Source organism: Idiotropiscis lumnitzeri, chromosome 10, assembly GCF_059441095.1.
Source record: "Idiotropiscis lumnitzeri isolate Australia: NSW breed Sydney's pygmy pipehorse chromosome 10, RoL_Ilum_1.0, whole genome shotgun sequence".
Lineage (NCBI taxonomy): Eukaryota > Metazoa > Chordata > Actinopteri > Syngnathiformes > Syngnathidae > Idiotropiscis > Idiotropiscis lumnitzeri.
Window position 1 is genome coordinate 14,798,087 of NC_142400.1, and position 72,089 is coordinate 14,870,175.

At 39.1% G+C, this 72,089-nt stretch overlaps 3 protein-coding genes across 4 annotated transcripts; all 3 read right to left on the minus strand.

Annotated features, from left to right (window-relative positions):
- Positions 1–11,330: 11,330 nt before the first annotated feature.
- hace1 (HECT domain and ankyrin repeat containing E3 ubiquitin protein ligase 1) lies at positions 11,331–37,579 on the minus strand. 2 transcript variants are annotated; one of them, XM_088306766.1, is made up of 25 exons: positions 37,260–37,579; positions 35,697–35,751; positions 35,404–35,493; positions 35,122–35,226; positions 34,330–34,405; positions 34,050–34,181; positions 32,889–32,971; positions 32,672–32,768; positions 32,489–32,590; positions 32,298–32,404; positions 31,354–31,504; positions 29,624–29,686; positions 24,808–25,109; positions 22,643–22,711; positions 22,387–22,474; positions 21,182–21,293; positions 20,691–20,788; positions 20,475–20,562; positions 20,220–20,369; positions 19,901–20,097; positions 19,039–19,170; positions 14,533–14,631; positions 13,519–13,589; positions 13,325–13,438; positions 11,331–11,583 (listed from the first exon to the last, which is right to left on the minus strand). In XM_088306766.1, the coding sequence occupies exons 1-25, from the start codon at positions 37,348–37,350 to the stop codon at positions 11,481–11,483; spliced, it is 2,775 nt and encodes a 924-aa protein (XP_088162892.1). In that variant the 5' UTR covers positions 37,351–37,579; the 3' UTR covers positions 11,331–11,480. The 2 variants fall into 2 exon arrangements, with proteins under 2 accessions (XP_088162892.1, XP_088162893.1); XM_088306767.1 differs by lacking the exon at positions 29,624–29,686.
- A 517-nt stretch (positions 37,580–38,096) lies between these two features.
- popdc1 (popeye domain cAMP effector 1) lies at positions 38,097–43,232 on the minus strand. Its single transcript, XM_088306913.1, has 8 exons — positions 43,219–43,232; positions 42,146–42,393; positions 41,511–41,635; positions 40,975–41,162; positions 40,652–40,760; positions 40,041–40,208; positions 39,808–39,949; positions 38,097–38,830 (listed from the first exon to the last, which is right to left on the minus strand). Exons 2-8 carry the CDS (start codon positions 42,375–42,377, stop codon positions 38,700–38,702), a joined length of 1,095 nt encoding a protein of 364 aa, XP_088163039.1. The 5' UTR covers positions 42,378–42,393; positions 43,219–43,232; the 3' UTR covers positions 38,097–38,699.
- Positions 43,233–45,481: 2,249 nt separating this feature from the next.
- popdc3 (popeye domain cAMP effector 3) lies at positions 45,482–48,459 on the minus strand. Its single transcript, XM_088306914.1, has 3 exons — positions 47,833–48,459; positions 46,308–46,421; positions 45,482–46,157 (listed from the first exon to the last, which is right to left on the minus strand). The coding sequence occupies exons 1-3, from the start codon at positions 48,336–48,338 to the stop codon at positions 45,887–45,889; spliced, it is 891 nt and encodes a 296-aa protein (XP_088163040.1). The 5' UTR covers positions 48,339–48,459; the 3' UTR covers positions 45,482–45,886.
- Positions 48,460–72,089: the final 23,630 nt, after the last annotated feature.

Consider the following 72,089-nt stretch of genomic DNA (forward strand, 5'->3'; position numbering starts at 1 on the left):
TTGTATTGCATTATTATAACGCAATCTTAAATATTTTCCCCATGTCCCCTGGCGGGCTCCGTAGCATTAATCAAACTACTTATAATAAAAGTTTTCAATAAATAAAAAAATCAGCATTAATATTGTTTTTGAAAAATTAAATGTTGGCCCGTGGCTTTGTTCAAGTTTTACTTTTCGGCCCACTGTGTATTTGGATTTGACTCCCGTGCTGTAAGTGCTCTCCAAATCTATGTCAGGCACATTTATCCTTCCATAATCAATCAGTCAATCAATCTGTATATTATTCAAGTGACCAGCTCATCAGCGGAAGCATGATAATGAGCCTGATAATTGAATCTGGTGGTTTGGAAAAGGGAGACCTAAAAGAGGACGAATAGGGGCTCTCAAGGACCAGACATGGGCATGAGTGATATGCAGAACAAAAGTGAGTTCAGAGCCCAAAATAACACCCAGGTTTTTCACCTTTGGAGAGGGATGTAAATAAAGAGTTATAATTTATTTACAAATTTCCCTCTCTTTGCCAAGGATTACTACTTCAGATTTGTCCTGGTATCTGGAGAAAATTCTCTGGCATTCAGGATTTCATGTCCAGGATACAGTTAAAAAAAAGCATCCACTGGACTGACATCTCCAGAAGAGACATAGGTGTGCAACTGCATGTCATCAGCAGAGGTGTGGAAATTCACTCTGTGCCTCTTAATGACAACGTCAGGAAGGAGCATCTTTTTGGACCTAAAATTGAACCTTGAGGCACACCACACTTTACTTCATAGTATATTCAGACTACATATCCCAGCGGACTTCAGTCAAGAGGCAGGCAACACACTGAATTGGCTATTGGTTAATTGTAGTGATTACCATACAGTTTCCAATATGTTTTAATTAAAAATAACTGAACTAAAACATACATATGGTAAAACGTCCTTCGAATCGTAGCCAGCCCAAATAGAGACACGGTTTAGTCATGAACAAGCTGCCAGAACTACTGCTGAATCACAAAACAAAAATACAAAGCGCAAGTCTGTAGAGAAATTATTTTCCAGGTGTACCTAAAATTGTAGCTAGACATTGCAAGCTTGCTGTTGCTCAAGTAGTGTACACTTCCATTTTTGGCATTTTCCGATAGTGTGGGCTGTTTTCTTGGATCTTGATATTTGTCGAGGCCATCCCTAGAGCCAAACGGCAGAGTTTTGTTAAAAAAAAAAAAAAAATATTTTTATCAGTTTAGGAGGCAGTTGTTTGTGCTCACAGTTCTTTGTGCCACTGGCGCAAATCTTCCCTCAAATCCTAAGTTTTCTGTGTAATCAGTTCTGTCAACACAAGCTGTCTGGCCGGGGGAAAAAACGCAACAACACAGGAGAAACAGTTTTATGATGCAGTAACCTTCATGGCGAGTGATTGAACCAATGTTGGAGACATGAAATACGAAAGATTGAATAAGTAAACCAATCTCTATTGGATTAATGACACGCAATTCAAAAATAAGGGCTATGCTTTGGGCAGTGATTCATACTTTACTTTACAACTTTACGCGGTCAAGCGGGATCCTCCCGAAACTCAACTCTGTCTCCCGCATGGTTCCCGATCAGACATTTCTCCTGTAAATCTCACGATTTTACTTCGGAGTAAAGCGTTTACATTGTGAGGATTATGACACGACATGGCTCCTCTTCTCTGAAGGATTGGTCACTCGAATTCAGTCACCCAAACCATCCAGCGACCACTCATCCTGAGAGAGCCTCATCAATATTTTCAAAATGATGCAATGCCTCTGACACGCTACTGTATTTTAAAAAAATTTTAATAGACCGCAGTGTACACAGAATTTTCTTTCAGGTAAATAGAGGACAAAAAAACCTTGGAAACCTGGCAAGGAAACCCTGGGCCGATGAGCCAATTAAAAAAAATCTCCCTATTTTTCACAACCCAAAGGTGGCAAAAGTGTGAAGTAGAATTTTTGGTAGATCATTTCAACTGTGTAAAACTGAATAGGATTTCTCCAACAGCTTATCCAAATTTTAATATTTTTGATTTGCAGCTGCCATCAAACTTGAGACCCTATTGGCCCCTCTTATTAAATTGGGACACATAGAAAATTATTTTTTTGTAAATCAGGGCCGCAAGCATGCAACATTAATTTCATATTTATAGGTATAAATAGGTGTGACTGTGAGGCCGCAAACGCACATGATGCACTGAGCGTCAGGCTCCATGGACCATATATTGATGATTATTTTTTTTCCCTTTTTTCTTTCTCTTTTTGAGTCCTTAATTATTAATTGAACAGGATTTCAAGATGGAGTTGTGTTGAATTGGTGGCATCGATGTCCAGGTGTTCTTTGGTACGCTTAGGTTAATTTTTTGAAGTTCACCTGCCGTGCCTGGCCACGTGACCAAACTCTGAAAAAACTTCTTCAGTTCAGAGAAAACTGTAGTGGGAATGAGACTAGTGGGACTGCGTAGAACATACTCTAAAGAAGATTTTGGGGTTGACTTGCCCTTAAACAAATGTACTCAAACCAGTTTTTGTACAGTGATGGAGAAAAAAAATATTAAAATTACAATTTGAAACGATGGATGTCGACCAGCAGGATGGCTTGTGGGTGACTTCGGGGGTCTCGGAGATTTACATTTTGCATAGGCTAATGTTTATCTTTATTCTTTCTGAGAGCCCCTAGTGTTACATTTGATTATCCTCACACCTCTGCTTGCTGGCTGCCGCCGTTAAATAATATGCGTTATTCATACAGGAGATGCTTTCAATCAATAATTCATTTGTCTCAACTGGGCAGCAGAGATGTGGTCAGTGGGATTGAGTCCCAACAAGAGTGGGGTTCTTTTGGGACTGAGGTCTCACCTTATCTTTATGTAAATGCTCCGAGAAAACAGTAGTGTCATCGTATAAATGAAACCTGAATGCAATTGAATTGACACTCTTTCTTAACATATTTAGCCAACAATGTGCCTTTGTGATTTTGTTTCTCCAACCAGCTTGTAAAAAAAAAGAAAAATAAAAAAAACACCTGACAAACAACCCTTATATGGCTCCTTATATTCATCAGCAAAGCATCGAGCACCAGTTTGCATGTATTATTTTAGAAGGGTCAAAATACATTCCTTTAACGTAAATTAAACTTTGCTAGCATTTTTCATCTTTTTTAGTGCTTTTCCAATTTCCCCCTTACGAATCATTGCTACTTCCTGATCCACCACAATTGCCTCTTCTACTCTCCTTCTCTCTCATTACCCTTATTAATAACTCAAATTTTTAGCAATCCTATTTCTTTGGCAAACCTTGAAATATCTTCCTTTCCTTCCGTTCTGTGCAAGGCATACATGTATTCTTGTCTCCATTCCTCAGTCCTCTCCGTGTCCACCACGTTTCTCGTGGTCTTCAGCCACGTCTTCTTCACCCACAGTTATCTTACAAACCACCATCCAGTGTTGTCAAGCTGCACTCTCCCCGACCACAAATATGTGAGGTGGCCATGGCGCACATGTTAGTCGTCCACTCTAGTAATTGAAGAGTTTGAATCGCACTATGTCAGACTCATGTGTCTTTGAGTGCTTCTACCTCCACTCTTGTAAGTCACCCTATGCACCTGCCGCTTCTGGAAGAAAGTGTTCACTACATCCCTTTGGCAAGGTCCACCACATTCTGTCCTTCCAAGTTCCTTTCCTACATACCAAATTTACCCATCACTTCTTTATCACCCGTTTCCTTCATGTGTGACAGGAATTGCAGGAGTCTATCCAAAGCGAGACGTTGTGAAGGCATTCAATGACTCAGCCACTGGGAGCCTCATAAATGTGCAGCGCAAGAGCCACGGCCGAGTCCAAAAAGGTCCCAACATGTGAGTTGGATTGTAGCCGTGACAGATGAAGCAGCAGAGGGTGCGATGAGTTCACCACAGCATGACAGATGGATAGACAAGTTTGACCGAGCCCATCTGGTTGGAAGCAGAATGGAGCTAGGTGGCTAGCTGAGGCTGCTAGCTAACTAGCTAGATCAGCGGTCAGCAACCTTTCACACCGAAAGAGCCATTTGAACCCGATTTCCACGGAAAAGAAAACACTGGGAGCCGCACATCTAAAATGGAAAAAAAAAAAAACTTCTATTACTTTACCGCAGCATGTTTCTTATGAAATCCACGTGCTACAGAGAAAATTACATTTTATTCATTTAATGAACACATTTTGAACATTTTGAATTCTTGAAAAATAATAACAATGAATGTCTCTTTCAAATAAATTAAAAAGCTGAATTTAAATTGTCCATGTAGCAAACGAAAGCAGAAAAATGCCATGAGGCGTCATCCTTATATCCATTTATCTTATCTAAAATGAAGATAACACTGTATATATTGCTTTTTCTTACCTTTACACTTTGTATAAACAACTATAGTGTGGTTATGTCTTATGAAGTGCTACGGAGAAAATTATGTGACGTCTATTTTGAGCGACGAAAAAATTGTCAGGACCGCTTCCCAGCCTGAAGCGGTGTAAGGTGGACCCTTAAGCGCAGACTCAGGAGGTAGGATTGACAGGGCGTTTATTGAAGGCCGACAAGCAACACACAATAATCACTATAGGATCAATATTTATAAATTTACTAACCGCAAGGGTTCTATGATTACCACCGCCGGGAGGGCGAAACGGAAAACGCTGGGTGATCGGGTCACTCCAGGAAATAAATTAGGAAAGAACAGAAATCGCTTGCAACGCAAGGAACCAAAAAACAATGCTTACCACAAAAAGGGTGAAGACAAGACCAATTGGAACGAGAAAACTTAAAGCGAGCCGTAAAGTAGCTGTGAGCAAACCAAGGACAAAATACGCAAATGACAAAAACGAGAGCAAATCACGAGGAGAACAAACTATGAACAAGACCATGAGCAAGCGCATGAGCAACGCTTAAATAGTCCGTAATCAGAGTCCCAATGAGGCGCAGCTGTGGCGATCGGGAGCGCGTCCGGCTCGTGGCCGCTTCCGGGAGCGGAGCCGCCGGGCCACGCCCACTCGCTGGGAGCGCAACAGACGGATCGTGACAAAAATAATATCAAATAATTTAATTAATATTTTAATCTTTCAAGATCACAATAATCTTCAAATTTAGAACTAAAAGAATATAAAAACTAACACAAATAAAACACACTTCAATTAAATAAAAAAAATAAAAAATTGTAATTTATTTTCCCAAGCCAATCAGAGCCGCATTATGAGGATGAAAGAGCCGCATGAGGCTCCGGAGCCGCGGGTTGCCGACTGCTGAGCTAGATGGCTTAAGGAGGAGGCAGTGGCCCCACTCACAGTGAAGATTAATTGCACCAAGACAGGAGAAAGCTTGTCTGGGGTCCAACTTTGGCCGTGGTATGACTATTAACGCTTGTTCGTGTAGTCTAATTAAAAAAAGAACATGCTGGTGATGCGTTAGTGTTAGCCAGGCTAATTTGTAAGTAGACACTAACTATCGTGTTGAAATGTTTACGTGTACTTGATAGCTGAATGAGCCTAGCGAAACAAAATCTATATCCAGAGAATAATAAATAAAAACATATATTCCACCATGCAGGACATTAAATAGTATACATTATTTGTTGTTTTGCTATTTCTTTTATGTTGGGAAATATTGAATATTTTGTGGCATTTTTCTATCTGATTGTTTTGCTCCCTCTTGCATTAATAAGTTCCAACAACAGTGATACTTTTGTTCATATGACTTTCCTTGTGAAAATACTCAAATGAGGAATTTCAGCGAATAATGTCCAAACTCCATCGTGAAACTAAAGGTCAATCCAATGTGTGTCCTGGTGGCAGCCTTGACTCAGAGGGGAGCATAGATTCGGAGAACAAATGCTCCGGGATATGTTCTTCATGCAAGGTTCCACCTCCTCGCCTCTCTAGGCTTCTTGGTCTCAAAGGAGAGGTCAGGGTCATGGTCAGAGTCATTCTCCTTGCATTGCTTTTTTTTTTTTTTTTGCTTGCCTAGAGCATCATGAAAGAGTAAACCCATCAAAGTGTAGATTAAATACTCTATAGTGTTTTGCGTGTGTGTGCTTGTGGATTCCATTCTGCGCTGGCCTTGCTTCAGAGTCATGAATACACATCAGTATTGGAGCTTGTTCGAGGGGTCGGCAGTTCAAAGCGATAATCATGTTTCTGGGTTTGAAGTCTCTCCAGCTCTGCTTGTCATTGGCTGTGAGGTTGCCCCTCGTGGAGCAAGCAGCACCGCCACAATCACCCCCCACACTCTTCTCACACTTCAATCTTTGGAGATGGCCTTGAGGGTGCCTTTACAGGCCTGTAGGCTGCTGACATGCCCTATTGATCTCACAGTAACCTTGTTCCAGCTTCATGTCAGGCATTTTCATACTGTTTAGCCCTGCAAAGCCAAATTTCCTTCTTCCCATGTGGCTTGCAGAGGTCTGGTTATGTTATTATTTCCTTTGTTCTACATAAATCATTCTGTCTTCAACAATATTTTCCTAAACCTTCAATTCAACTTTTGGAAACTGAAGCTGAAGAAGACTGGTGGTGGGGAAACATCCTCATTAGCACTTGTTTGAGAAAATCAAGATAAATGATGTTGCTTTGCAGCAGCATTTAACTCTTTTGAGGAGATATCAAACTTGTATTTGTGAGGAAAGCTATGCTAACATGCAGAGAACAGGCAAGAATATGATTCGTCAGTCAGAACTCTGGGATACATTTTGTACGAGGTGGAGTGACAATATCTGGCATAGCCCCTAAAGATGGTTGCAGAGGCCTCTGATTAATGCTGCTGTTGGCCTCTGTCCGTGGCTGAGGTGAAAACATGAGATTAAAAAAAAAATGCAACTCCTCCTCTCTCCACAGCATTGAGTGGATCGAATAAGTGCAGCTTTAGGCAAAATGCAACAACCTCTCATAGTCAGACATTTTATTCGTCGCTCTAATCATTCTTGCTTTCTTTAGCAGCTTTTGGCAAGATAAGAACGAAATTAATAGCAGTAGTGCTAATGAAACTAATAAAGAATCTGCATCTGGTTTGGACTAGAGCAAATGAGTAAGCAACTAAGTGTTTTTCTTCAATTTGAAAGGGCTTTGTTTATTTTCTGCTCCTTATGTTTTTATTGGCTGCTTTGATAGAAAAAGTAAAATGTGCTGATTACTTTTCGTTTGGACTCTAGAATTCTTGGCACTCTGAGGTTTTTACGGTAAATGTGTCTTTACCTTCTTAGCAAGGCAGTCAGTGGGCTTTTGCGGAATGTCACATGACCAAAGACTGCAAGCCATTTTCAACACTTTAGATCGGTCAATAATTTATTTTTTAAGATTAACACCCACACGTGTGGACGGACCAATAGTACGGACTTGAGAAAAAAAAAGAGAAATATACCAAATTGTAACCTAGGTGGTTTCGGCCCACCACCAGCAATATAATACTGGCAGGATCACTGTTCTCACGGCTCGAGAGTGTCTTAATCCCCGTGACGGGAGCTTTGTGAAGTATGGCTCAGCCGGCCAGAGCCAAGCAGCGAAGAGCAGAGAGGGGGGACGGCATGCTGGCAGCCGCTGACTCTTCTGTTAGCTCTGCTGGTGAAATTGACCCAACAAATATTTACTTTCTATTTCCTTTGTAATTTTGGGTCACTGGGAAATGTGTTCAACTCAAAGTCAATTTGAATTGTCGAACAAAGATGGTGGCACTCTGCATTGTTTGCCAGAGGAACTCTCTCTTTATTTTTAAGACGTAAAAACTTCGGATGTCATTTGACCAACACCAAACTATTGATTAGTATATTGATTGCACAACCCCAGGTCAAAACATATTTAACAAATGGGGTAATTTTTCCACTATACAGCGTCCAAGTTGCTTGAAGCAGAATGACGGCAACACCTGACCTTTGCATCAGAAATGCTTAATGTGGCGCTGTGTGTTTGGACCATAACTCAACAGCACTCAGAGAAAAAAAAACATGTACAACAAATTCTTAACTCTTTCCTCCCACATTCCAAAAACATGCATGGCAGGTCGATCGAACACTCTAAATTGCCCCTCGGTATGAGTGTGAGCGTGAATGGTTGTTCGTCTCTGTGTGCCCTGCGATTGGCTGGCAACCAGTTCAGGGTGTCCCCCGCCTCCTGCCCGAAGATAGCTGGGATAGGCTCCAGCACCCCCCGTGACCCTAGTGAGGAGAAGCGGTACAGATAATGGATGTCACAATAGACCAATAGAACTGTCCAGAGTCTGCCCTCATACTGAATATTCCGCAACGACATGCGGTTGGAGTGCGCACGCAGGCTGCCTGAAATGCGCAGTGGTCTACGACTAAGTGGGAGCGCATATTGAAGATGTAGTAGAAAACAAACGTCTTGAGTTAACTGTTATGCCATGAATACAACCGTCCCTGCAGTCCATTCTCTCTGCTGGCTGTTTGGCCCACCGTTGCTGACAATTGTCGACATTATTGCGATATTCAGCATGTATCTATAGAAACGACATCTTAAATATCTAATGAAAGAAAAAAAAAATATGCGGAAAAATATGAATGCCGATGCGAATTTAAGGTTTCATCTAATTGGTCAAAATTTGATTAAAGCATATAATTACATTTGCACTTGTTTTGCATTCTCAATGGCATTATCACAATAACAATATGTTTTCAGTATATTGAACAGCCCTAATTTAAATTACTGTATGGGTAGAAAACAAAACAAAACAACTTTGAGTTTTTACTTAAATATGGTACTGTTCTAAATAATACCTGGAGAAACTCCAGCTTTAACAAAAATATTTCTTCTTTTTAATGTAATAATGTCAATAACAAAATAGTACACTCACAACGACTTTAATTACAATCAAAATGCCATTCTTTAGTTTTGTTCCCCCTAATTGTTTTCTTCTCTATCCTGTGTAAGAATAGGTCAACTTTGCATACAATCCTCAAACAGCTTTTGTGTGTTTTTCTATGTTCAAGCTTTGAGATCGCCGACTGGAACCTTTATTAGACATTTAATTATATACATGTGAGTTATGTACACTTTTACCTTTTACGGGTCATCACTGTCACTGTCCTCCGCTCCGGACTGTTATCGTAACGCATCTCTCTGTCTGGTGACTTTAATCACAGGGGAGAAAGGGATGTCCTATTGCTTACTTATTCAACTGGGACTTCATTCCATTCCATTTCAGCGGCAAACAGTTTTCCATGACACTTGCTCAATTGTAATTAAGTGTACACACACACTTGTCCTGCCACAATCTGATCTTCTGGGTTGTCCACGTCACACATTCCTTTAACAGTGAACTCCAAGACACTCCACCTATGGACATAAGTTCCCGTCCTTATCATCACTTATTGCCAGAATAGCGAGGTAGGAGGAGGTAGAAATATTTTGAAGAAATGAGGCAATGCAGCTATCACCCCATTTTATGGAGACATCATAAAGATGATGTCACGTCATTGTAATTTAATAAAGTATTTTTTTTTTGTTTCTCAATAACTACAACCACCACATATGGGTGGTTCTCATAAAGTGTAGTCCAGGAGCATGCACTTAGAGTCCTCCCAAAAAAGCATGTTCAAAACCAGGCCAAAATGATACATACTTTTAATCAAACCCTCCTGCAGTGTACTCTGAATAAATAAAGATAGTTCACTCACCCCTTTGTTCACAAGAGATTGTTTTATATTGCAGTGCTTGGTACCTGAGCAACAAGCATTGAGCACGACAGTAAAAAAAAATCTATATATTTTTACACTTGAACATCTTAACTATCTTCATATAAAGACATTCAGTTGAAAAACTAGTGCAAATGACCAAATGTACGTTGAACATTTAACTGAATGGTGAACAATCATTTACGCAGCGTTACTTTGGAGGTATGGTATGTAACTTCTAACGATCAGTGTTTGCATCGCAATATATGGAATGCCTCTAGTTAAATTGTGTACCGGAAAATTCATGGAGACTAATTACGGAAGAAGATTCCCTTTATTATAAGATTCCCTTTATTAGTCCCACAATGGGGAAATTCGAGATTCGAACCCAGGCCTCCTGGGGAGACTGGGACCGAAACGCGGCGCCTTAGACCACTCGGCCATCCTGGCAGCCAAAAAGAATACACAACAAATAATGTGCGCAACTAGTGTGAAAAAAACATCACCTCTTTTATTGAACGTGCATGGCCGATGAAAAATTTTAACCTCGTATTTTGCAGCAAAGCCATTTAAATTCCGGTACAACTTACTCAAGTTGTTCCGGTCGAAGTATACATTATATAAATATAGTTGAGTTTACACTCGTAAATCGTGAGTGCCATTTTGTGGAAACAATGGTATAACAAATATTACCTATTTTTTCTGGTGACTTATAAAATTACGGAAAGTGTTGGACTTGATTAAATGGTTCCGTGTCGGATTGACATTTAGACAGTTTATTGGTAACAACTGTTTTTGAAGCGGGTACATTTTAAGGGTATAACGAGCTCTTAATCATATCGGAGTGTTGTCATGCCACTAAGAGAATGCAGTCACAACGGCTATTTTTCATCACTCAAAATACATTCATGCACAAACAACAGCACAAATCTTATTCAAGTTTGTTTATTTTAGCTCTGCAGTATGTCTGCAATATAGCAAGCAGTGAAATCTGGTGATTGATTGGAAACGGAAGAAAAATAATGACTCTCCGAGTGAGTGAGCGTTTGGCCATCCACTTTGACCACACTTTCTGAGAACCATCGATATGTCAACTTAATCTTCATGTTTCAAGTGGGATTAAATTAAAGGCAAATATAAAGACAACAGTGTTACTTAAAACAACTTTGCAGATTCACGGACGATTGTCAGTAGTCTTGCTCCCAAGCACTCTCCCCCACCCACGCAAAGTGCATTTAGGTTTTTGATGAATAGGTCAGGATGAGCGTTCATACTGCAGATGTATCGCATACATATCCAATTTATGTACACACAAAAGACGCCCAGGTCGGATTTGAAAAAAAAAAATTAAATTGCATTGTTTGCAGCATGAAAAAAATCTGATCCGTGTCCCTTGTTACAATAGTAAAATATTCCATTTCGTTTAAAAACACAAAGATGACTTGATGAAATACTGAAACTTCATGTTTACTATGTATTCTTAATATATACATATGCAAAATAATCCTGCCTAATCTGTAAATGCTTTACATTGTAACTCTTATCATGAATCATTTTGATCATTTTCAAATGTGTAAAAAAAACAAAAAAACAACAAAAACCAGACAGAAGGCGCGACCGAAAAGGGTTGACAGGCAGGCAGGAGTGAGGATGGAGAGCTTTTGGAGGCAGCTCTGCTCTCCTCTCTTCAGTCTGATGTTGTACTCCAACTTCTGTTTCTTAACAAATACGTATTTCCCTTTTTTTATGTCCAGCAAAAATAGCGAGTGAATACAAAGATAATGTCTGGAGGTGGGAGAGTTCATGACCCTCCAAGCAGCAAAACCGATAAGATGTTTATGCCATAGTATACCCGTAGCTCCCACAATGCAACGCTACCAGGAGGCGGTCTCGCAGGATCTCCTGGCTGGGGTATTCAGGCAGTTTCAGCATGTTGATACTGGAAATGGGAGAAATATCGAGGAAACATGGTCAGAATATTAAAACTCAGGTCATAGCACCTTATATGCAGCTGCTGGATTGCTGGTGTCTGTCCAGAAGAAAGACCATCAACAAAAAAATAAATAGAATAATTAAAAAAAAAAAAAAAACGTCTGTGTCAATGTGTCCAGATTTTACTAAGGATATCAAAAGGCTTCACAGCCCTTATTCAAATGTAAGATTGTTAAAAGAAATTAGACCAAGTTAATTCATTTCATTTCAATAATTATGACCTATAACCAGTACTACAAATTTAATTTTTCCAAATTTTATTGGGGTAATCAAAGGCACGATAAACGATGGCAGGTGTGTGCTCACTCCCATTCAGTATGAGTTTGACGGTAACTTGTTAATTCTGAACAATGCCACAGCCCCAGTTATAAGAGGACGTGCACACATGATCTCCGTTGTATTCTTTTACTTCCCCCTAAAGCAGAGTAATTTGTATTCAATTAAGTTGAACAAGGTGCAGGTCATGTTAATGGTGAAAAAGGTTTGAAATGATTCATCAAATTTTTTGTATCACAAAAACGTGGCATTTGAACAGGGTTGCATTAGCTGTTCATGACCACTTTAAAGTGTAATAGTTGATTTTGCGCCCAAGGTTTTTACATTTGAAAGTGTACCGTGTCCATCACCTGAGTCACAACCAAGTAGACCAGGGTTCTTCAATCCGGTTCTTAGAGATTCGCGGTCATGCCTTTTTATCGGCTCTCACTGCTGCGACTCATCTGATTCAAATAATCAGGATCGTTTTCCGGCTTCTGCAGACCTTGCTGATTATCTGATCATTTGAATCAGATGTGTTGCAACAGGGAGAGTTGGAAAACAGGCAGGACAGTGGACTTCGAGGCACAGGATTGAAGAACCCTGATGAAGACTGTTGAAAAAAAAAAAATGAAAAAAGGCCGCAAGAAGGCGCTTATCTGTGACTGGTATTGGCGGTCGTAAAGATATCATTTACACAAAAATAAAGCTGGTATCGGCCCAATATCGATACCTGTATCGTTTTCACCCATTCGATTTATAATTTCTGGATTACAAGATGCTACTTTTTTCCCACGCTTTGAACCCGGCGGCTTTAAATGATACACATTTCATTTATGGATTTTAGGAGCTTCATGCCGCCAACCCATTTACCGATAGTCTTATCACATCTGTCCTATGAAATTGCAGAACACGTCACAGTGGATCAATGAAACTGGGCGCACGCTCATACTGAATCTTCATATCAGTCATGTTTTATATGTATTCTAGATGGAATTAAACCAAATGACAAAACGGAAAGAAAATGCTATGTTCACCAGTTACCAGTGTTGAAAAAAAACTTCTTTTTTTTTTAAATCCATCTGTGTGACACGTTCATTCGTAAATATCAAATGTTATAGCGTGGACACAAGCGTCTAATAATGCAATGCAACCGATATATGTATATATTTGTTTTATGGCTAAATTTACCTGTTGCATCTTTTAATCTGGTGCGTTTTGTAGTCTGGAAATTACGGTAAATAATGTTTATACCTTGATTGTTATGAAGAGATTACGTTAAAGGGTACTTATGTTAAAGAGGACCGTAGCAATTTGTAAATAAGATGCAGTCATTGCAGAAATTTAACCGACCTAACTATTCACACACATCCACACACTGTTAACAAAGATAAATATGCGCTGGTTTAAAAAAAGAAATGTGGGGTGGTTACCAAGTACTGGAGGTAGGCAGAAGGTTAGAGGTGTATGGCACTGCAGCAATCGTGAACTTCTGTAAACCGCTGCCTCCCATCAAATAGGCAAAGCCGCCATGAGGAACTCTGGAACTGATAGTGAAGGGTGAAAATGGGTCAACGGCCTTACTGAAAACTAATCTAAAACAATGTTCTTAATAGTGCAGGCAAACCTTCCAGTGACAAACTGAAGCATCAGAACTCGTTCCTCCTGGGTTAGTTGGCGTACAACTTTCCAAAACCACTGTATGCCAAAGTACACAGTCAAGTTAGCTGAACAAGTAGTAAACTAAAGTCAAATGAGTTCAAGTATTGCCAAATAACATAATCCTCCACACTTCATACATTCAATAGCTCCCCATACTGGACTGAGTAAAGCTCTGAGCTAAAATAAAAAGGTTTTACTTCAGCAACTGATTATCTGAAAATTGGGATTTTGTGCTCGAGGGCTAAAAGCTGTATGTTGATTGTGAAATGGCAATGTCACACAAAGTGGCAGATCATTGTCAGATGTACTGACGAGGCATGGGCGGATATTAAATTCTAATGACCGCGACCAAAAATATCACTGTATTAAAATTATAGTTCTAAAATGTCCTTTTTCAAAACACAAAAAATTCTGTATTTTTCCCCATTGAACACTGTTTTATTTTTAAGCAAAATGTAGAATATTTGATATATTAAGAAACATGCAGTATTTGATATATTAAGAAACATGCAGCATTTAAAATAAAATAAAAAATGTTAACATTCGTTTTCTGTTTTAATTCTACTTTGTAAATCACAGTGTCCCATCCTTAGTGAGCTATTATTAGAACAGACCCATGGGCTAAGTCTTGTTGTCCTTTGGTCACCGTGTTTTTTTCTTCAGGACAATGCACATGAATTAACAAAGCAAAAAGGCATAATTGTTAGAGTTTGGAGGTGTGTCTCATTCGTCAAAAATAAATAAATAAAAATTATTATCTATCGGCATTTCTTTTCAAATATGCCCAACATTATATGGACATCTCAGTCGAAGACTAAAATGATCAGGAAATTAAACTGGGCCTATGTACTGTCCTTCCAATACCTTTCTAACTAATCTGTTTGTGCAGCCAGAAAGGTAGTAGTCAAGATGAAGTAAATGAGTCTCATTAAATCTCAGAGGAATCAGTCCAAGTCGCAGCAGTAGATAAAGAGCTCACCTGAATGACTGGTTCCTGAGGGTCGTAGCCGCTGGTGTACTCAGTGTTCCTCCACCAATCCTGCACATCAATCTCTGGCATCCCTGACAGAAGGAGCTCCTGCACACGAGCACAACATGCAGGGAGGGAAATTTATTTTACACGGTGATTGGCTTGTTGTATGGAACGTATCATCGCCAGTAATGTGTCACAGCCGTCTGTGAATTTATGGCGCAATTGAGCATTCACTCTAAGAGGTATGTGAATGATTATGAATAAGCTGTACATCTTATCCGGGCTGTGCTGTTTACATGGACAGCAATAAGTTGCAGCTATGCCTTTCAGTCTTTGTGCCGCAAACAGCGGCCACACGCTATGGTGGACTAGCAACGGGATGCTAAAGGAAATAAAACAAAACAAAAAAAAATGTCCAACAAAATATTATGCGCTATTGAACAGATTAAGATGGTTCTTTATCAATGATTAAATATGATTTTGCGTTGACATTCCATATAAACTGAATTTGAAGTAAAACCAAGATTGAAAGAGGGATTCAGCTGTGTAGACGCTTAGCTTTAATCTAAGAAGTTCACAAAAATAATTGAGAATTTACTATGAGGAGTTAGAGCTAATTGAGGCACAGAAACGTGATTTTTGGAATTTTAACAATATTTGGACAAATGGCGTATTTGAAAATACATACACCATTCAGTTAAATTGACGGGCATCCATTTAGCAAGATACAGTCCCACTATTCCCTTTCAAATGACCTTTTAAGTTGTATTTACATTTTATTTAGGGTCATAACCCAGCTGTGAACTGTAACGCGTTGGTCAGCTCTGTAGCATTTGTGAGTGTATTATTTATTATTATTTCTATCTCCATGTTTTTCCATTCCCATAATTTTGATAAAAGTTCATTTTGGTTTCATCTCTCCATCTGATTCCAACAGGACACGCATTTTGTCTTCTGACAGTCTAAATTTCCTTCTATTCAAGAGGATCACTTTGTTGCAAATGTGTATATTTGGAAAGGCTTCTATTGACATTGATACACTAACTTTATCCAGAGAATTTTTGACCGTTGGTGTTGCATTTTTCTTCCCTAAGGAAAGGTTTATGCAATCATCTACTTGAGCCGTGTTATCGCAAGACTTTTCAAGGAAAACAAAAACAATATCCAAACTTATCTGGCACTACGTAAAAACTAATTGACCCCTGGAACTGATAACCGAAGCTTAATTTTGAGCTTCATGCGAAAGGTTTTGAATACTTGTGAAGTGACGGTGCTCACAGCACAAACAGCAGGCCAGAGCAGAGCACCGCCACTGAAGGGCCGCTTCGCATGCACAGACTGGAGCATATTCACAGAGGCTGATGTACAAGAAGGAGAGGTGCTTGAATGGTGGATGAATATGCAGCATCTGTTCTGGGATTTATCTTTAAGTGCATAGAGGATGTTATGCTATCAACACCAAGACCGTCACCACTCACCCCAATCAGAAACCCAGGATGTATACTGAGGTAAAAACATTTCTTTTGAAAGCCAGGCATACTACATTTCGGTCAAGTAATCCAACTGCTCGCAGAATAGCCAGGAGGCAGCCGACTCCAGGCATCAGAATCAAGTTTTGTTTTTGTTTGGAGAATCGAAGGACATTTCAGCACCAACGAGCCACAGAGTGCATCTAACTATCACCCTGATGCACAATGCTCACCAGACCCAGCACTCTGTGATGAATTTAACTAATTCACCTATTTTGATGCTCGCAACAAATCTGACAGCAACAGAATCACTTCTGAAGTAGATGAAATGCCTCTTGAATGACTCATGAATTACTCAGGCTGATGTGTGGAGGTCCGTGAACGGGATTAATACACATAAGGCAGCTGGCCCCGACAACAGTCAAGGGCGGGCTTTGTGGGACAGCGCCCCGAAGCTGGTATGGACGTTAACAGACATTAAACATCTCCTTATCTCAGGCAGTCATCCCCTAGATGCAGGATGATGTCCATGCATCAAATGGTTCCTAGCCGACTAATGTCCCATGGCCTTCAAATCGACAGTCAAAGTGCCAGTACACACACAGGAAGAACCACGTCAATGTGGACGCTCCTGTAAACTCACCGCTGCCCAGTGAGCATTCTGAGGGGAACTGAGCACTGCATGAACAGAGTCTTTCCCTAGCACGTTTTCAATGTACACTATACTACAATTTTTAATTTAAATGTTTGAATTCTTTGCTTCAAATAATGGTACACCCCCATGGTAACGCTGCGTGACTTCGCAACCGCCAGAGGGGGACTGAGACTGGTGTGCATGTGGCTGCGTCGCTTAAAACACAGAAATACAGATTGTATGTAGCGTGTGTGAAAGCTTAGGGTGCCATGTTCTATAAAATGTGCTAAACATAGCACAATTCTGGCCCACTGAATTCCAAAAGAGCCAACACAATGAAGCGACTCCCACATACTGGCATCTACCAATAAAAGGAAAGCTGTTTTTCATATCAAATTAAAACAAGACACTTAGTCGGAGCATATCTTATCTACATTTGGAATTCTTTTTTAATATTAATAAGTCAGTCCATTAAAAGCAATTTATTTATGACCGATGAAAATATCTTGATAAAGGGCATCCTGCTTATTTGCAACCCAAATTATCTTACAAACCCAATAGAATGATGGAGATTATAAAAGAATACATTAAATAAAACGTACTTCTGGAATGCCACCTTTAAAGATCATATTAGCAGCATAGCAGGATTAATGTGAAGACCCATCTCCCAAGCACACAATAATCTCCCTCTTTTTTTCAGAGACGTATCCGGGTGTATCCATCATGTGTCAGTTAATGCTGAGTATGTATTATTGCTTTTACGTTTTATAATACAGCAGTTTAACTTACTATTACATGAAACATGGAAGAATGTTATTGCAACGTACAATGTCAAAGACCTAACCATCCCTCATCCTTCACTTGCGTCAACAGAATAAATCTGTCATGCGTCAAAATGTGAGTAGCTTCATTTTATTTTGCAGCGCCTCAAAACTCGTTTTTGGAAATTATTGTCCAGGACTATTTCCTCGGTTACAGTACGAGTCAACTCACCACAATATACAGTAATAAATTCATGCTCCAAAATCCGGAGGTGTTATTTTCTACTACTAATGACAATGCACAATTGCACCTCCCAAAATAGCCGTTCAAAAGAACGACTTGTCTAGGAACATCAACACTTATACTTTGTACAAGATCTCATCTGAATGTTGACATCTAAATTCCAAGTAAATCAAGATGATAGAATACAGGTCATTGGTTATTGATCTGCTGATAGGTTGGAGAGAGGTCAGACCCCATGCTAGCAACCATGGCAGTGCCACAGCCAGGTTGACCAGCCCTGGGGTAGAACACGTGAAAAACCAGAGCTCTGCTATCTGTGCACATACACAGTGGAATTCCTAATGACATTCTTCTCATTCGCATATTTTCCATTTCTGCTATCGGACAATGGAACAAGTATGAAATACTGAGTGAAAGACGACCTGTTACGCATCGAAACCAGAGACGTAGTTCATCTCAACGCACATGCAAGTGAAGGCATGTCCACTACAGCTCTCTGTGACTCAACAGAGAAGACAAAGAGAGATAGAAAAACCTCACACTTGAGATACAGGGTATACAGCAATACTTTTAAATTGGAAGACACTCGTTTTGCCATTTCTTTGAAGAAAATGAATCCTTACTTTGGTCTGAAAAGTTAGTGAACGTACGAACAAAATCATATCGCTGATCTAAAGGAATATGCAATTTGATTGGTTGGTAGCGTGACGTGGGGCGCTGTGCCGACTAGAAGCAGCGATGAAGCAGAAAAGCACTTCAGTTCAATGTCGCCCATTGAGGGCAGCTGAAAACAGAATCTGTTCGAATTAATTAGAAAATTGCCATAACATTCCCTATGCTAGAATATAGAATTTTAAGTTTTTGTTTTTAGTATGACTGGTAGGTGCAATGAAATGAAAATGGAGAGGCTTAAAAAAAAATGACCCTATGACAGCGTGTATGGATAACACATTACGTTTTGTGGTTTGCAATCAGAATTCAACAAATGCAGGATATGACCTTGCGTTTTGTTTCAAATTTACAATTTTCGTAGTGTTGCAGGTAGCTATGAATGATTTTGTGCTGTAAAATCATAAAACAGGTTTGTCAGTCAGTCAATACTATGAAGGGGAGAAATGACAGCGTGACCGAGGTGTGTCTAACAAACGCAGGGTGGAATAATACAATTGATCCATCTGTGAGTGAGAACATTAAATCTGCCGACACGCAAACATCGGCTAGAGCTAAATAAGGAGGAGGGGCTTCAAGGTGACCCAAGCCTCCTGTTTCCACCCCCAAGCTAGGCATGTCTAATCAATCCCTACATCAGATGCAAGTGGGACATGCCAGCAAAGGGGAACAAGGAGAATACCAACTGTGGAAGAGGAGCACAACATAAAAAGAGAGGCAAGGACAACCACTTACCAATTCATATTCATCAAAAAGCTGAATGAGCGAAGGCGGGATGAAAGTGTGGAATCCTTGCAAGAAGGCATTTATCTGAGGCTGGATGGCCCTTGTCATTCTCAGCTCAGTCACCAGCTGGACATACTCAGCCTGGCATGCACGCACATACAGACACACGCACACACAAGGATTGAAGTCTTTGGGAAATGTAGATAGACAAGTGAAAGACACAAGGCTCATTGTTACCCTGGACTCTACACAGCTGATGCTTTATAGGACAGTGCCATCAATAGAAAGAAAGTGGTACTGCCCATGCACCCAACTGTCATTGGAAATACAAACACACGTACTGTAAATTAGGTTTCATTCCGATTGCCCTACTGTAAAAAATAATGTATTCAAATATTCATGAAATATCAGGAACAAAGACCACCTCATTGACAAAAGAAAAAGTCAAAACATTTGCATTAATGTATTTAATTAAATTGTACAAAACTTATTACAATTATTTCAAATACTGTATGAGAACTCACATACTGAAAACAAAAACAACTCACTCAATTTACAATTAGAATTATGCTCAAAGTATCCATAAATTTATTAAGTCAGGCTGAATTCCCTTTTCCCCATTCAAAGGTTTATTAAAAAAAATAATAATAAAAAATAGAAATGCTTCTCTTATTCAGCATATTAACGTCATTTATTTTGCGGTTGGCAAAAAAAAATAAAAAAAAGAGTCCAGCCTTCCAGTGAAGGCTAATATACACTATAGGTAAATGCCAAAATTCAAATTACTCATTTAGAATCCTTCCGAAGAAAATACAGCTTTCGATATGCATATTGGTTGACTAGAATTTGTATATGTGGTGAAAGGCTGTACCTTATTGTCTTGAGTCACAATAATGCTTGTGCCTCCTGGTTTGAGTGGGACTTCCTCCATGGCACCAAACACATCTGTTTCCACAGAAAAGGTGAGCTCCAGACCCAGATCACTGATGTCATTGTCCAAAATCCACTGCAGGTTCTTGGCATACTCTGGATCAATGGATGACACATCCTGGTAGTTCACTGGGATTCCTGAAACAGTCAAATGCATACAAAGTTTTGTAGGGGCAAGATCACCCCACTGCACCCCCCTCACACCCCACATGATTGACATGAGATATTTTTCATATTCATATTTCAGAAATCCTTTTTACCCAGAATGTGTTTGTAGAAGGAGCGGGTGAAATAGATATTAACCAGCTGCCTGTGATACAGAGCCAAACCCAAGATCTGGCCTGCAAATCGAAAGTAATTCAGGTGGTCTGGGTTTACTGAGGAGTTACTGTTGGGCTGGAAAGTGGTACCTGTAACAAAGCAAGCACACAAATACATGAGAAAAAAATAATTCAGCCAAACAATTTTGCACTTGACATTCTGAATGGTCGCAGCAAAAGATAAACGCTGTGTACCATCAGCTGATTGAGTGAAGAGAGCGTAGTCTGGATTGATTATCTCATTGGACAGGACGTCAAACCACTCCCGAACAACACCCTGACCCTGTAAGAAAGACAAGACAGAGTGGCATCAGTGGTGATTAATAATCTGACAACCAAGCAGGCCAATAAAAGTTTTATTGATAAAAAAAAAAAAATAAATAAATAGATTGCCACCATCCAAAAACCCACCATCCCCTCCTCGCCATGAAAGCGGACAGCAATCCCTTGCTTCAGTTTCTCGTTGGTAGACTTTGAAACCATCTCACAGCTGCTCCGAAATATTGAATCTGATTGCAGGATTCCAAAAGGGATTTTGCAAAAAAAAAATGGAAATACACCCATCAAACACTTCATTCAATATCCCAACAAGGCCATGAACAAAAATTCTACCTTTCATAGTGTTTCAAATACTTTGCCCCTCTAAGGAGGTAACAATTAGAAACACACCTCAATGTGATGCGGTGCCGTTTTACAGCAAAGGGATGAAATAAATACATCTGTGACAATGAGTCAACCAAAACTGAGCGTTATCTTTATGAGGGCAGAATCTTCAAAGCTCTTGTATTAAATGTATTTATACGTTTACTCAATGTTGCGACTGGATTACAAGAGAAGTCCAAAAGCAACACATTTTCACTTTGTTGGGAAGTTTCTTCTGTCAATATTTTTGATGTGAGCACCTCGATGGATGAGCAGGATGTCACTCTCATTGACCGGACGATGAACCATGTCTGAGTCTGGCTGTCCAGCCAGAAGATGCTCGTAGAACCACTCGCAGCGATCCTTGAAGGGCTGCAGTGGAAAGCACAAGCAATATCATCACAAAGTAGTGAAAGCACTTCGTCCATTAAATGCATTAGCACTTCGAATCATTTTCCGATGTAAGACTCTGGATTTTCAGTTTCAACCGACAGCCTAGAAGGACTTCATAGTTGAAATACTCCTCTGAGTTGAAGCTGAGCGTTATTTGCATAATGTATGCCTTTGTTCTCTAAGTGGGAGAGGTAGAGCGAAGGGTGAGCATGGAAGAGAGAGTGGCTTGTCCTCTTGGGCTGTGAGGCATACTGAAAGAGGAATCGGGTGAAATCAAATTCACCAAATTAAAGTCGGTAATTAAAACTAGGGCCTACACCATCATAATCTGTACCTAAAGAGGATTCAATGCTGCAAATCAAATATGAATACTATAATGTACTTTTTGGCTTCGATATCTGTCAATGGCAGTGAATGAGTTGAGGGAGTACATATACCATATTCAACATTATATTCTCTTTTTAGTTTTACTGGTTACAATGCATAGTGTGCAATCATTTTGCCCAGAACAGCTCATAGACATACAGATACAAACTGTTTCAAGCAGTCACTAAAATCCACTGCACACAGTTCCCAAAATTTCTGTCAATGTCTTTTATTCGGGTGTGAAAAAAAATAAACGGCCCAGGGGAAAAGTTTAAAAGTGAAAAAAAAATACAGTAGTAACCTTGCATGTATGTGTTGTGTCAAGGGTACCATAATTTTCAATTATCAATGAGGCAGTGAAGTGAGGCTGAGTCCCAACTTTTGATGGGATGAGAAAACTAAGGGGGCAGGCGCAAAGAAAGGAAGGAGAATGTTTGCGTGGGGGAGGACCTTGATGCACATGGAAGAGAGCAGATGGCTGAGCAGACAGCTACTGTAAGATGTCGAACCGTGAGCCAACACAATAGGTCTTTCCATTTCAAAGGACTAACAGAGATGAGTGCTACGGAAAATCTGATAGAGCATCTCACTTGAGTGGAAAATCTACAATTGCGATACTAGGCTTAAAAAATATTTAAGGTCCAATCTTGCTTTTCCATTATCAATTCCTCTACATAGTAAAGATGTCCGATTGCGTCTTTCATACCTGGCCCTTAATGATATGCATGAAACGTGACATCAGCTCTGGACATTCCAGCAGGAAGTGGAAGTGGTTAAAGATTATCTTTGGATTCCTATGAAGCGAGAGCACACATAAGGAAAGACAGAAATAAGATATGAAGATGTGAACAGTAAGCAAAAGTCATAGTAAACTCATTGACATTTCCCCCCCTCCTAATCAATAGCTAGTCTCTTGGCACTACGAGGAGTGTGATGTATGGCTTTGTCCCACACTGACTCACCTGTTTACAAAGCACTTCAGCACCTCGTCATGCTTGCAGACAAACTCAATGAAGTGAGGGGATGTCATTCTGGGTGAGGAAAGAGAAGAAATGATGAGTGAGAAAGGGGAGCGAAATAGACAGCAGCAACAATTCGGTGGCAGCCTCCACTTTCCAATTAGATATAGATTACTCATCTGAAACAGCCAAATGTCCACAATGACTATGATGAATTGCCATAGCAGACAAAGCTAGTCCAGACTTCTAATCAAAAGCAGGGCGAAAAACACAACAAAAACAGGACGACAAGCATCTGATTCCAGCAGTCAGGCCAATACTGGAATTCCTTTGGCTGTTAATTAAAGCACTTAATGATCTAATGGAGCATAATTACAGACTGGGGGAGAGTTTAATGTCATAATGTGTGAAGATAAACAAGTAGGCAGACAAGGCAACTCAAACAGAGGGAAAGAGGACAATAGAAATATTTCACCATCCATTTTAAGATGTAATTGTGTCCTTCCAATTATGTATATTTGATATTAGTGAAGGCAATACGAATAGCAATAATTGTAGTAGAACAAGTACCAGTGGTAGTTCACTGAATACAAACTTCAAACTGTACATCATGTAATTTTTATACTCTCCTAAGAGAACTACTGTTTTAAAGACCACAACAACACTCCACTAACCCATTGTAACATAAAAATTGTTCAGTCTTTAAATAACGAGTTAACTATCCCCCAACAGTGAATATACAGTAAATGTTGGCTCGCTACAGTAAAAACAACGGTAAAGCTACTCTTCATTAGCTTTTTGAAAAGGGACGAAATCATTTTGAACAACAACTCCATTGTGCACAAATTAGTTAAGACTCCACATCAGAGAGTCTTTGTTGCTCAACAGGGATCATTTACAACAAAAGTACACCTGCAACGTGCTCTTAAAATAATTCAAAACAGGCCCATGCGTTGTTTGTCAGTCACGGTCCGTTTTATCTGTGTTGTCTGTGCATGTACGACATGGAGTATAGCGATTTGATCATGAATGATTTCCAAGATCACACTTCTCTCATTTATTCTCTCCATCTGTCTTTATTCTGTCACTCTTATCCCAACTTTTTGAGGCAGAAAGGCGTTGTACAATCTTTTGTTCAGGTTTCCATGTCCTTGCTTTTGTTTCCAAAGTGCTTGCTGATGTGAGGTTCAGCGGGCTCTCTTTGGTCCTGTTCTTGGGCTTGTCCCATAACAAAAATTACTTTAGATACATTTTGTTTTTTCACATTGGTGAGCTGTTAGACCTAGCAAAATGTTCTTTGCTAGCCTAGAAACAGGTGTGAAAGTGGTGTAGACTGCCTTATAAGAAATTTTGAGCCTCATAAAAATAAAAAAAAAAAGATGTTTTTCACCACTGAATATTTGGGAGAGCACTGAATGGGAAAATTAAGTTTCAAGTGATGGAATTGGAAGAGCTAGTGGAAGACGAAAAGAAATCTATCGCTTCGTTAATTTCAGGGAATCCAGCATCCAAATAGATTTGCATTGCCAAAATATGTTGCGATAATGTTAGTTTATAAAGTTAAAAAAAAAATATGTACACGAGTGAAAGGTTCTCCATGCTGCCTTTCATTTTGCCTGTGACACGAGCACCACTGTGCACGCCGGTTTGTACATTCCTTTCAGATGTGGTATTTGAAGGCACGTAATCAGATGTTGCAATTCATGTCTGGTTTGCTAATCAAATCATATGATGAATTCATCTATTTGCATATACTTCTCGAACGCGCAAAAAGAACAGCACGGCAACACTGCCTGTTAGCCAGACGCAAACTGGAGGGTGCTCAGTTAGTAGATCAAGTTCCTCATCTGTTTGTGGGGGCAATTATGTTTGCGGCCATTTTTACATGGGAAAATCTTGAGGAAATCAGGCCCTTGGTGGAATTGAGTTCGATTAGGCATTATTTTTTACACGCTCAGCATCTGTTCCTATTTTTTAAAAAGGTGATCAGGGATCTTTTGATGAGTATTGCTGGTGTTCTTATCGTGCTAGCGACCAAGAATGTCCCCTATGTTAGAATGGGACTTACATGCTTGCATTGTGCAATGGCGTACCACTACAAATATCCTACAATAAAAGCCATGCTTCTTGCCTTCTCTATAGATTGATAGTCAGTGCAGTAGACAAACCCTTGTGGCATCTGGCAAGAGCAGCACATGTAGAATGCCTGGATCACAGCACTGAGACGATTGGCTGTCATGGAAATAACGTCTTCCCCATCAGCATACACTTCTGTTTCCATGACAATCTGAGGGTCCAGGGAGGTGGGGAGCTTTGGTGAAGTGCTCGAGTGATCGACTTCCCGCTGCTTTAGGAGCAGGGAGGCTATCTCACTGCTGGAAGAGGTGGATGAAGGGTTCCTGTTTCTGTCGAGTTCAGTAGAGATCAGTACGAGCCACTCGTCCAGGGAGTGCCAAAGCAGCTCCAATGGCTGTAAACACAAATAAAATGTGAGAGGTGAATGAGCTCAACAACAACAAAAAAAAAGCAGAGGGAATATTTATTGGGGATCTTATAAGAGAGGAACTGATTTTGCCTTCAGGGTATCTTCAGGTATTGCAGATGAATTCTAGCCTTTAATTGATCATGTTATATCCGCAGTTGAATTAAGAGAATTTCAAAGGAAGATCTTTCTCTATTGAATGCCAATGTTCAAATGTTCTCAATATTTACAAGGACCTGAAGATTCCCTGACATGCAGCACCACCCCACACATTTTAAATCAAGAGTTTAGCAAATAAACAGGCAAAAAAAATCAAATTGGGCGGCATTGCGAAGTGGTAGAGTGGTCGTCCCCCAACCTGAGGGTTGTGGGTACGATCCTCAACCGTCGTGACTATGTTGAAGTGTCCCTGGCAGGACACTGAACCCTAATTTGCTCCCAGTGGACTGTGCAGCGGCGTGTATGAATGTGTAGCGCTTTGGGCACCAACTCAAGTTGCTAAAGTGAATAAATGTTTTCTAATGGCGTGTACATTCGTAATTGTACTCCAAATTACTGGAATGGCTATGTTGGGCTTTCGTCTTAATTTAATCCAGAACAGTAGGACTGAACAACAAGACTTCTTATCGTTTTTGATGTTGTTTTAAATGAATGTCAACATATACATAAAAAAATTCTGAAAGACAAAATAACGGTGTTTTAACAAGTGCTTGGGGATATTGAAACAAGATGGTCCATTTTTTAATCACAATAACGAATCACATATATTTTCTTAACCTATAAAACACACCAGTGGTTTGGAAAATGAAGCTTCAAATTTGCTTCATGAACCAGTTGTAAATTTTGACTTTTCTAGATGTTGGTTTAAATAAAGGGCTTAAAGAAATTGCAAGTCAGTGTACTTGCAGCCCAATGTTGAACAGGGAATGCCATCTATAGGAGTGAAAAATATAACTGGTTCATGAAGCAAATTAGAAACCCATTACAAGAACACACTATGACTGTGTCACTTTGCTCACTTTATTTTGAAGTGACACTAAACAGACCTGTAGCCAATTGTAAATGCGCTCAGTATTGCTACTGCCGCTATATAAAAATCATAAAAATATTTCTGGCAGAAATTGGTCAAAAGAATGAAAGAAAAGTATCAGCGCTATTGTAATATAATTTTGAGAACGTGCACATCTCAGGAGTCCAAATCAAAACTCAGGACTCTAAATAACTGAAAACAAATCACATTTGTAATATTATAAGCATTCGATATATGATATGCATCCATTTTGTCAATTCCGTAATCGTATAATCTTACCCGTCCTCCCAGCTAACATTTCCACAACATTGTTCCAGTTGGTGGATGCAAAACGCAGATCACAATTAACAAAATCCAATGCACACAATAGCTAGGATTTCCGTCAAAGAGTATTGACAGAGGTGTCAAACTTACAGTCTGTAAAACAATATCAGGCCACCAGGGGATACTATCTGGCATGCAGGGTGACTATAACAATGCAAGGATACTGTAACGACCCGGCGGTTATGTGACATTTTCATAAGTGTTCCATAATTTCTGACTGACTATGAGAGCAGGCGCAAAGAGAAGGAACCGGGAGCCTGTTTATTTGTGTAGGGAGAGTCTGGCGCTTGTGGAAGAGAGCAGAAGGTTGAGCAGACAGCTTTTGCAAGTTTGTTGCCTTTATTTTGACGTGGTTACAGCTCACATTGTGACCCATCGTATTTGCATTAAAATGATTGTTGATCGACTACCTTCTTGCTATCCTTTCAAGGGCTGGTTCGACACTTCGATACATAAAGCATTGTGGGTGTGCAAGGTGGTTTGAGGAGCCGTTGTGACTGCTTAGGTTCGTCTTCAAGCGCCAGTTCTGTGTAATACTTGCTGTAGCAAGAGCTTAAAAATGTCTAATTGAATGTTAATCAACGGCTTCACTACAAAATTTTGGTTTGGTGGAATCCTAATGTTTCGGCAATGTCATATGTTTGCATTTTCTATGCATGTTTAATGCATACAGTTTATAGAGCAGTAGATGGTAAATCCATCCATCCATTATCTGAGGCTCTTCTCGCAAGGCGTGCTGGAATCTAACCTACCTGTCTTCGCGTAGTAGGTGGGGTACACCCTGAGCGGTTTGCCAGCCAATTGGAGTACATAGTAAACAAATAGGTGAATAAACACATACACGGACTAAATTGTTGGTACTCCATTTGATAACAAATGAATGATAATAATAAATATAAATGTAATGAAAATTACACAATGAAAATCAGACATTACTTTTGAACTGCGGTTCAAAGGAAGTCATGAAACAGGCCTGGACAGAAATAATTATACCCCTTGAAAATATTGAAAAGGATGGACTCTGTCCATGGCAGCTCATGACGTTTTTCCAGTGTAAAGATTCAGACGCATACCAGCTTCCGGTTTCCGTTTATTCCAAGCTACTGGGAGGCCATCTGGAGGAAAAATAACCTCATTCTTTAAAATTGTGTTAACATGGGTTTATATTCTATAGCTCTGAGCAGGTGCTTTCCGAAGTGGAAATGTCGACCGAAGAAGTGACCTTTTAAAGACAAGGGAATAGCTCCTCCAACCAACTCTGTAGTGTGTCGGCCATTATGTTCAGCTTTTTATTTGAACACATTCACCAGTGAGACGGTACTACTGTACAAAGGAGATAGAACGTTTATACATTCAGTGAGACAATGAAACTATTGCAACACTGAATCGATGAAGATAGTCTGTCCGTTTTTCCTCTTTGTTTCTCAAGGCTTGAATCCCCGGCGAGTCACAATGCCACGTTCTTTCTCACTTCCCCCCTCCCATTCCCGTCTATGCGAGGCACCCAGCTTTACCGATGTGATGATGTTCTCAGAAACACCAAACAGATCACTAAATCAGATACTTTGCTTTGATCGTTTTGCAGAGACTTGGAGAACTGGAGCAATTCATAAAGTAAAACGTCATTTACAGTAGCTTGACATTTCAGCAGACTTTGAAAGCGTTTGATGCTATCACTACATGTCAGACTGGACCGAAAATTAGCACGCCTCCGTACCCTAAATGTGGCAATAATGCATGCATAGAGTGCGTTGGACCATATAGGGACATGTTCAACCAAGGTGTATGCTCTAATTAGCATTACAGGTGTCTAAAAACTTGTAAGCAATCAATTTGTACGGAAGGAAGCAATTGCCAATATGGAGTAAACATTTTTGTCAGGCAAATTCGTTTAAATAGATTTGCAAATACGTTCGAATGTACTTGTAGGATAAATGCCCAAAAAATAAATAAATTAAAATATATATATGTAGTACCATAATTTTTGACCAGACCTGTGTCATGACTTTGCTTTTTTTTATTAAACAATTCTGGTGAACCAAAATTCAAAAAGGAATATCTGGTTTTCGCTGGTTAATCTTCATTACATTGATATTAAGCATTGCTCTTATTTAGTTTCCTTCTTTATTTTGGAATTATTATTCTCCTTTCATCAACAGTGGGTACTAGCAGTTTTTTTCCCCCCACAAGTGGAGCTTTCACTTTATTTGGTATGTTTTTAACAGTTAATTTAGGTTTCAAGAATTATCCCCATGAACAAAATGGAGTGAAAATAATTCCTAGATCTTCACACAAACAATTCCGACATATTCAAAGTCAGATACTATAGTTTAAGTTCCAAATAAATGTGACTTAAAAGTTTGGTGTAATTATGGACTATACTCAATCACTGCGATCAGATTATGCAAACATAGATGAATGTAGATGATAAACTGAAGCAAATTGCACATTTTCTCTCATGAAATCTGAGGTTGTTCAGAATATTTAGTAGATGGATAATTATCAAATATGAAGATTTTCGTAATGTAGATGCTTTGCAGTTGTATGTGCATTGCATTAAAACACCAACAGATTGTTATTTACAGTTATTAGGCGATGATTTTACTTCTTTGGCCCACTTGACCTCGAATAATGTTCTTGACAGGTGTTTTAAAGTTGACAGCTTTGCATAGACACAAAGCCTACACTTTTTTTTTTTGGAGGCGCTTTGAATTCTATTTTAATCCCGAATCAGACAGAGTAGTCAACAGAATCAAGCAATCGTACAAATCAAGGTAGACAAAGCTTTGGGTTAGGCAATAGGACAACATGCAGTAAAATTTGAGATAGTCGAGATATGTGATGAAAGATTTTGCTTTTCTGATTCCTGATTGATGGCCTGCAATTCTATTGTCATTCGGAATCATGCTGAATGATTTTACTTGAGCGAGTACTGTCAACCCTATTGCCTGCTATTGCCTAATCCAAATTGTATTTTCAAATGGCTGTATTTGAAAATAATAATAATAATAATAATACATTCAAGAGAAAAGAGGTTAAATCAAAAAGCCCAGTTCATTGATTATATGAAATGAAACATTCCATTGAATATCAATAGTCACAAACTGATTAAATAAAAGTAAATGAAATGGAAATGTACATGGCTCACATCTAATATAGCAGTAGCTGTCCAAGTGTCTTTTGGTACAGCATCCCCTTGTCTCATACGCATCTGCAACCAGCAGTAAAATGCAACCAGATGACAGTTATTGAATGATATTGATGCGTTGTGTATAAAACAAGTAAAATTACAGTTAATATTAGTAATGTAGTAATAAACATATTGGATGCACAAATATCCAGCTTCCAATTGACAATGGTCTCTGGCATACAATTTAATCAAACATTGAGTAGTATTAACTGTTTGCAAAGCTATTATGATTCTGAAAAGTATTTTTTTTTAAACCAAGGCATTTTTTCTGAAATACTTTAGCAAGCACTTGAAATCAGTAAAATGAATCCAACCTATTTATTTTTTTAAATAATTTGTGGATCATTCATAATTACAGTATGCAGTTACCGTATTTTCGCACCCAAAAGACGCGCCGTGTCAAAGGGCGCAACACCTGTTGAGGGCGCTATTTCTGTCTTTGTAACATATACTGGACGCACCGCCTGACAAGACGATAGCACAGCTGCTGTTAGCATAGCATGAACTTGGCAGAGCTGCCCACACTGACACAGCCGATAGCAGCCTACTATGCCCCAATAACATGAGCAATCACCCCATTGTTGCAGCAGACACCAAGTCTCTATTGACAATAGCTGACGTTGACAATGGCTCAGGCCAATATTAGGTGCATTGGCAATAGCCTACAAAGCAACGTCAGGGGAGGGACTTGGCTGCTTACCACACTCCTTAGAGTCACGGTTTAAAAAAAAAATAAAAAACTCATCATACAAGCAAACAATGAAACATAGAAATAAGATTAACACAAACATGTATCTCTCATGCCATCAATATACCCCAAAAAAATGAAAATAACACAAAAGCCACTCAGCCTTAGCTAATTCAAGCAATGCATTCTGGGAGCAGAGACCCACAATCCCATAGCTGTTTAGAGAGATTTGCATGGCTGTTTAAAGAGATGTGCTGTTATGCTTTGGACTTTTTGTCTGTTGTCTAAACCTGGGACGTTTCTTGCTTGCAATAACATAAATGATAAGACAGACTAAAACATGGTGGACAGCTGCCCTTTGTCCAGCTTTTTCCAACACCATCACCCAAACATTATAGTCAGATAGTGTATTTGTCACGGTCGATTGTAAGCATGAACAACTCACTCTTTGCCCAGCAGGGTGTGCTAACATGCACTTCCAACAGCTCGTTGATGACAAGGGCTGATGGACGTGAGTGGTACTTTGTCCATTTAATGGACGCATCGACTGACAGGGCGCTTTGTTTGTTAAGGGGAATTTTTGTGACTTTAAAGTGCGCCTTATGACTGCGAAAATACGGTATTTTCAACCTTGCCATGTAACTAAGGAACAATAAACCATTGGTATAGAAATGACAATGACGTACATGCAGGTTCTTTTAGACTCCCAAACACACGTTAGACCAAAATCAGATTTATCAAGTGTTCTTGAAGGTATGCAATGAATCATTTTCCCCTGTCATCACTATAAACATGCTTCACAACCTGGCAATGAAGAGTCGCCAAATGAAAGAGCGTTACTGCCATCTACAGGCCCCAATTCTAATGACGCACACGCACACACACCAGCAGACACACACACTGGCCTTGAAGCAGCATGTCCGTTATAGTTGGAATAAACTCAACACATGCAACACCTTAGAGATTAAAGTACACTGCATAGCAAGTACAAGGCACCAACCTTAAAGACCTGACTACGAGGAGTCTTGTTGCCGTTGTAGCCCATATCGTTGCCATTATTGGGTGACGAAGGTCCCAACCGAAATACATGGCAGAAAATGCGAATAATCCTCAATAGACTCTTCATCTGAGCGTCATAGCTGCTGGATAGGCTGTGGGGGGAAGAAGGTAGGATGGCTAGAATGATAATGTCCCTCAAATACTGTCCGAAATGAACTCATTTGAAAATAGACCCAATTATTTATTTCAGAAAGGTTAAGGGTACCTGTTAAGGTACAGACGCGTCTGCACTGATGAAGCTATGTAGTTGTGCTGTTGTCCAGGTTACTATGGGAATAATACTACTTCCTACACTGCCATAGGACCATACCGATTTTGTTTGTTACTGGATGATTTTTTTTTTTTTAATTCAGTGATGGCATAAAAAAAAAAAAATGTGACCTTCATGTGATTCATGCGATAAGAGTCTTCCCACTGGCGCCATCAACCACATTAGTGCAGTGAAAAAGGAGAAATGACTTGCAAGTCACAGGCATGTCACACTATTTACGAAATTCCTGTACATACTGTGGAAAACAATAACCTAAGTGCATACAAATCAGTGCACACCCAAATCGTGCTAAACTGTACCATTGAGTGAAAATGGGGCTAAAAAGGATTTTATTATCTATATTGACGGTAAAAAGGAAGTCTCTATTTGGTGATGGGCATTTGTTTAAGTGGATGCTCAGCAATTAACTGAGAAATCTAGTAAAGACCAGCGCTTGTCAGTAACAGTATCTCTAGTCGCTTAAGGAGAATGTTTACATTTTCAGACTAAAACTAAAATACCAAAAGCCTGTGTGACGTTTGGCCAAAGGATCTGTTGTATAATAATCAGAATATATTTAATTTTGTTCGATAGAAACACAGTTATTGATTTTAGTGAGTTAAGAAAAAACATACCTGAGCAGTTTATGTCCATTCGTGGTGGCAACTTCAGCCAGACTTGTCAAGATTCTCTGATAATTACTGTCACTCTGCTGAGAAACATGCTCCAAAACCTGCCTGAGCTACACACATACACACATTTCTTTTGACACGCACTCAGGAATGACGTTGAAATAAAGAAGACCCCATCCCCAAATTGCTCAAACCATATTTTCTTTTATGTCGTCGTTCTGTGTCATCTGAATGAGTATTTGGAAGAGTCTGCTGTGGTGCTGAATGAGGATTTCACAGGTCTCTCCATAACCTCCCTTAAAAAAATGAAACATACAAACAACAGCAGAAAATAAACAGCATAGCAAATGAGGCACAATGTATATTGCGCTGCTAACCTGCACGCAGAGATCGAGAGGAGTGATCCCATTCTTGTCCGCAAGGTATTTGGCTCCACGAGAAAGCAGGATCTGTGCAGTGTCTCTTTGGCCATGACTGCAGAGTTGTTTGAGTATTAAGATAGGCTTGTTTTTTTTCATAGGAGGGTTTAAATTAAAACCAATATTTCCATCAGTGCATTTATATACCATTAAAATGAATATAATGTTGACAAACCTGCAGGCAAAGTAAAGCGGTGTGGCCCCTGAGACGTTTGGTCGGTTGATGTTAGCGCCACTGTCCAGAAGGCACAACACCGTCTGACGGGACATGACACACAATGATCATACTTGGGGAATTTTGGATATTGATTTTGGAGTCTTACTAACAATGACCAAACTTATTAGTTGCATTCAATGGGATCTGAAAGGTTGCCATTTGAGCTGGGAAAAACATATAGGCCACAAGTCTAAAGAAGAAAAAAAAGAGCACCTGTGAATTGTCAAGCACTCTTAAGGCACAATAAAGGCAACAAAGGTTTTAATTGCTATCTCAATCACAGCTGCAGCACTTCATTTGCAGTAAGGCTGAGCAACTAATTGAAAAAAAACAACATTACAAAGTGTTTTCAAATCGAAGATACCGAAATTTGGGGGAATTAAAGAAACTTCATTTCGGCCAGTAGGTTATCCTTTATTCTAATGTCTCGATAAGGTTTAGTAATTAAGAAGTGCAGTCCACATATCATCATAATTTATGACACATAAAATGAAGTGATTTATTTGCATTGTAGTTGTAGTCTGATTATGATTTACTGACTTGACGTGTTTACGCCAGTCGTTTGATAGAATGTTGTTTCAGTTGCTGAAAAGACTACAATTCAAAGTGTTAAATAAGTTACAGCTAATACAATTAAATAAATATACTGATCATTCATATGAATTGATGGTGGAATTACCTTAATTTTAGCATCAACCTAACCCATAAGACCAAAACAGTAATGCAGAATATATCCGATGTTATTTATTGTACAACAATTTCATTGATTGCTTGTGTTTGTTAAAAAAATACAAGGAAGAGGACCTTGAAAAAACAATCACACATGAATCGCAAATTTTGATAATTTTTCTAAATTGCTCACCCCTAATTAGCAGGCTGTCGAATTACACTTGGAAGACTGGGTGCAGATCTGTGTATAAGGTGCATGCGGCGACACATGACGTGGCCAAATTCATCATGGCTTGTTCACGGACACATTTTCAGATATGGGCATCCCACTCAAGATACATGTAATTTCACACTTGGTGGGTGGGCAGGCAACTAAAAGAAGCCCCATATGAACACTAAGGCATACAAAATAATGCTGTTCGAAACATTTAAAACTTAAAAGTGGCTTACAGTTTTGTGTCCATTCTGACAGGCGACATGCAATGCAGTTTGCCCCATGGCATCTTCAACGTCGACATTGGACACATGCTGGACAAGATCATAAAGGAGCTCGGTCCGACCATTCACTGCCAACCAATGGATCTAAATCAGAGGGATGGACGAACGGCTTGTCAGTGAGAGAGCACTGGCTACTGGTGAGGCGTGGAAATAAAACACAACTTCAGTAACTTGACTGACAATGATGATTACTAGGATTTGTGCATAAACCAGACGATTATTGACCACTCACAGCAGTCAGTCCCTCATTGTTGCAGATGTTGACGTCAGCACTATATTCCAGTAGTTTGCCCATACATTTCTTCTGGCTGAAAGAAACAGTGAGAGTTCAGATTTCCACAAAACTTACTCCATTTTTAACAGAGTAACCTATTCCACTAACTCTGTTTTTGCACATTTCAATCAAGCACTGATTTGACTCCATTGCCCTCACCAAGTTGTTTTCTTTTTTTAAATTAAACAAATACAAATATAGGTTAGACCAGGAAATGAGCCTCAAGCTCATCTTCTATAAACCAAGATAAAATAGATTTTTAAAAAGGGATTTTAATTCATCTGAATCAAGATGTTGATTTATTTAAATTCTCTGTTTATTCAAACATTTTGATTAATGTATTTCTACAATCTACATCATCGGTGTAAGAACTCACACCATATCATGACTTCTCACTTTCTCATTGATGCAAGATAACAGTTGTAAATACTGTTTAGTCCCAAAAGGGTTTACAAAATTTATAGTACACAACCTTTTGTCTTTTTACTTTTTTCAAATGGAAGTGTCGTACCACATAGCATATTTATTTATTTTTACTGAATTATAAAGGATACAGCTGTTCACTCCAAATTAGACTATCCTCCTTACACTTTAAAAATTATGATTCACCAAATAGAAGTGCAATTCACGAAACAAAACATGAACGGGATATGAATAATTTTGGTTTGAACCATAGCCATTGTTCGTTTGGGCATGTCTGGAAGTGAATTCTTAGGACTTTAATCCAAATATCAGAAGACAGACTCTTACCCATTTCTGGCCGCAAGATGCAGTGGGGTACAGCCTGAGATATCCTGATAGTTTGGGTTGGCACCTCGCTTCAGCAGCAGAACAAGACACTCCACTGATCCACAGCTATGCCGAGATGAGTGGAAGATCAAAAAAAAAACATGAAGCATGTGAAATGTTCATATCCTTTCACTTCTACAAACCACCAGTTGCAAATCATTAGCACCAAGTCAAGCTTTACTGAGCCTATTATGTACTGCCCAATGTAAAAAGTGAAATTTGACAGAAGAAAGAAGGTCTTACTTGGCAGCAATGTGAAGCAGACTTCTCTTTACACGTCCAAAGGCATAATTTACATCAAACTTGGAGTTAAGGAGCAACTCTGACACTGACCTTTAGGAAGCAGGAGGGGACAAGTGTTTTGTTTTCTGAGGTAACAACACACATGCTCTCAACTTTAAAATGTGCAGAATAAAGGAAGCATAGATAGCAAGATTTAGGATAATGACGTAAGTTGGATAAATGTATGTATCAAATGGGTTATATAAACGGGGGAACACAAGAATAAACTATATGTTGATTTTATGTTTGCTTACCTGTGTTGGTCAGCCATAACCATTGGCATTAGTGTGTACACAGCAGTTTCATTGTCTGTGGATGCAAGAATGGAGAGAGAAGGAGAGAATTGGAGACAATTCCAATCAGAACCAAGCAAACACTACTCTTCAAAGTTTGTTTTCTGCCATGGATGACACTGTGCACAGCAGATCCAAAGTACCGGGCTGCTGACCAGAATCAGTCCCCGAGCCATTTAGTATCATGTCCCACAGACTGAACAAAAAATATTTTTTAGTTTTATTTTGAAAATCATGTATCTACCTCAGTTAAAAAGTAATGAGATATGGTTTTTTAAAAAAAAAAAACAAGCTAGCAAAGATTGATTTATATTTTTAAAAAGAAAAGTTAATTAATTACATACAACAAGTACTGTACATTCAGTGTAATGGTGAGTTGCCTGAGGTGTGTAAGAAAAGTTTCTTGACTGGCTTCCCAAAAATTATGAAACTATAAGTTTCCCCTTGGAGTGCAGCACACTTTCCCAGCCTTCTCTGCCAATCCTTCATGCACACTCCTGGAAGGATTCTTCCAGGATCCCAGCTCAGCCGAGTCGGGAATATTAAAGCTTTCGGCATCTACAAACAGGTTCCCTCAAGGAGACCACTGAGCTTGGGAACGAGGAAACATTCACATGAAGCCAGGTCAAGTGAAGAGGAAGGTTGCTTTGGCACGTTGATGATCTTCTGGGCCAGGAACAGTTAGATGCCCAGGGCATTGTGAGCAGGCATATTGTCATGGTGAAGTTATCCTGCCACAACACTTGCCGTTTCTTATGCACTGTAAAAATCAAATGCCGGAAGGTCTCTTTTTAGACGTGTGGTGGAATTTTTCTGACACAGCTTGAATTTTATATCATTCATTTTCATTATTTTCAATGCCAGATTGCCAGTCCATCAAAATATATCTTCACCTGAAACCAGTCAATAGAGCAACAAAGGTTGGAGACCACTGGTGTAAAGGATATGTATTTGATAAATATGATTAATGCATCAATTGTAACAATTGATTTCTTTTTTTTTTTTTTTTGACAATTATGTGGAACTTAATGTTGACTCATTGCATCTTGAAGCAAGTGAGCCAAATGACCTACAACCACCAGTGGCAATGGTGATTAAGTCGGATGGTAAAAAAAAAAAGAAGAAGAAGAAGCACATTTCGATTATGTGAAGTTCAGCAGCATCCAAACTGACGCCTACAATGACAAATCCTGCAGACTGGATTATTTTGATCATTTTGGCATCCTAACAGGAGCTCAGAACATTCACGGAGCTCAAGTAGAAGGACAATCAATTTCAGAGATTTATAAAAATATTCCGGGAAAAAAAAAGAGAAAAAAAACGATAAAAAGTTTGAGAGCAAATACGTCAACAAATGTCAATCTCACAGCGCTTAAACATAAATTCAATAGCGTTTTAAGACAAAAGTCTTGCTGGAATGGAGCACCTCGATTTGGCATTTATAAACGCGGTAAGGAGCAATGACGGAGTGCGTTATTTCCTCCGCCCAGTGATCATCGCCAAAAGCGTCTAAGCGTGTGTTACCTTCGGGGAGTTCCACAGTCCTGGCCCTGCGGAGGGAGCGGGTCAGTCGGTTGAGCTGTACGTTAAGCTGCTCCATCGCCCGTTCCATCATAGGTGGACAGTCAGCCGAGAGAAACTGTGGGGAACCACCGCGTTGCCCGATTAATTTAAGTGTTCCAAATTCGAATGCGTTGACCCTGGGCGACGCCCATGGGTGCTGCGGGCGTCGGTCTTTTTCCTGATACAGTGCACTCCTTTACAGTAAACACATTATATCCCTCCCGTGCTGCCCTCCTTCACGCCAACGTTTACTGCCCAGTTTCATACTTCCTGTTATGATGACGGTCGACACTCGTACAGTACCCTGGGTAATGTAGTCTTTTAATGTTTCTAGCTTGAGACACTCCTTCTTATGGTTGTACGTCCCAACTTCCTCAATGCAATTCAAACAATGGTAATAATTTGTTTATGTTACCAACTGAACAACATGATATAAATGTATACATATACTTTTTTTTTTTACATTTTTCTTTTATCAAAGAGACACCGTTATTGTTGTCACTCTGATCTATTATTACTTTCGAACATATAGAAGGACTAGCACCAATGAAACCAGTGCTTAAATTTCTTTGAAACATTGACGTGATATTGATTTTTGTCTCACGCTTGGACAATGATTTTGTAATACCAATACCATTTTTGAGACACTGTAAACAGTAAAAACCTTAGCGATTATGGAACTGAGTCAAGAATGGCAGTTAAATGTAAAAAGGACTATTCATGCTTTTTACACAGTGAGATGCTATTCAGTGAATCAGCAAACATTTTATCAGAATATATAATTTTAACCTCACCCAGCACATTTTATTATTTTATTTCAAGAGACAAAGACACTTTGCATGAGAAAATTTAAACGTGGTTTACAAATGTGACAAAAATGAACAACTGTCTGTCTGTCCATCTATCTATCTACTGTATATATGTACACCAATGATCAATAATTACAGCACAATTTACGCCCCCTAATTGTGTCTTGCTGAAACAAATCGCATGCACATCAACACATTTCCTGAGAAAAGCTTAGGTTGGGGATGAGTACCATACAGTTATATCCCAATTGCGCAAAATTCAGAACGGCTTGGTCATTGACACATTTTCATAAAAATCAGGCAACTAGTAGAATTTAATAAACTTCACTTGTTTTTTTAATTAACACTGAGTGGATAGGCACTCCATAGACCAAAATATTACTAGTAAGTGAAACATTTCCTCAATAAAAGAATAATGACATCCGATATGTATAATAAAATACATTTCAGCATACTAAGTTACATAGAGTACTACTAGTCTATTTGTGTCATCTTTTATATTCTATGGCATTGTTCATGTAATTCGTCTTGGATGTTGTTTTGTTTCTCACGGTGTATGTGAGTGTGTTTGCATTTATTAATTTCCCCTAGGTTACACTTCCTCAGTAGATGTGCTGGAGAAACGGCAGGACTTGGAAGGAGGAGAATCAACAAAAACATCATCCTCCATACCTTCCTCGATGGGCTTCATTTTTGAAGAGGCTTTGACAACTGGTGATTTTTCTAGACAGAGACAACAACACAAAAAATAGCAAATTGATAACATATTTTTCCCTTTGTTGCAACAGTGACATCTTCGAACAACTCAAAACAAGATAATCCATTGTCAAAACATAATTTACATTTCAGTGGGTTAATATCCACAATGTTTCCACTTCTTGATCCTGGAACATGGTGGATTCTGTTAGACTATAAAAAGTTCTCAGGATGGAGTACAATTAACACAAACAATTTCCATATTACGTTTTTTACAACGTAGACTTTGTGATAAACAATAAGAGCCTCTATTCAGCAGTAAAAGCCTTTTAGAGAGCAACAATCCCCTGTGATTTTTGACAGCTTTCCTTCACCTGATAAAACAATTTGGCTTAATGTGTCTAAGTGCATTAATTATTCTGCTATTCTGGTTCAATAATAATGAGCCGTAGATGGAAGAGATTTGATTTTATATAAAAGCTGCTAAGAGCTGGTTGAGGGTTATATTCAAAATATCATTCATATATGAAATGCTTTATAGGATACACTAGTGTGACTCAGATTGCTTGTCAAAATGCCACACATATACTTTTGGAAAGATTTTGAAATATAAATGGTCAACGTGGCTCCAAAGTAATAATTGGTGGTTTTGGCCAGCCCAGGCCACCACATAGTCCCGCCCCTGAAAATTAGCCAGTATGTCGGAAAACTAAATTAGGCAACAAGTGCACATAATAGGCAAGGAAAGTGAAATAAACACAAAAGTAGCATGCATACAAAACAATGTCAGGGATTAGGATCAACTCATGAATAAATGATCATGCTAAAAACTAATTGTGGATATAATCATGACAACCATTTGGGAAAACAATCTTTCTTTATATCATTAATTAAAACACTTCAATTATATAATATAACCAGACTGAAAATATTTATAGGGGAGGGGCTATCTTTAATGAGCCATATGTCTGTTGGTAACTCATAAACATCTCACTCTGACTTACGGAGAGATGATCCAGTGGAGCTTCCTCTTAGGATCTGATTAAGGACATCCTCACTGTCACTGGTGCTGGCCATGCTGTTCCGCATTTGCATCATAGATAACTGGGAGCAGAGACTGGGCTGGCGGTCCATCTTCTTCACTGCCTGGGAATCAACAGAAAAAGATTTTTAGCGTCTGCTATAGACGAGATTTAGATGACATTTAGTGAACTGTTGTGAAAATTGTTCCACTGACCTTGTCACTGAGTGTGGGGTCATTGAGAGAGTAGAGCTTGTTGGTAATGTCTTTGCCAATGAGGTACCTAAACACCTCATTAAGGAATGTATCTGACTCCAGGAAGTAGGTGAGTCTCTCTCGAGACCAACACAGAAATTTGCAGTCCTCCTCTGCCACAATGGATACCTATTAGTTATATTATAAAACCAATGAAACAATACCAAATAAATATTTCTTCTAAACACAAACGAAACAATGAGCCTCAGTCATCAATAGAATATACTTGAAAGCATTTCTGGGAAGAAAGTGACAGTTTCAAAAATGTTTCTTTTAAAGAACATTTGGGATTAAGCAAAATGGTGTTTTTTTGCAAGGATATATATGACAAAACAATGTATGTATATATATATATATATATATATATATATATATATATATATATATACATGACCCGTTAGCATGTCCGTCTTACATTACAGTGTAGTCTTAGGCTTCAAGGTGAAAGTTATTTGCAATTCATTACAAATAAACTTACGTAAATATTTCATTACTCAAAAAGGTCCACGTGTTTTGACGTATTTTATATCAAGGAAATCTTAATAAAAAAAAAAAAATCAATAATGTCATACCTGGAACTTCTCTCCTCTGTGCATTAAAGTGGACCGAAACTCTGGGGAATCGATAAATGCAGTGGTGTAGATGTTATGAAGGAAATGGCCTCGATAGGACACTTTCATCCTGTTGAAAAAAGACATTTTGAAGTCAGAACGAATACTAAAAACATAAAAAGTCAGAGCAAAATTATATTTAGCTTCCCATGTTTCTTTCTAAATATAATCACATGAACATGTTCATACAGGCTTTTTTTTCAGTAATGTATGTCTGATCAAATACCACATAATTAATTAAGCAAGGTTAAGACACCCCAAATCAGTCATGAAACAGTACATACTTTCCTTTGAGAAGAATGCTGAGTCGTTCGTCCACTGAGGTCTTGTCCTCTGCAGCGTAGGCCTGCCCTTTTTTTAGATCTTGTATAGTGCAGAACTGGCCCGTGAGTCTCTGAAACAGAGCCTCATTCACGTGGAGGGGTTCAAACATCCGCTTATACACCGACCTCAGTTCCCTGTCGATCTTAATCTGAAAGAGCAGAAACGATCTACTTTTATTTTTTACATCTCAAGGTTGATAGAAATGTACAGAATATCACCTCCAGGAGTTAAGAAAGGCACATTGGCTGAGAAGGAGAGGTTTCGTATTGTATTGTTAAGTCCTGCTCTGATTCTGTCACTTTCCCAAAATCCCCCCGAGATACCTTTCCATTTTATCAAACCTATATCACATTAGTACAAGGCAGAACCAAACCCAGGAGGACATGTGACCTCCTTCGCAGACAATGCAAAGACTGGAGCCTAAATCTAAGCATAAATAACGGCACACTTCCCACTCAAACTGAAGTTGTTTATTTAACAGCAATGCACAACTCACCGGCCTACGTTTGTACAAGAGGAACAACAAGTGCATAAAGTTGACCACCAGGAAAACCACATTCCAAACCATCACGTCCATGTTACACCTGTACAAAGTTGCCCAAGCAATGAAGAAGCCACATCCTGTCAGGGTGTAAGAAAAATGAGAAACACAAACAGCTTAAGGACATAATACATTTAAATATAAAATGTTGATACAAAATTAGTTACCTGAATGAACTATGAAGGCCTCAGCCTTCATTCAATAAACTGAGGCTCTAAAATCCAGCTACCCAATATGTGGGGTTTTTTTTCTATTTTTTTTTCGCTTACTTGATCCCCTTTTTTTCAATCCCTCTGAGACATGGCTCTTTGAATAGACTTTATAAATAAATGACCACTTACAACCGCAAATCCCGTGAATCCTGCTGCTTCCTGTCTCTTGCCTGCTTCCAAGTGGAAGATAAACAAGTTGTAAATACATTTTCCATCCACCAGTATATTCCTCCTTTAGCTCTGATTCGTTGCAACGTTACAAGAAGTACCAATCCTTTTAATGTACAACTTGGAATAAATAAGTAAATAAAACAATGGCAGCTTCCAGCTGTGCCATAACAATAAGACAGCCACCAGAAGGCGGCGCCCCAGACAGACCTGTCACTAGAAGAAGGCGAAGCAGGATCATATGCAGACCAAGTGTGGTGGGCAAGACCAGGCCCAGCAGCAGAGACATGTTCCCCAGGTGGAAGAGAAGGTGATGGGCGTGTTCCCACTCCTGGCAAGCGGTAACATTGGGCTCCACAGATGAGAATACAGGGGTGGCTGAGTTGAATGAGGGAAGGGTTGTGAAGAGGAGGGGGGAGGACGGATCAGGGGTAGAGGACATCCTGCTGCAGGGTCACCTTGGAGTAGAGGGCAAAACCATATGCCAGGGGAATTGGTCAATTACTCACAGTTGAAACACTGAGATTTTTTTCTGAAAAAATAACTTTTAGAAGGAGAGGGTTTTTTTTCTGGGATGTCAAGAATGCAGAGAAAACAAAGATCCCATTCTATGCATTTCAATTAGAGTTGTTTGTTGTGGGTGCATATTGTCAACGTTTGTGTTGTCTTCTTCCATGTTAATTAAGTACAGTACAGTGAATTGATCATGTTGCTGAAGAACTACTGCGTGTGCAACAAAACACAACAGTAACATTTCATTGCAGGGTGAAGTAGAAAAAGCATTTTCCCACTGTGAAATGCTCATAAAAATTATGAAAATAAATCATTCGAAATGGATGCAACTATGAACCAAGCACAAAATGTAAGATGAACACAGTACATAAATACAGTTTAACATTCACGTTGGAAATTATTTTAGACGAATGTACATTGGATATGATTTAAAATGTATTTGAATTTAGTTTAGTTCAATTATCATTTGCAAGAATATCTTATATGCAGGAAGTGGGAATATAAACATCTGTCAATTTGTGCTGAAAGGAAACATTTATTGAACACGTGATCTCACAATACTTTTGTATCTTTCCAAACATGGACAACAGTAATTTCCCGCTGTTATCTCAATCAGATGCTGTGCTTGATCTTAACTCCGTTGATGTGACCAGCACTGGAGGGGCTGCTTTTAAAAATAGACCCCTGCGCACATGCTCACTTTCCATTGTGAGATTTGTGACACACAACTTTCTGAGTTCGTGCTGAGAAAATAAATATTTGTTACTCACCGATTCAGCGACAGCCAAAGGGGAGCAACGAGGGAGAAAGACTTCTTTGAAAGACTACGTTAAACGAAGAGTCAACTGCAGCGCATTTGCAGAACACTCTGATGGGAGTGTGGTGGGGGAGGAGGTGGGAGGGGTGGTTGCAGGGTTGGGGTGCCTGGTGCCTGCATGATGTACGTCGCACATTCCACGGGGTTGACAAGCAGAGACTAAAATGGACAAGGAGCCCATCTGCAGTGACTAAAAATTTCGATAGGGGGAGCCAGAAGACATTTGAACAGTTTGGTCAAAACCTGATACTGTCAGATGGTGCCCTATTACAAAATCAAGCTACATTCTGACATAATATACTGTACTATATAGTATGTATATTACATATATTACATGTTATGGTTATCAGTAATTTTCACATTTGCGTTTTCAGAAAAATACAACGAAATATTACAAGAGCTTATTATGTCGTTATAATAAAAAGACACACTACAATTATTTCTTTATATTCCGAAGCAGAAATAATTTTAATGGTTAGATTTTTTTTTCAATCGTTTAATACATTTATTTATCAAAGAAGCCTAGTAAGTCAGCTGAAATTTTGGCTATAAAAGGGTGAATTCGATTTGAAATTCCCTATTTCTGTTTTAAATGTTTAGAGCTCACTGAAAATGAGCGTTTGAATGAAAGTTTATATTAAAGCACTCCATGCTGAAAAAACGGTGTAATATATTTGTGAGGCCAATGTAGTGAATTATTTGGAAAGAATAGGCATGCTACACTGTACGGTTCATTCCATTATAAGGTATGAAATGCCAAGTGAGATTTGTGGCTTTCTTAGTTATTTACAATCATTAAACAGAATAATAGCGAATTGCATTCAAACAAGGATGGTGTGAGATCCAGCCAAGAGGCACAATATATGCCTCCCAAAAGCATAGACATGGACCATCAATAAGAAATTATATAATTTATTAAATAATATACATATAAAATAAAGATACGTACCAGCAACCCATAGAGAGCATAATAGTTAGGCCTACGGGATGTACAGCAGTTAGCTTGGTTTCATATGTTAAGATAAAGTGGGTAAATAACTGCTTGCCAGAAAGTCTCAACATTTGACATCTGAAGGGAATATTTAATGAAAAGTAATTTGCGGCAAAACCTATTTTGAATCATACGTTTCGATTAATGTTACATGAAGTCTATACAAAAACATTGAAGGAGATACATAATATATTCTTAATATTCCTTATTCCTCAGATGCCTACCAGTATGGACAAACCAAGCAAACAGGAAAAACAGTTCACGTTTGACAATAACGCGTAATTCGGCAAATAGCAAAAATTGCAACATGGCTGATGATATAAACCTGAATTGGATTTCTTGAATCTGCGCAACATGCATGAGAATTTCAAGAATTAAGGTATTCTGGAGAGAAATGTGTTACCTAATGTCATAAAGCTTGGTTTCAGTTGCAGGTCTTGCAACATTCTAAAAACAGACAGCTATAAACACCCAGGAATCGCAAATAGCGAACATTACACCATGATGAAGTGGTCTACTATGAACCCTGATTTAAATGCTGTTGAACATCTATGGAAGGAGTTGAAACATATGAAACATCTGGGGAAAGCACTCTTCATAGCTCTGACAACTGCAACACTTTGCTAATGAACGGTGGACCCAAATATCTGAGGCGCAATAGTCTCATTGAAAGTCATTTGTTTGCAGCGACTGCTTCGAAAGGTCATACAACGAAATAGCACATTTTGGGTGCCATCATTTTTGTCCAGTTTGTATTTTTAAAATAATTATTTTGAAACAATTTCTGATTTTGATTTGGTTAATTTTCATGAAGTTTGTTAATTACTTTTGTCAGTTATTTCTCTGACCACTATGGCATTTCTTTAACAGAAGGGTATGAACAATTTTGTCCACGTGTGTAACACGTGCCAATGATATCTAGGCCAACCGTGTCTCCAGTCCCCCTTGAGCTCTGGGCACTAGGCAATTGTCGAGGTTGCCTGCCCTGTTGCGCCGTCTGTGCATTCAAAACCACACCCAAAAAAAATGTCTGAATAACTGTCAGCATTTTTTGTTAATTATATGCATGTCTGTTGTTACATTGTTTACATTAGCATGAAAAACATTAAAAAATGTTATTTATTTTTATTTCCAACTATCTCTGTTAAAATAAAAAAGCACAGTACAAATACATTAATTTTTACATTAAAATAATACATTTTGCAAGGATTCTGCCCACAAGACTGTCACCATAAATTAACTGGCTCATATAAGATGGGATTCAAACATTTTCTAACAAATCAAACGTAAGCACTCTTAGCTTTTCTTTTAAATTACACGTTAAAAACAACCATACAGCACATAATCAAAATAATTACTTTATCAAAAAGTGGGATCATTCACAGTAGATCAGTTTGTACGTCTTGTTGTTGCTATGGTTTTTACATAATGTAACAGAAGCACACAAACAACTAAAACATCACCTCCTTAGCAAAGGTAGTAATTATACAATCACCTCTAAACACCAACATTATTTCAAGAGCAGAAAGTTTCATCTGTCTGGAAGTATCTGATAAAATTGTTATAAACCACAAAAATAATTAACAAAAATACTAATGCATGACAACACAACTACAATTGCATTCTGTGATCAAGCAGACACTTCAGCTTGCACCGAGACTTTCATTGGGACTACCTTTTCTAATTCAGTCCCCGGCATGTGACAGTAACTTGGTAAGCGGAGATCATAGCGATGCCCAGAGCAGTTGAATGCGCTGTCGTTAAGGGAGTACAGCTTCTCGGCAATGTCATTCCGCACAACCAGCGCAAAGATCCTGGCTATGTAGCGGTGTTTAGCAAAAAGAAGATAGAGTTTCTTCCTCCTCCATGCCACATACGTACATGGATTATCAGCTGACAGAGTGACCTAAAGACAGAAAAAGGGAGTGATTGAAAAGTGATTGCAATGGAAATGGCCGCACCAGTTTTGTGACCACGATTACAAAGTGACAGCGGAGACATTATGACTTAACTGCAATTTACATGATTTTGCATGTATGTATGAATGGGAGGTGACCTGGAATACACCCTCTTCTGAAGGTCGGAGAGAGTCCCATTCTGGTGAATCCAGAAACTGGAATGGGTAGATGTAGTGCAGAAACTCGCCATTGACAGTCACTCGGATTCTGTAGGACAAAATAATAACTTCAGAGATATGCGTTTGATGCGAAAACTTGTTCTTTGAGGTTCTTTGAAAAATCCATTAAGGAAGAATAAAAAAAAAATTTCAATTAAACAAACGTTTAAAAAAAATGTTTTTCACCTTCAATTTTCTAACGCTTGTCCTCATTAGGTTTGCAGTTTGAGATGGCGAGTATACGAGCTGACTTCGGCAAGAGGCGTGTACACTCAAGACTGTCACCAGTTGATAATAGGGAACATAATAAAAGCGCCAACATGGCATCCATCTATTTACTTGATGCAATTCACTCAAGCGCAACTATAAGTTTCATTCATCTCTATCTACAGTACATACTCCTTTTAAATGGTGCCCTTAATGTTCAGACTGAGACATCACTGCTTCAAAAGAAGGTGACCATCTTGGCCATCTGTTGGGGAAATACAGTGGTGCTTTATATTAAAAAGTTGTAGAATTTGGACTTCATCCAAAATGATTGGAGTCTGCACATCATCATTGGTGACGTCAGCATATGATCACATGAGCCATCAGGAGAACCTTCATATTTGTTCCCTTAAATACATTTTTTGGGCCAACTAACCCAGAACAGCTCATGTGATGTCAGAGATCCATGATGTTGGTCAGACACAAGAACCTCCTTTGTAAGCCACTTCCAGTTGATCCTCACAATGTGGTTGGAGTCCTTAATCTGTATAGTCAAGTTTCTTTATTTTTGGTTGCACATGGGCAAAACTATTTTCTGAACATTGGTTGTTTTCTCAACTAACTACAAAGGAAAATGTGGTTGCTTAGTTGAGGGCTGATATTTTCCCTCTGGCCATTGAAACTGGTCAATTTTTTTAAGATAAATTATGAGTATGTGTAATTACATTGAACAACATAACCCTGATATGTATAATTGGCCATATGAGGAAAAGATTAAAAGACTTTTTGATTTTGAAACATTTTTTTCACATTCTGAATTTTATATTTAATGCTTGAAAAAGAAGCCAAGAGAGACTGTTTTGACATAAATTTGTGTTGTCGTCTTGTTATAATGACAATAACATGGATTTAGATTTAGAGGTATAAGCTTTTTTTTTTCTACCACTACCTACAGTCCAGGTATTTTGCCGGTTGCTTTTGCTCTTTTTGACTTACATGCAAGGTTGTTTTACTTCTTTTGAACCTTTATTAATGATGTGTTAAGATGTAATACTGTACTGTATGTGTGTACAGTGAACTAAATATAAAATAAATAAATGAATAAAATTGGATGCTTTTTAACCCAACCAGTTTTATCCATGACATGAACAAAATCCAAAGTAGGCCTATTTATGGTTTGGACAATCACCGGAACAAAAATGACCTTTGAACGAATAGTTTTGAAATATACAGAACCAGATTCATTGCATCACCTCCCGGACATGAGCACCGAAAGTTTATCGATGGCCGTTTTCCCTTCTACGGCGAAAAAGTGGTCCTTCTCTATTGTGTGGATATCTTTGTCACAGCAGGAAACGATTTTCCCAAAGTGTGAGAGTGATACTCCGATCTTCTTAAACACGCAAGCGTAAAGCTCCTTGAAGTCCCTTTGGAACGAGACGCTCCTGATTCTGCAGGCAGCATGGAGAACCTGACCCAGACACACAACGAAGAGCGCCGAGCACCACAGGAACGCGTCGCTGGTGCACGAGTCCGCCCAAGACCAAAGCGTGGCGCAGAAGAAGCCCAAAGTTAAGAAGGTGAACACATAGAAGAGTCCGTAAATGCCGCTGCCACCCATGAAGCCCAGGAAAAAGAAGATATTGGCGAGGTGGAACACCGAACTCTCGGAGCCCTCTCTCCATTTGACACATATCGGATATGTGTTCTCTGCAGGTTCCGCTGTGAAGTTCATGGCTTCAAAGCCCGTAGGCTCCATCTTTTCAAAAGTGATGATGACAACTCAATGCATTCCAGCGTCAACGCCAATTCTCCCGCAGAGCCAGAGAAGCGAGAATAATAATAGCCGACAAAGGCAGATACAATTCACAGTCCACACCTGTCGGTGTCAAATCGACAGAGTGTGGCATAGGCGAAACCGGAAATTGGTTAAATGTTAACGCAATAAAAACGGAAGTTATGATATATTACATAGATTAGGGCGACGTGAAAAGTCTTTTGGTGGCAACATGAAAAAACGGCAAATATATTTGGGCTCAATAAAATATTTATTTATCCAGATTACTTTACAAAATAGTATATTTTTAAAATCAATTCTTTAGTCAACAATCTGTCAATAATATACATATATAACACAAATAAGGGAAAAACAAACAAAATAAAAAGTAAATGGTTCTGCTGCTCCTAGAGTTCTTTCCAAAACACACACAATTGGGCTTTGTCTTTAAAAAATATATATATTTGTGAATATAGAAATAGGCAAGGTATAATGTGAGATTCATTAATTAGTACTCTTTTGGAGTCAAAATATAAATAATAAAGATACTACTACTACCAATAATAATAATAATAATTAAATAGTCTGTAAGGTAAACTCAGTTGTCCAAGATAAATCTGCAAATGCCTTGCCAATTTACAAGTATGAGTACACTTCCAAAACAGAAGAACAATAGTCTCAGCATATGCCGTGTTAGATTTAACTAAAAGGATCATACACGGTAACATTGATGAATCATTTAGTATGATTTTTTTTTTTACCTGATTTACAATAAAATATTTCTGAGGCAGAGTCCAAGCAAAATCCTGTCTATTTGTTATTCACATGCATTATAACGAAAAGGCAATCATCTTTCTTTTCAAATGTGGAAACAAATGAGAATGTTGTATTCTGTATGTTGAAATAAACTGATCTTTTGCAAAAATGCAGATTAGCATAAATCATTGTTGATCTGTACATTTGATTCAACCTGATTTTTACATGGACACCTATTTCACTACACTGTTGTCAGCGTACATGTTACAGAAAGACTCAGCAAAGTAAAAAAATAAAATAAATAATGTCATAAATATAACACTCCACAGAGAATGGTGTTGTTAACAATCCTGCCAAATTTGAATAAATAATAATAATAAAAAAATTGACAAGTATTTAAATGTAGCTTCAAAATCTTGCAAAAGCTATCTAGGTTCACTCCTCTGAAAAGCCGAAACAAAGCCTCACTCCACTGTTAACTGTCAGTGTCATTCGAATACCACTACTGCAGATAGCAGTGAATGCATACTCTATGAAAGCTATGCAATGGCCAAAATGCAAATCCTCTTATCTGACAGAGGTGTCAAATCCAGGCCCAGAAGGTAAACCCTGGCACAGTTTTTCTTTAGCCACACATGGTTCTACTCAAGAGCTGGTGTACCTTCTGGTTGACTAGAAGCACCTGTGGCCAAAGGCAAACTCTGCCAGGGATTACATGTGGACTTGACTGGAGACCAATCTTAGATAGGGGGATTTGCATTTTGGCTGTCGTATGGTAGTTTACACAATATAAAGTCACATTAGAAGGCTGTATAATTGAGGTGTCAAATCCAGTACCAGAAGATAAAGTCTGGCACAATTTGTCTTTAGTCACAAGTGCTTTTTCACCTGGCAGGTCAACGATCTCTATAGTAGAAACACTTGTGGCTAAAGACAAACTGGTTTACCTTCTGGACCTGGATTTGATACCTCAGTCAGATAGAAGGTTTTGCATTTTGGCTGTTGAAATGTGGAGGGGAAAAACAAAAGTGGTGTCACAAATCATCGGGGCAACGGTGGCAATTATCTCCAGGTTGGGTGGATGGCTCCAGCAGATATCAGGAATGATATGTATATAATATATCCAATATACCTACACACAGGTATATTCAGAACTTTTTAAGTGAGAAGGAACTGTACACCAGACACTTCATACGGCACCACTTTACATGCAATGTGAGTCAATTGGAGTGCCGTTTCAAAAATTCAGCTTCGATACAATAAAATACCATACAACTTTATTCATATAGCGTATTTCTCAAGAATACTGTGGTCCACCGTGTCAAACGCTGCAAACAATGATCATGCTCATTATTTTTTGAAAGAATTAATCAATTACTAAGCTAAGTGTTTAAACAGCTTCTGTGTTTGAACCTCATTATAATCCAGTATTGTGGCCCTTGAGGGTGTACTTTCACTTTACGTTTACAGCTTTTTATATTGTACATACCGTGACCAGGGTGGGAACATGCTATAAATAGTTAGTGTTGGATGTCTGGTGATATCAAAGGACTGTGAGGAGATAATTCCCAAAGCTTTATACATCTTGTCAAACATAAACGTTCCCTCAAAATCTGGAATGACATGTTCTGTTCTCAAAAAAGGGGTCAGGCCCAGGGAGAATATGCCTGCAACAGTGTCCTGCCATATGCTCAGAAAATGTGAACTCTCTCAAATGGGTTCTCTGTATTCAGAATTTATTACCTCGTCTCAGTTTCTCCACAGAGAAAAAAAATCTGTCACCTATTTCAGGGACACAAAGAAGGATGGATATTTTTCACTCAACAATATTGCATTGTTCTTCACACTAGCACACATTCGACTGAGATTATCACGCTACAGGGAAAAAACAGAACCAAGAATGTTAGGTTTCCCCATACCAAATGTAGAGACAGCTTTTTTTCAGTGTGTATGAGCTTAACAAATTGTGAAAAATGCAAAACCTTAAATTAATTTTCCTTTAATTTTTTTTTAGAAAACATTATATTGGTTTAGTTGTGAGTACATTTTTTTCAACTCACATGGAGATGCATTTTTACTCAACATTAATCTTGGGTATAATATAGCCATATGTTTAAAGGAGACAGCTGTGTGAATATTTGGTGGTAGTCAGAGGGGCCGTAGACGCGCACTGGCAGCCACGCTTCCGTCAGCCACAGCCAGCTGTGCCTATGGGACGTAGAATGTTAATGCACAAGTCCATTAATAATGTATCCATTGTGAGCTCCTTGAGTGTCTGGTTAACCAGAAAAGAGCCATATAATGCATTATTATTATTATTGTTATTATTATTATTATTATCATCATCATTATTATTATTATTATTATTATTATTTGCAATCTTTTTTCTAGCTATCTGTCTTCTGATGTTTATCCACCACCACTATATCAGGCGGGTCGGGTATCAGCAGTTTGTCAGTCCGGATCCGGAAGTCCCACAGGATCTTGGCCTGGTTATTCTCAACCACCTTCGGTCTGCCATCTTGATGTTCCGGTACAATACTGCCACTAACTGGTTATATGACAATTTTAAAATATCAGATTTCTTTGCCAGGGCCAATATATGTGCAAAGTTTCTGGATTTTTCATGTAAGCCCTTCATTTGGCACAAGAGAAGTAGAAGATAGAAGCGAATTTATGTTTATACCAAACCTGTGGTCTTTCCCCTTTTCCTACTTTTGATTTGATTGAAATAAAATAATTCCTGGTGCCTATCTTTAAACCAAGAGAGCAACAGTCATGCTGAGGAGGAGTACTTGTTGATTGCTTCGAGTGTTGAACCACAGCATCCTTTGATGAACAATATGACTTTGCTGGGAGCGTGAAGACCACTTGGTGCTCTTCCACAGCTACAAGATGGAATGTAACCAGGGTAACCAAAATGGTAGCCTCAACACAATCTGCCTCCCACTTATTAGTTGATTCAAGTGACAATTTGAGGCAATTTCCACCCCAATAATTTGATTTGGAGTCCCACTCTGGTGTAAAAAAATGAAAGAAAGAAAAAGATTAACAACAGCAGATAAATGCATACAGAAACACAACGCAATATATAAGGACAGAGACACAATAATTTTAATTTCCAGTTCTATGGACATAATTAAATTTTTCTCTTTGCCATAGAAAAGGCAAAATGCCCTTGTGGTGTTAATTTTTTAGCTGCTTACTGATCTGAAATAAAAACTTGGATATTGCAGACAGTTAATATTATTACAATGCTCATCAACATGACGTCGATCACATTTATAACAAAGTCTTTAAAGAGTTAAAAAGATTTTTTGATTACTTAGGAAGGTAAAAGTTTCTGTAAATTTACAGTGAATTTACAACGGTATCTTATTGTTATTATAAGAATTGTAAAATACTGTTAAGTATTTATTCATGGCGTGTAAATTAACAGTTACATTAGTCAGTTAACAAACTGTGGATTGCTGTAAATTTCTGGTGTTAGAACAGTACCTATGGGTATTTTCTTTTTTTAAATGTTCGGATAAAATACTGTAAAATATTCGTCCCCACATGTAAATGATCAGTTAATGCTAGGTTAAGAATATCAAACTGTTATTTAACAATAAAATAAAATAATTAAAAACAAATAAAATATAAGGTTTGAAATCTGAGAGCATCCGTCGCTGTTTGTCTTACTTCCACATGGTGTCAGTATTGTCCATGATTGTTTCCATTTGTGCAGCCTCGTGAAGTTGTGCTCTAAATTTGACTGTCACAGAATCACAATCAATTTGAAAAATCAAATCAAGTTAAATATATTTATACAGCCCTTATATCACGAAAGAGCATCAAAAGGCTTCACATCCCGCCAGTTGTCAAATATTAATGACATACTTTGAAAAGGTCCTCTTGATGAGAAACTCAATATAAATCATAGGTAAAACTGTAACATGTTAATATAAACACAAATTATTGAGAAATTAACATCCAACCAATCAGTTATGCATTGTCCTGCACACAGTCAACATTATTTGCTCCGAACGCACATTTTTTCAGGTATCTTTGATGTTGTTTTTTCTCCCCAGTAGAATAACCCTTTGTGTTGCTTCAGAGAAAGTGCAAAATTTAACTGATGGTGCTTTTGGAAAACCCTGGAAGGTGTCATGGTTCTGACGGCATCTGGTGTGCTCTCACCGGTAGTGCTGCACATGTGCCACCTGATTTTGAAGGTGCTGTGTGGGAGACCCCCCCACCATTAAGTATGAAAACCACGAGTCTGATCCAATGTCAGACAACACAAAATGTGAGACAATATTAACGTAAATAAATAGACAGGAATAAATACAAACGATTAAACTTTCAGAAAGAATGATCACATTTATTGGAGGCCTTTTGGCCTGTAGGCCAGTCGTGATGTTTTAGCGAGGGCTGTATGCAAAACTGGAAGGAGCATTGTAGATGCAGCGGAGAAAATGCTGTGGCAAAATGCTAAGCGAGGTAGAAGTACAAAACAGCCGACAAAGCGGCAAAGTTTCTGTTAATTACATGCAATCAGTGGCTGCAGTTTTCCCATCAGTTAGCAGACCTGGCTCCAAACCCCCATTATGTGGAAGAGGATCAATTATGCAGCATATGTGAGCACCAGTGAGGGAGAGGCGGGGCTCAGGCAGCACACAGCAGCAACCAGCAGAAACTTGTGAGTCGTTCTGTTACCAGGGGAGATGCAGGAACAGTCTGCAAATGACCAAAGCTCCTCATGTAATTGTAAAATATTTGGCTATTTGGGCACATGCAAACAAAGCAACGTCTGCTACACGCTGTACCTGTACTAACGCCATCGTAAGAAGAGAGGCGTGGTGACCCTAAAGTTTAGTTGCCCGACCTCAACACTGAAGCACAAGTGGGACGCAGACCAGACAATGTCTATCTTTGTAGAGTGGCCCCAAGTGGTGGCAGGCTAACATGCGCCAGGTGGAAACAGGACAACCTACTCATTTTCATTAAACAGGGAGAAGTAATTTATTCTTTCTACTCTACCATCAATGGAAAATGAATTCCCATGTTTATCAAGACATTTTGCAAGAGACCATCTGTCGGGGAATGGAAGTTTGGGAGAGGATGAGCACAACGACCCAAAGGACAGAAGTAAATCAAAAACTGAAAAGCCTCAATGGAAGAAAATCTTCTGGAGCAGCCCAATCAAAGACTGACCCAACTGAGAATGCTGTGGAAATGATCCTAAGAAAAAAAAAATCACACCATTAATCAGAAGAATATTGAATTTAAACAGTTTTGTAAAAGGTTAAGTTCCAAAATCCCCGCTTTCCGTTTTGCAAGTCTTATCTACAACAACAGGAATCGTTTGCTCGTGAATATTGCTGCCAAAGGAAGCTTATCCAGTTATGAAACCCAAAGGTTCACATACTTTTTTCCAGCCTGCACTGTTAGTTCACATTTAAGAAAGGAACATGATTGAACAACTTCTTTCAGTTCACAAAGCACATGTAGACTTGTTAGACGGATTCTCAGGACTCAGCTTAGGGTGTAAAGCTGCTCGACTGCTCCACAGTTCCATACCCTGTACAAAAACCACAATAATCCTCCTGAATCTGCAATTTGACTTCCCAACGGGCCCGCCTCTTGCCGGGGAGGCAGAGAGAGGGATTCCCTTCTAATTGTAACACTCCCTCCGGGACCCCTTCTTAAAAAGTGCGACCACAATGCCAGACTGCTAACGCTGAGGCTCTGTCTCCAATTCACATGCGATGTTGCAGAAATGTTTTCAGCCAGGACAGTCCCACAACATACAGAGCAATTTCTAATTCTGGCGAGATCTTATCCACCCCCTGTGGCCTGACACCAAGGAAAATTATAACTACCTCAACGACCTTAACATCGGAAATAGGAGAGACCACGACAAAACCCCCAGTCTCTACATCATATTAGAAGGCCTGTCCAAAGAATTGAGGAGGAACAAAGCTATTCTCCCCACCGATTCACAACAATAAAAGTTGAAGTACATAAACATTCCCTCTAGATACTGTGTCCAAGTGTTCCCCCTCCTTAGAGACGGATGTCTACCAGTACTTCTTCAAAGCTTACTTTCCTTGCACGGCCAAGCGACCACCAAAGCTGCATTTGTTTTGCCTTCCAGTACCCCTCAGGTGCTTCCAAATGCAGGCCAAAAAGGGCTGACAAGGCTCCTTCAGCTGCTAGTGTCCAGTTGTCTCAGGGATTGCCGCAGCGACATACACTGACCATCTTACAATAGTCTTAAAGAATGGAGGCACGGAAAATAGTCAACTTAACCTCAATGTCCTCTGCCTCCCTTGGTACCTGGTTGAAGTTCTGTCGGAGGTGGGAGTTGAAGCGCCTTCTGACGGGGAACTCATAGATGTCATCATTTTACCATATCACACCCTACCAGGTCTCACTGTTATTGCCTATGTGAGCATTGAAGTCCCCCTGCAGGGAGTCCCAAGTGAAGTGCTGTCTAGCACCACAACCAAACACTTCAAAAAGGTTAGGGATTCTGAGCTGCTGTTGGCGCACAAGCAATAACAACAATCTCATAAAGTGGAATGAACACCAACGTACAGGCATATTTGCGCTGGGAATCTATACCAGGGGCATAAATCTCACGGCAACAAGTCTCCTCGGATCATTGTGTCACACAAACCCTCCATGGGGTAAGCTGATGGCTCAAGAAGGACCTCTCTTCTGTTTCTTTTTTTTCTGATAGTACCCGTCCTTCTACACCAGGGGTGGGCAAACATTTTGATTGGCGGGCCACAATGGGTTCTAAAATTTGACAGCGGGGCCAGACCAGGAGCAGATGGATGGAGTGTTTTGGTAACCTCACCTAATTGGAGAAAAAAAATACATTTAATTAAAACGAAAGTGAACCAAAGTATTACAACAATAGCATGTGGTTGCGGTTTCCCCCCGGTGCTGGAGAATGACCCATAAAGACGGAGGTGTTGTCCACCCAAACACTGAAGCCTGGGACCCTCCAATGGCATTTTGCGGCTGCCAGTTGGTGTGGTGGTGTTGGTGTTTTCCAATGAGATGACTGGCTGGCCGATACGTCATGCTGGTCGGTCCACTCAAGGCACACACTGGCTGGCCGAAGAAAGGAACTGTGGAGTGGCATTTTTGGGCCATTGATTTAAAAACTTTATGTCCAAGTACCGCTCTAAAATTACTGATGTTCATTGGGAAGTATGTGCCTAGCTTGCTATCAGCAGCTCTGGACTCGTAAATAAGGAAGATCATTTGCACTTTGTCTATTTAGCTTAATTTATTTAAGAAGCTCACATGCTGAAAAAGTGCAGCTACCCCCCGGTGTACATGATTGTGATGGCACACATACATGGTAAGTTATTTACTACATTTTCCAATATCTTCTGAAGTCTGCAAACGAGCAGACATACTGCTTCTAAAAAATCCAAGCGCTTTTTGTAACAGACACACGCACACAAACATCCACGCCATCTGGCCTACATTGTCTTTTCCCGTGCCAGCAGTAATGAAATCAAGGTGCAGATGTGATCATGGGAAACAAGGGGAGGACATGTTCACAAATACAAACAGTTTGTTACAAATCCGTCAAAGGCACCACGCACCAAAAATCAGCCCCCCCCCTCCCCAAACGATATGTCATATACAGATACAATGGTACAAATGTCTTATATGTTCTATAATTTTTACCTCAACTAATATAGAAAACTAAACAGTTTAAAACATTTTCCAAGCTCCAAACTTGAAACATGAGACAAATCTCTCTGTACGTGAGCTCAGCAAGAATCCAAATGAGAAACTTTGGTTATTTACTTATTTATTTTCTATTTATTTGATCACTTTTTGGGCTACTTTCCCCCAAAAGTAAGTACAAAGGATTACTGGGAAGGTATGTCGAAAGACAAAAGCTGCGCTGATAACAGCAGGGTACTTACTGACAGCAAATCACGTGGGCTGTAAGTAGATCTAATTTTCAACCAGCATCAAAGGATTTAGAGTGTGTGTGTGTTGGCATTTTTCTTTGGCATTTTACGACACAACAATAAGAATGGGAGGAGAATGTGAGTGAAATTGAAGCTTGTGAATATAAAATAAGAAGACGAAATGAATACACTGTTTTGGACTGGTGAAAATTCCAGGATGTGTGTAGATACTGTGCTTAACAATTTAGACGTAAAATATGTAACGGATTCAATGCTTTTAAAATGCGATGATAGCATAAACATTAAGAATATAAGAAACCTTTATGCGTTGTTAAAAAAAAACATTTGGACTGTTAACTATGCATTGTGTTTTGAATTTTAATCAGAAATATAATCATAACCGATCAATATTTTCAATGTCCGGATTCTTTAATTTTCATGTTTTAATTCATCCTTGTGATCGGTTCAGAGCGGATAGGCTCCATCTAACCCTAATGAGGACAAGCGCGAGCGAGAAAAGATGGATTTATTGAATCACAATGAAAGAAATTTACAACGTGGACACATGTGGCTCATAGTCCAGTGCGGCCTACATATTTCCAAAATCATTTTCTTAAAATGTAGTGGGTGTGGCTTAAATTAAGGTGCACTCAAAAGTCTGGAAATATCAGGGGACAGGTGGGGTTTTAGTGAACCAGGCGTCCTCCAGGTTAGAACAACAATCACCAAAACTCACATTTCATATATATATATATATATATATATATATATATATATATATTGAAATACGCATTTGTAAATAGTTTTGCTACAATAATGGCCCCGTATTTACGCTATTAAAAAAGTGATGTGTTGTATTGTGTCAAGCAAAAGCTATATACAAGATACACATGGTTGTATTGAATGCAGCCAATAAAAAGTGGAAAAAGTACTATTAAAGATAAAACCAGTAGAAAGTGAATGTCAATTTGCTCTCATTCAATGCCTGCACCTGGATAAATAAAAATAAAATAGAAACAAAATGTAGAATACACTGAAAACAAGAAATAGAAATAGCTCAGCCCATTCTCATTTCTCGTTTCTATTATTTCTAGATCAACAACATAAAACACAGTTTCCCAACTTTGCGACAAGCAGCCTAAGAAAAAACAATCCTAATACAAAATAATTAACATTTTCCTACTGTGCGCTGACCTGTCTGCGCTGAACCTTTTACTTAGTTCAAAAGTTGTTCGGCAAAAAGGAAATTAATAACAGTTTCCAATACATTACAACTGTCGGTGTCTGTTGTTGTGCCAATTGCTACTTAGGCCCGAGGGAAAGATTTTTTTCCCTCTCACAGCCTTATCTAACAGCTTAGTTGTCATTCTTTATTGTGGTTTCAGTTCAGGATGGCTGTGTTTGTCGTTCAACTGTCAGCCCTCTGATCCTGCAAATAGCGTCATAACCATAGCTGCAATTGCGTCAGTCTTTAGAGATTTTAATCTATCTGGCATAAGAAACAATAATCCAAAGGAATAGAGTTTTTACATAACACCTTTTATGTTGAAACTCCTTGTTTTTAAACAATGAAGTGTGATTATTTTATTTTTTTTTATCTCATCTGCTGCTATCATTTAAATAAAACGTCCCAATTTGGAGACTGATAAAGGTTTATTCAATTATTACTAAATCATATGTAACAACTAAAAAGTCATGATGCCCTAAAATAAGAGTTACAAAGTCATTCAAATAGTCTACGCGCTTTACATATACAACCCTGCCTTTTAAGCTGTTAGGTCCCAAAAGTGAACTGATTGTATTAATTATTCATTGTTCACTTATTCAGAGCTCCATTACACTTGCCAATTCATTGTACATTATTTTACTGGGCAGCACAAGTATAGACTGATCTAAGTTGGCGTATGGGTGAATTTTTTTTCATCCTTTTTATATTTTCATCGACAAGTGCAGTAGGAACATTTACTTGTGCGCCGTTGTGGGAGTGAGCACAGATAAATTGTTTCCTGGCCAATGGAAGCAGCTCCTCTCATTTTCTTTAAATTCAGGAGAGGTACACTGTCTACATGACAGAAACATAAACTGACTCATTCATGCAGGAGATCAACACACGCAAAGTACATTTATGAAAAACTGCAAGAACATCGCCACTTATGGGTGATGTAAAGTTGGACACTTGGAGACCGCCTTCCACACCTCATTCGTACACCCGTGTGTGATATTCCAACCGGACGGTTTGATGCATATTGTTATATTTATGAATGAAATACAACAACATCCACCACAAACATCCGCAGCACTTCTTGCAATTCGATTAAATCCACCAAAATCACATTAAACATCCTGAACCACAACTTAGACCTGCTTCCACGGTTTGTGGAAAGTTTAGTTTACGTTTAGTGACCAAATTGTCAGGTGTGCCAGGGACATGCCAAAGAAAACACCAATGGTACGCCGCAACGCCCAGCATTGCACCGTGCGGTGCTGTCAAATTCCAAAATAAGCCACACGAGGCTTGCACCTGCAAAAAATCAGTGCCAGTTTTTAGACTCAAGACCACATGCGCAGTCTAAGAAAATAAAGCCCCCATGAGCTTTTGACTTTTCTCAGACCCAGTCCGCTTGAAAATCATGGCACAATCACATGCAAATGCACCAAAATTAGACATTTGAACCGTATATTCAATGTAATAATTCCTCCTACGTGTAATGTATAATAATCAGAATTTCGCATGACAGAATAAACAAATAACAATCAAAACCTGAACTAGGGGACTTGTGGTATATCAATCCAAAATCTAAAGGCTTACTTTTGTATAAGTGCATTCACGATAGACTCATCTTTAAAACCCTTTCCCATGACCATGTCATTATTCACTTACCTTCTCATTGTTGTGTACTATGAACATTTGAACTCTGAGTTCCTCAAGACCCCCAAATTAAATAGACCAAAAAAAAAAAAAACACTTTGTTTTGTGATGGGAAAAATTGGCAAAAAGCACTTTTACCTTTTAAATTGACATGAGCTGTGATTTTGTTTTGATGGCACGCCAATGCGGTTCTGTTTATAATTGTATTTAATGCATGGCAGTATGCATGTTTTCATTTCATGAAAGTCCAGTTTAGCCTCAGACGAGCAAAGGTTCCATTCATCTAACATGCGTGACACCAAAGAAGTTGGAATCCTAGCGAGATCCACAATACTGAGGCTTTGTAGCTTAGGTGGATGATGGTTGTGCAACGGAAGATGAGTTTCAAATTCCAAAACAAATTCAAGAGGCCATGTAAGAGTCTGCATTTAGTGACGAAAATTATATCAGAGGGCTCATCACTCCAGATAGGGATCTCTGGCCGGCATCCAACTTGTTGTGAGGCTGCTGAGTCTGCTCTTAATGATTACATTGAGTTGACTTCTACAACAAAGGCAACTTAATCTGCAGCAAAGTACAAGCGAAGATGTTTTGCAGACACTGTCGTACTGAATGTACTGATGATGACTGATAAAGAGGAACTGGCACAAATGGGACCCTTAACTTACAGCATTTCCGTGGTTCTTCATGCTCTAAAAGAATCAATGAACTACTCTATTAAATAATTTTTCGATCAAATCTAAAATGATTGTGGGCCATTCTGCATTTCAAAATCACAAGATTCCTATGAAAAATGCAAATACTTAGAGCAATTTTTCCCATACTGGAAGCATTTGTAGCAAAAGTAAATATGCATAATGTTGACAAGAATTTTTGTCAGGCAATTACTCACAATCAATTAAACAAAAAATAACAACACACATGGGTTGCATTTATGCCACAAGGATCTGTGTAGGCTCAGGACATGTAGTTGCAGGTAAAGAGAAGCAGATGAGATAGGCCATCAATTCCTGTTTACCACCATGTCCGGGGGCTTTGAAGGCTTATCAGACACCTGACCATAACATGGCTGCATTGTGACAAAAGTCAAGCAAAAAATACCACAGTAGGAGATAATTAAATGAACTTCTGACGTGTCTTTTGAAGACACCACAATACTGTGAACAGCAATATGTACATAAATGACAGTTTTAATTCCGCTTATTTTCCAACTTTGCCTATCAAAACCGCAATTTAGCACCTCAGCCTTGTTTTATCATATCATTAACTCAACATTAGCAAACTAGTACTTGGTTGGCAAGTGACAGCTGTCCTCTCGTACACGTTGAACCTGTCGTACACGTGGATAAACCACGGGAACATCACAAATATATAATTTGAAAGAAAAACAGCAAAAATAAATTTTGACCAAGCTTCAGTGACACACGCTCCAACAATAAAACAACAACTTTATTTTTATTACTATTCCAGCTTTGTGTCTTTTAAGTTTCGGTCACATCCGTTGCCTCAGTACTTCCGTTGTGTTTTGGCTTTTGCAATAGCGTGTACTTCATTGTTGTTGTGTTGTGGCTTTTGCAATTGTTGTGACCTTTCTTGGATGAGATTGTGGCACGCACAGTGGCACAGTAACATCATTGTTGGTGACCAGAGCTTTTTTAAGCAACTGTGTGTCTGGGCAAAAGGAAAAACAAATAAAACAAAAATATGTTTCCTTTGTTGCAATATGAGCCACACGGTGGAAGATTGTTCACACGATGGCCTCACAGTAAGGAGTTTGTGTGTTCGAATCCGGCTCCGGCCTTCCTGTGTGGAGTTTGCATGTTCTCCCCATGCTTGCGTGGGCTTTCTCCAGGTACTCTGGTTTCCTCCCAATTTCCAAAAACATGCATAGTAGGTTGATTGAACACACTAAATTGGCCGTAAGTATGAGTGTGAGCCCTGCGATTGGCTGCCAACCAGTCCAGGGTATCCCCCACCTACTCCCCGAAGACAGCTGGGATAGTCTTCAGCACATCTCTGACATTAATGGGCGTAATCGGTAAATAGAAAATGGGTGGATGACACTATAACAAAAAAGTCTTGCTACCAATGCAGCAGCCGTTGCTATCTACTGTTGGCTTGTTTACAGTTTACAAATGCTAGCTTGCGCTAGTGCTGCTTTTGGTCAGCGTCGTGGTGGGATTAGTGAAGTGAGGCAAAAAAACTGCAATGTTGAGTCTCAGCTATGAGATTTAGTCACTTAGTGCCAGGTTACTCTTTAATTGCTGCTCACAACTCTTTATCTTTTTGCACTGTCTTCTCGTGTACTCAAATCCTTCACAGGATCGACAGGCACTGCAGAGCTAATTCCAACATACAACAAAAGCACACATGGCTTACTTCTGTCCTATTAAATTACATCAATATTTTGAAACAGTATTTGCAAATTCTATAGTACTTGTATCCGACTGCAAAACAAAACTAAACACTGAATGTTGGGCTCCAAAAAATGGAAACGGGAGGGGCAGCATCAGCTGTTGGTAGGAAATAATACAAGAACAGCCTGAAGAAAAAATCTGCACCTGATTCTGATTAAGACTCCCACATCGATCTGTTGTTTTAAGGGGTGGTGAAGCCTGGGGAGGTGAGACGAATGAGGGGAGATTTGTGAGTTTTTTTTTTTTTCAATCCATTAGTTTACCTTCCTAAGTAGAAAGAGCAAGGCTTACTTCTACTCAATGGCAAGTTTTGAGTATTAAAAGTTATCATGAAAACGCAAATGGCTCTTTGATTTCACCCTAGAAATCAAGTTTAATCAGTTTGAAACACACATATACAATACAGTCTAAAATTGTTATGACTAAAACTGGGTACAATCTAAGGCAGATTTCCCCAATTAGTTCTTCTGAGGGCCAAATTCAAAATTGCCATGTTCTGGGTCATGTTTTTTGGGAGTTTTTTTTTTTCATTGGACCAATAATATTGTATAATGTGCCGATATCATTGTTGCTATGATCAAAAGTACTATTCTTGTTTGTGATTACTAAGACAAGTGTAGTTTGTTGTAATTGCAGATATGATAGTAGTCATAACCTGTGTTGAGGGACAGATGAGAAAAATGCACAGGTCAAAGTAAATAAGTGCACAAAGCCTATAGTCTTTTTTTGTACGTTATTTTGTGGCATGATGGCGTTATTATGAGGTGGATCAGGTCAATAAATACCCACGGAAGGCCCAGGTCCCAAACTCTTCGCTTGCCATTAATGGCCATCACTAAAATTGTAGCTCTAGTTTAGAAATTTACGGTGGGACGGAGGTGTAGGACAGCTAGCTCAGATGCATTTTGGGATATAGGCAGTTATATGACGATATATTAACTTGGTTGTTTGATGAGTGGGCAGGGGATCAATTGACCCAATTATATTCAATATGCTTTCTTAAAGGAACCAGTTTTAAACTGCACTCAAACCAAACTTTGTTAGCCAAGGAATAAGCATTATTAAAATCATTTAGGTACCAGGTTGGCCAAACCCAGAATTTCTCTTCTCTTTCAAAGTTTACTGTAATTGCTCCTCGAACCACCCCTGTGCCAGCAGTCATTTGAGGCCAACAAATTTGGGCTTAAATTGTTTTGGCGACGTGGTCTGCTTGTGGTCTTTGATATTTAAATGAAAGAGGTTGGGTTATAGAAACAATGGGGGGAATTTTTGTCTCATGAGAAGCTCTGACATTTCGTTTGAAGCGACCGTAAAAAATGCATACAAGCTGATTTGAATGTCAGGGTGGCAGTAAAGAGGGGATATACAGAGCTATCTTGTATCAGTGATGTTATGGATAATCTATGATCATGTTGTGGTACGAGCAACTATCCTGAATACATAAGAGTGGTTTATTTCTTGGCTTTGAGTCCTTATCAATCGCATAACAGCCAAAATGAAGTCTAATTGCAACGTTTTGCCAAGTATGCTTTCATTTAAAGTACTGAGAGGAAACTGAACCCTCCACTTCTGACTCAGCTACAATTGTCAGGTTAATTCAATATTTGCACTTTGCTCTGAAAGCTTTGTCCATTATCAGAAAAAAAGTATTTTCCTTCATCACCCTGAATTTTTCTCATGATACCATAAATTCCACTCAGGCTCAGCTGAGGAGGCCACAAATAAATTCAACATGTTCACAATAGTGGTTAGCGTGTCTGCTTCAAATTTCTGAAGTTCGAGTTTAGAATCTCAACTGTGACATTCCTGCCTGGAATTTGCATGCTCTCCCCGTGCTTGAATGGCTTTTCTCCAGTATCGGTAGCTTCCCCCACTTTTCAAAAGCATGTATTTTAACGACATTGAAGACTCGAAATTTCCCATATGCGTGAATGGGAGTGCGAATGATTGGCTGTCTATAGTTGCCTCGCGATTGGCTGGCGACCAGCTCCGGATGTACACCACCTTTTTCCCCCAAAGTCAGCTGGGATAAGCTTTAGCTCACCGCGACCCGAATAACTATCTTTAGTATAGAAAATGACTATTCATGCTCTCCTGTGACGTTGCGGCAGCCGTGAGCCAGCAGTCGACGTGAGACTTCACCCCACCATAGCTCTGCCAACCAGAGCCCAGGCTGATATCCCCCTTCCTCCTCCCCCGCCCCTTCCCTTGTGGTCTACGTGCAGAGTAACAGCATCTCAGCTCCAGTCTTTCTCTCATCTCCATTTGATTGAAATCCCTCCCCTCCCCTTCCAGTGTGAGCCGACATCACGCCATGTCGCTGCCTTTCACCATCAGTTTGTATCACACCCTCAGCTCGTTACCTTTTACATTTGCGTAATGTAAAGATGGCTATGTGTCTATAGAAGGCCACAATGCAAAAAATGCAAATTGTTCTTACAGATCATGTTTGTTTTCTTTTGGTTGTGTGTAGAATATTCTGCTCTTTGACTTTTTTTTCCAGCAGAGAAAGGAATAGGAATCATGACCATATTACATCCCTTCATAATAATTTTGCTTTTCCTGGCATTCCAGCTGATCTCAGTGTAAAAAAAAATATCTCAGGTTAATTGAGGAACTGTTCCTTAGTTGTGAATCTTTACTTTTGTTCTTTCCAAAAAAGAGTTGCTGCGGGTTCTATCCAGGTGCGTCTTATAGTCCGGAAAATACTGACTTAGTGCGATTGACCAGGTTGTCTGTGTGTTGTGGGAGACCACAGGCGTTGGAGTGGCAGTCAGAGTGTAGTTTAGTTATTCTGATATCAATGTTTCAAAAGTTATCTTGGATGAATACTAATGTGCAGCATTATAGACAGTTCCCTGAAAATCATACTAGTACTTTACTCCACAGGGAGGGTCGATGCAAGCCGCAAGAGCCACATACTGTGCATGTCCTGGCATCCACAATTCAGTCTGCAACCCACCAGACCTGGAATCACTACATTTGAATCAAGACATTAGTAACTGAGATACCTTTTTATTCAGCATTGTGTATACAGAATCTGACGTGTGTTGCCATAGAAGTGCAGCACCACTTTTGAGGATTATCCACCAACTGAGCTGGTGATTGGGGGGGGGCAAAAGCCCAGCATGCAAGTGTTATTCTTGAGCACTTTTTATGAAATGTAAAAAGCAGGACTGCAGAATAAATATAATGAGCAGAAAAGATGACAGTTGGTGAAAGTGAACGCAACATTTTGGGACTTACTGATGTAGAAATAAGAGCAGGAGAGCTTTCTGAAATAAATTACCATCTCATTTTTGGTCAAATCATCAAAATAAAAGCCCTGATGGTAAAATCCAGTCATCAAATGGCTTTCTTGAATCACGTGTGACATCATTTTGAGGAATAATTTAGCGGAATGTCTATGGGTATTCCCAAAAATGTTGTCAGGACGGGAACATTTTAGTTTCCAGTTACTCCTTTCATTTGTTATTATAGGGAGCAACATTTGCCTACTACATTCATCCATCCATTATCCAAACCGCTTTCCCTCACATATTTAGTTAAATCTCCGTCTGCGAAGCCATTCATTTATTCCATGGACATCATGGCTTCCTAAATAAAAGTCATCAGAATGGCAAAATACACGAACGGTTTCCTCATAGGTTGGGGGATGCAAAATAATTGTCTCAACACTTGTGCTCAAATTAAAGTTTTTATATACATATTCCTGAGAACCTGACAATAAACTGGTATGCTGCAAATGCATAGATCAAGAAGGTTAAACATGCAATTATTCACTAGTATTTCCCAAAACCGAATCCATTATCCCCACGCCCTCCAGCAGTTAAATTCTATAGCCACACTTGAAAGTCTTCTCACCATTTTATCAGAAGGTTATCTATCAGTTTCAAAGTCCTTGAGGCAAGACACTGAACCCCAATTGCGTCAGAGCAAGAGACCACCGTGGCTCACTCAGGTTTCTTGCTTTTCTCCTCCTGCTTTGGCGCAAACATCCGGCGTGTAAACGCTTGGCCTGTCCCGCTCTGCAATCCCTTCAATTTCACATGAAGGATGAAGATCTCTGAAGCCGCTTCCTTATCGCTTTCGACTGTCAGTAGAGCGCCATTAGCACTGCACGATGCCACAGCACCTCCGACCATCCCAATCGGTGTGTATATGTGGTGAACGTCTGTGTTTTTTTCTTTTTGGCAATCTGCCACGGGCCAGAATCAACATGCTTGTCGGGCCTGATTTGGACCCCGGGCCGCCAGTTGAAGCCCTAGTGTCGATGATAGTGCATATTCTACAGTATAGCCATCATTTTGTCTTACCATTGCACCACACATTAGGGGATGTCCTTCAATGTCGTTTTCAAACTGAGTTTTAGTCAACTCATCGTCATGTGACCCATGACGATGAACAAGCATGGAGACAATTAGATGATGGTGAAGTCCAGGCAGGGGGATTGATTGCATTTAAAAGTAGTTGACTTTTACTTTACTATTAACACTTGTGTGGCTAAACTGAGAAATATGTGCTTTAAACTGTATTATGCCTTTGTCATTCATGAATAAAATTAACGGTTTAAAGAGTCTTTAAAGTCTTTGAACATATAGTGGTTAATATGCAAATCCTCCTGTGGCTGTGAATAATATTAATATTATAATCTTGTTGCCTGTAGAGCAAACGTCAGTCCATTAGCTGAGCCACTTCTCCTCACGAGGGTCACCCATCTCAGCTATCTTTGAGCAGTAGGCGGGGTACACCCCAGACTAGTTGCCAGCCAATTGCAGATGGAGTAAACAAATGTGTAATAATAATGGCAATATGATTGTGTCAATGGTTCAATCGACATATACCTATTATGATACATGTAAGATTTTAGTTTTTGAAATGAAAACAAATCAAACGTTGACCTGCAGTACCAAAACTTATTTGTGTTCAAGTGAGTGGGTAGTTCTGCTTTTTTAACCGTGGGGAGACATATCAGATCAATAAAAGAAAAGCCTTTCCCTGCGAATCATGACCAGATGCTACAGCCTTTTTCAATTTGTCTGGAATCCTTCCCCATCCTTTCCCCTTCTACAACATCAGTTTGTCTTTCTTGCCCGACTCTTTTGACACAGAAGAATAGCATGGTGAAGGTAGATGAGTTCTCTTGTCAAATTTATGGCATTGAGTATTTTTCCCATGTGTGACTGCTATGGGACGGCGTTTGCCTATCAATATAATTGTGAGAGACGCTCATAACTTTTTGTGAAATTGCTTCGATTTGAAGGCCTTGAATTTGTGCTGTCATGCTATCCTTCACTTGCCTTGATCAGCTTTAAGGGAAACGTACATCGTCAGTAATTATGAAGGACAGGTACCACTGCAGAAAGTGAACGCTAAATGATTCCTTGTACCGTATTCTTTCACATTAAGCGCAGAGCTTCAAAGGAAAACAATGGGACTCAGTATCGCATTGTCCTGTCATTGGTCATAGCATCTGTCATCTATAATGGATACATCTTCTCAATGTTATATGATATAAAATAAGAATCACAATATTATTTTTATGTAGCTACAGTTTTTTACCAGGTGGGACATCATGGTTATGTAATGTATCGACGGCATTCTTTGTACGGTTTGTAATCCATTATGTAAACTGAGGGGTGTCAAATATGGTGAGGAAATTTCTCATATTGCACAGTCGATTAGTAGGACAATGAACATACAGTATTTTGACAATGGCTGTGGTTTATGGGATTGCTCATAAAAATCACTTTGTGAGGGCTTTTTTTTTGTGTGTGTGTGTGGGTCCTATAATTCATCATATACCCATCCAAAATTCTAAACATTAATGGCCCATTTAACACTGAATAAAAGTGGTCAAACTGTGCAACCTTTTTTTATTTCTATGGGTACCGCATTATGAAAGTTGAACGATAAACTGGATCAACTCTAAATTGTACACTTTCCAAAATATATTGCAAAGCCACAACCACAACTTGCTGTGAGTGCTTCTAATGGGTGGTCTATGGTCAGGGTTGGAATGGAACAAAAAAATAAATAAATTAGCCTTGGCATTTTGGCTTTGACCGACCAACTAAGTGTGATCTAGTGATTCGTATGCGTTACTTGAAGAAATTTAGTATTATTATCCCAGCCTGGCTGGACTTGACAGCTATAGTTACATTTTATAAAGTGATCCACCGCGCCGGATCATCACGTTGTCGTCGTGCGGTGGCAGAGTACCCATACGCTGCCAGGATGGCCGAGTGGTCTAAGGCGCCGCGTTCCGGACCCAGTCTCCCCAGGAGGCCTGGGTTCGAATCTCGTGGCTGCCAGGATGGCCGAGTGGTCTAAGGCGCCGCGTTCAGGACCCAGTCTCCCCAGGAGGCCTGGGTTTGAATCTCGAATTTCCCCATTGTGGGACTAATAAAGGCATTATTATACGGGGAAACCAAGAATGATCCAAAACCCGGCGTCCGAACCGAAACTTTGTTTCGTTCCCGGACCCACACCTCTATGAAATGGCTCAAAATATAGTTAAAATGGGATTGAGGAGCTACAAATAGAGGTGTAGCCATATGAAACTACTATAAAGTGATAAAGTGAAAATCCGGTTAAAAAACAGACAAAAAAACATACAAATATTTTGAGCTACTGTAGGAACAATGGAGCAACATTATAAACCATTGAAACATTATAATATTTTACTATATTGATTGCTGTTTTATCTTATTTCATTTGATTTTATTGATTCAGTTACGTAAGGTTATTTTTTAAAATTTGTATTTATTTTCATAATCATTAGAAAAATATCATGACCCTAACCGATATATCCCCCCCCCCTAAAAAAATGCTGGAGTGAGCATGCTAGAAATAATATAAATGAAAGTCCATCCAATGAATAGGTCATGGTGGATATGCTCACGTAATCTCATGTAGGACAGTCACACATGCGGGTGCCTCCTCTCTTGCTTGGAGCCCTCCTTTTGTGAAAAAGTGCATTTGCATTACAGTCCAAAATGGTACTGTCCAATTAAGCCCTTGACAAATTCTGGAGGGAACTAAAAAAGTACTTCTCAGGATCCCAAACCGGGAGAGACTTGTTTGTGTTTTTAAATTATATCTAAAGTTAGTCTGAGTATAAATAATGTTCTTGAATAAACTTCTATTTTCAGTTTTGCTTTTTGTTGGAAAAACACGGACCAATGTTTCGCCTTATATATTCTTATACTTTACCTGTACTCTCCGCTCAAACTCTCCTGAGTGTTCACGACTGATGTGTGGTATGACTGCAAAGTACCAAACCCTGTGGCCGATGCGTGTCCGAAAACACTTTGAGTAGGTTGTGAGTGAGGCTTAAGAGTCATCCTCTGCTCATTGTAAAAGAAAAATGTTGATTAGAAAAACACCCATTTTATATGGATCCAAACCAACAATGGAATTGGTTAGACCTTGGACGTTCTCTGTATTTTATTTATTTTTTTTTACAAATATAGTTATGCAGTTTTTTTTTTTTTAGAGCTCTAGATAAATAACCTTCTACAATTATTTTTTATAGCGGTGGACTAGTACACCACACACAATGGCAGGAACTGCATGAACCTCATCTTTGACCACTGTTTTACAGTATCCTCCATAAGCCAGAATGTATGCTACTCAGTCACAATTGGTGCAAACAAACAAAATACCACACTTTCCCCTTTTCTGACATTTGAGCAATGATGACATTGTTAACCTGCTCTGCGATTAACGCTAAAGGAGGCTCCAGCTTAACCTGCATGAGGATAAGCGCTATAGATTGGACTGCTGCTCATTTGAATGAGCGGGGCCTTCCCCTGAGAAGAGGTTTATTGAAGTGTAAATGTGAATGTGCGGAGAGATGCGCCCTGCAGTTGACTGACAACCAGTCCAAGGTGTCGGGGTGTCCACTGTGTATGGCTCCTCTGTGACCCTGAGCAGCAGAAACAAAAGAAAGTAAATAACGGAATGATTTGTATGGCAGTCTTCTGTGTATGCAGTAAAAACAGCACTGAGCTTATACGCCCTTTGGGAATTGGTCGAATTGGCAGATGAATGTGTATTGTTTTGGAATCTCTATTCTGTTGTCCAGAAATGAGACATAATTTAAAAAAAAAATCAAACAGACATATATGTGGGTGTTAATGGTGTTACACTGTTCAGACATTCACCAAGTATACATCTGGGCTACTATACCCCCACCAAAACTTATTTCGTGTTAAGTTGCCTTGCAATAAAACCAGAACAGGATAAAAGCCAGATGTTACAGAGTGTTTCTGTTTTATGTCCTGTTCTAGTGTGGGTGTGGTTGAGTGAGCAAAGAAATCAGTGTGTTTGTTGATAAAAGAACATCTTAAATAGAAGTTTGGTGGTGCATTTTCTTTTAATTTTTTTCATTAATGACGCATGAATTAGTCGATCAGGAGAGAGAAAATACCATTTTAAATCAAAGACAGAAGCAAGAAAGCATAATCTGTAGTGTTAAAAAAAATATACATACATACATAGTTTTTCACCACCAGCGTTAATACCGCCAGATAGGCAATGGGAACTTCTTTGTCCCTGAGCGACCCCGCGGCGCAAAAGTTGTGATAAACCCTACCTAATTGTGTGGCTTTGTATTGACATGAGCGTGTTCATTGAAAGGAGGGCGCTTTACTAGCGCCAGTATAGCAACATCCCCAAACAGGCTGAGTGGAGGCTTTTGGTGGGTGGGTGTCATGCAGGGGCACTATGACATCATCTCTTCATGCTTCACTAGCACCAAGACTGGAAACACAGCCAAGAGTATTTGGAACTCATTGACCCAAGATTAGCACAAAGAGGTGTATCCCCCTCAACACGCAAACACAAATACATTGAAGCATGAATGCTTCTGGTTGTCTTGATCAGAATGGCAGCGGTGCCAATTAAAGATAAAGTTGGGCATTATCTGTCCATTTATTCACACCGGTGTTTCCCCTGAAATTTATGGCCGCATTTCCTCTGTTTTCATAAACATCGCATATAGCTCACTCTCATGGTCCACGCAATATTGACCAAGCTTGGAGATGTCAAGTTCCTTTTTAAAAGTGTCACATTCATCTCATTTGTTATCATAGATATTATATTATTATTATATTCTTATAATATATTATTATCAACAAAAATTTCAGCAACACATGACGACAAACGCTGCACATTGCGTATGCTTTACGAGGCATGAAACTTTAGCGACATTATGGTGCGGCCCCACCACTGGGTGGAGTAACCACATTACTTTCCCTGATGATTATCAAAATATATTTCTTTTATGTATGAAATCATGTTGTATTTCTAGCCTGCGGCACAAAAATATGTATGTCTAAATGTGTAGGTCTATGCTCTGTTGCATTATACGCAGCACATCCCCCGGACTTCCCCAGGTTGAGTCAAGCGCATCAAAGTTTTCATGCTGATTGCTAGAATTGTTGTTTATTTATTAAAAGGGGGCAAGCCAAATGTGAAACAGCTGATATTTAAAAAAAAAGAATATGTAAGCCTTTGGCAAAATCATTTACCTACGAGTGTTACATATGGTTGTTGTTAATACACGACAATCACAGCTGCAAGCTAATTTAATGTAAAAATACACAATATTAATACTTTTATATAGATTTTGGGTTCCAAAAGACAATTTTATTGTTCAGATATATGAAGCACTTTATCAAAAGTGTTTGTTTATATCCATGTTTGAATGCATAAAAAGAACCATCATATTCAGATAATATGGTTAGTGTAGAAA

Coding starts and splice junctions, on each gene's coding strand:
- hace1 (XM_088306766.1), bottom strand. CDS start 37,350: ATGATGGAACGGGCGATGGAGCAGCTTAACGTACAGCTCAACCGACTG. Junction 20,563..20,690: donor TTCATGGCGAGGAGGGGATG/GTGGGTTTTTGG, acceptor TCTTTCTTACAG/GGTCAGGGTGTTGTTCGGGA. Junction 14,632..19,038: donor TTTTTGATGAATATGAATTG/GTAAGTGGTTGT, acceptor GCTCGTGTGCAG/GAGCTCCTTCTGTCAGGGAT.
- popdc1 (XM_088306913.1), bottom strand. CDS start 42,377: ATGTCCTCTACCCCTGATCCGTCCTCCCCCCTCCTCTTCACAACCCTT. Junction 41,636..42,145: donor TCGCCTTCTTCTAGTGACAG/GTCTGTCTGGGG, acceptor ACACCCTGACAG/GATGTGGCTTCTTCATTGCT. Junction 40,761..40,974: donor AGCATTCTTCTCAAAGGAAA/GTATGTACTGTT, acceptor TTTTTTCAACAG/GATGAAAGTGTCCTATCGAG.
- popdc3 (XM_088306914.1), bottom strand. CDS start 48,338: ATGGAGCCTACGGGCTTTGAAGCCATGAACTTCACAGCGGAACCTGCA. Junction 46,422..47,832: donor TCGGTGCTCATGTCCGGGAG/GTGATGCAATGA, acceptor TTTGTCCTACAG/AATCCGAGTGACTGTCAATG. Junction 46,158..46,307: donor GAGGGTGTATTCCAGGTCAC/CTCCCATTCATA, acceptor TCTTTAGGTCAC/TCTGTCAGCTGATAATCCAT.